This window comes from Pagrus pagrus (assembly GCF_965226575.1).
Source record: "Pagrus pagrus genome assembly, chromosome: 23".
NCBI classification, from domain to species: domain Eukaryota; kingdom Metazoa; phylum Chordata; class Actinopteri; order Spariformes; family Sparidae; genus Pagrus; species Pagrus pagrus.
This window is the reverse complement of record NC_140205.1, coordinates 24816639-24871173: the sequence shown is the minus strand read 5'-3', so window position 1 is coordinate 24871173 and position 54535 is coordinate 24816639. Positions and strand designations below refer to the sequence as shown.

The following is a 54535-nucleotide window of genomic DNA, read 5'->3' as shown; positions in this document are numbered from 1 at the left end:
TTACCTGGAATTTCATTCATTAAGGCTGAAAAGTGGCTTATGTGAAAAATGAGCGTTTCAGAGCGATAGGAGGCTGTTTTTGCACTAAGCTGCATTTAACTGAAAAAAGGTCTTTCAAACAGGTTTACTAGCCTGAACTGGTTGAATTTGTATCTTCTTCATGGCAAAGGAGTTTTTACCTGGGATTTAATTCATTAAGGGTGAAAAGTGGCTTATGTCAAAAATGAGCGTTTCAGAGCGATAGGAGGCTGTTTTAGCACTGTACAGTCGCCTAAGCTGCATTTGACTGAAAAAAGGTCTTTCAAACAGGTTTACTAGCCTGAACTGGTTGAATTTGGATCTTCTTCATGGCAAAGGAGTTTTTACCTGGAATTTCATTCATTAAGGGTGAAAAGTGGCTCATGTGAAAAATGAGCGTTTCAGAGCGAGAGCAGCCTGTTTTTGCACTAAGCTGCATTTCACTGAAAAAAGGTCTTTCAAACAGGTTTGCCTGAACTGGTTGAATTTGGATCTTCTTCATGGCAAAGGAGTTTTTACCTGGAATTTCATTCATTAAGGGTGAAAAGTGGCTTATGTCAAAAATGAGCGTTTCAGAGCGAGAGCAGCCTGTTTTTGCACTAAGCTGCATTTCACTGAAAAAAGGTCTTTCAAACAGGTTTGCTAGCCTGAACTGGTTGAATTTGGATCTTCTTCATGGCAAAGGAGTTTTTACCTGGAATTTCATTCATTAAGGGTGAAAAGTGGCTTATGTCAAAAATGAGCGTTTCAGAGCGATAGGAGGCTGTTTTAGCACTGTACAGTCGCCTAAGGCTGAAAAGTGGCTTATGTGAAAAATGAGCGTTTCAGAGCGAGAGCAGCCTGTTTTTGCACTAAGCTGCATTTCACTGAAAAAAGGTCTTTCAAACAGGTTTACTAGCATGAACTGGTTGAATTTGGATCTTCTTCATGGCAAAGGAGTTTTTACCTGGAATTTCATTCATTAAGTGTGAAAAGTGGCTTATGTGAAAAATGAGCGTTTCAGAGCGAGAGCAGCCTGTTTTTGCACTAAGCTGCATTTCACTGAAAAAAGGTCTTTCAAACAGGTTTACTAGCCTGAACTGGTTGAATTTGGATCTTCTTCATGGCAAAGGAGTTTTTACCTGGAATTTCATTCATTAAAGGTGAAAAGTGGCTTATGTGAAAAATGAGCGTTTCAGAGCGAGAGGAGGCTGTTTTTGCACTGTACTGTCGCCTAAGGCTGAAAAGTGGCTTATGTGAAAAATGAGCGTTTCAGAGCGAGAGCAGCCTGTTTTTGCACTAAGCTGCATTTCACTGAAAAAAGGTCTTTCAGACAGGTTTGCTAGCCTGAACTGGTTGAATTTGGATCTTCTTCATGGCAAAGGAGTTTTTACCTGGAATTTCATTCATTAAGGGTGAAAAGTGGCTTATGTCAAAAATGAGCGTTTCAGAGCGAGAGCAGCCTGTTTTTGCACTAAGCTGCATTTCACTGAAAAAAGGTCTTTCAGACAGGTTTGCTAGCCTGAACTGGTTGAATTTGGATCTTCTTCATGGCAAAGGAGTTTTTACCTGGAATTTCATTCATTAAGGCTGAAAAGTTGGTTATATGAAAAATGAGCGTTTCAGAGCGAGAGGAGGCTGTTTTTGCACTGTACAGTCGCCTAAGGCTGAAAAGTGGCTTATGTGAAAAATGAGCGTTTCAGAGCGAGAGCAGCCTGTTTTTGCACTAAGCTGCATTTCACTGAAAAAAGGTCTTTCAAACAGGTTTACTAGCCTGAACTGGTTGAATTTGGATCTTCTTCATGGCAAAGGAGTTTTTACCTGGAATTTCATTCATTAAGGGTGAAAAGTGGCTTATGTCAAAAATGAGCGTTTCAGAGCGATAGGAGGCTGTTTTAGCACTGTACAGTCGCCTAAGGCTGAAAAGTGGCTTATGTGAAAAATGAGCGTTTCAGAGCGAGAGCAGCCTGTTTTTGCACTAAGCTGCATTTCACTGAAAAAAGGTCTTTCAAACAGGTTTACTAGCATGAACTGGTTGAATTTGGATCTTCTTCATGGCAAAGGAGTTTTTACCTGGAATTTCATTCATTAAGGGTGAAAAGTGGCTTATGTGAAAAATGAGCGTTTCAGAGCGAGAGCAGCCTGTTTTTGCACTAAGCTGCATTTCACTGAAAAAAGGTCTTTCAAACAGGTTTACTACCCTGAACTGGTTGAATTTGGATCTTCTTCATGGCAAAGGAGTTTTTACCTGGAATTTCATTCATTAAGGGTGAAAAGTGGCTTATGTCAAAAATGAGCGTTTCAGAGCGATAGGAGGCTGTTTTAGCACTGTACAGTCGCCTAGGGCTGAAAAGTGGCTTATGTGAAAAATGAGCGTTTCAGAGCGAGAGCAGCCTGTTTTTGCACTAAGCTGCATTTCACTGAAAAAAGGTCTTTCAAACAGGTTTACTAGCCTGAACTGGTTGAATTTGGATCTTCTTCATGGCAAAGGAGTTTTTACCTGGAATTTAATCCATTAAGGGTGAAAAGTGGCTTATGTCAAAAATGAGCGTTTCAGAGCGATAGGAGGCTGTTTTAGCACTGTACAGTCGCCTAAGCTGCATTTCACTGAAAAAAGGTCTTTCAAACAGGTTTACTAGCCTGAACTGGTTGAATTTGGATCTTCTTCATGGCAAAGGAGTTTTTACCTGGAATTTAATCCATTAAGGGTGAAAAGTGGCTTATGTCAAAAATGAGCGTTTCAGAGCGATAGGAGGCTGTTTTAGCACTGTACAGTCGCCTAAGCTGCATTTCACTGAAAAAAGGTCTTTCAAACAAGTCCACACCTATCTACTTTTTCTAATTGGTCACTTTGGTAGATTTAGGGTTTCTCTATCCAATAGGCAAAAGAGGTGTTGACCAGTCTCCTATGGAATGTCACCTCCTCTATAGATAACCTACTCTGCTGATGTCCTTCCTTGGGACTTGTGCCCTAAAACTGACCTGACTGTCCCTCTGTCCTTTTGGGGAAATGTATAGTTGAACCGGCTCCTGACCATTTGGCATACCAGTTAAACTCTATTATTTTGTCCTCCAACTGCCCTCCAAAACACACATAGAACTGACTAATTACTCTAATGTCACCTAACAGATGTCATTCCCATCTGACACCTTCCTTAACCCCCACAACCAGGAACAACATGTCATAGCTCAGAATGTGTTGTTGCACAGATACCTCATAATTCCCCCCTTCGAGGCCCACAAGGTCTCGAAAAGAGAGGCATACAAACACATTCACCATGATTTACCATTGTCTAACTTCGTCGCAATGCTTGTCTTTTTTCAACAAATTCCTCCTCATCCAATCCTGTTACTACTCTGAAAGTTCTATTTTAAACTGCAATTTGGGGTCGATTAATTAACTAGTTTCCTATTAAGGTCCTATGGCACCTTATTTCAGATTACTTTTAGACTAGGTAAACTAATAACCTATCCTAATAAGGTCGAATTTAGCCTCACCTGCCGGACTCCCTCCAGGTACACTAGCAAACTCTGAAAAGTACCCCTTACACTAGAAATGCATGTATAGCTGTAGTCTAGCTGTAAGGGAATCCCACAAGTCAGCTGTTGCTTCCCATTCCAAAAACCAACTCCTCCTAAGGAGTTTCAAAAAGAAATAGGAAACCTTACTAATCAGCTATGAAGAATCCACACCTTCAGGCCAATCCAGGCAAGGAAACTCCTTTATAATTTACAATTACCAATTACCCTTTATCTTCTAATTTAATGACCATATGTCAATCAGCCATTGAACTCAAAAACGTTCACAGATCCTATTTTCACAAATTATCAAAATGTATGTATATATATATCGCTATGCAGAGGTATAAAGAATAAAACCTAATTATAGTATTATATCATTAAGATTATTGCTCATTCCTTGATTCCCTTGTATAGATCACAGTATTACAACAAAAAACAACAACTTCCACATTAAAATGTATACATATACATAATATGAAAACATAGAAATGTATCCAACTCTACATATCAACCGTCACAAATATATCATCCTGATGTGTCAGCTGAACCCTCGCTCTCCAGCAGCGTTGCCATCTACTTTTGAGTGTTGTCCATGGCACTCTGAATCAATGCATTCTCTCTCTCAGTCCTGTCCCATCCTATCCTGTCCAGGGCCCGCCACCCTTGTCCATTGTCCGTGCTTGAGTCCATTCACTGTCCATATTCGGGTCCCTGGACAGGTTAATCTCTCCGCTATTATTCTGAGAAGAGAGAGAAAACACCAGTATATTTGCGAACAAAAAACATCAGATACTATACATTGGAGATAAAACATCTGTTACTATTACTGTATGTTTTAGATCAGGCATGTCCAAAATCTGATTCCTGGATCGGAAACAGCGCACTTACCGCTCTCAATTGATCTCCCCTTTATTTCTATTTTGCTTTGTATGGCATGTCAGGTATATCTGCTCCTATACCCCTGTCCTATCATACTAATCTCCTAATGTCGCCTACAATAAACCCGTAATAACAGCCGTGCAACCTAATTTGCTTTAATATCATACATTTTCAAATTTCAAATTTCAATTTTATTTTACATTCAATCTATAATTTTGCATTTTGTTTTCCTATTTCCTTTTCCATTCCCCCCTTTGTCCATTCTGATTCCCAATCAAAGTTTGGACACCTCTGCTCCAGGCAACGCTACTGCTTTCTATTTGTCATTGTCAATAACTACACATCTATTATTTCATCTCTTCAGCAAGCTGAGTAACATTCACCCAACGAAACACAAAACAAACAAAAAAAGGTATAACTCCATCAAAATAACAGATAAATGAAGGTTAAAAGAAACCTAACAAAATATCCTCCTCTTCTCTTTCTGAGTCATTCCTATCTAATAGTGGCCTTTAATACAAGTAAACAGTCATCTTCCCCTGATGTTCCAGTGCCTTCAAATCTTGGTCCTGGGGTGGTAGGGTTCCTTCTCCTGGCACCTTGACACAGTGTGATAAGTGATACCACGTCGGTGACCCTTTAACCTGGACTGCTGTTCCGGTGCTACGAACAACTTCAAATGGTCCTTATCTGCGTTCATTGAACCATTTCCTTCTGTACACCTTCACAAACACCTTGTCTCCAGGTTTCACTCTGTCTGTTTTTTTCTTTTTTTTCTTTTTTTTAAATGTATTTATTTATCTATTTATTTGTTTTTTTTATTATTTATTTTCTATTATTATTTCTCAAGCCTCTCTAGCACCTCCTCCTACGTTTGCCTGTCGGAGACATACGTGACTATACTCTATGTAAATTTGTCAACTATTTGACGCACGCCTTCATTTCATCTTCTAAAAGGGATAAACTCAGACAAGATATAGGCATCCATCTGCCTGTGGCCAATTCGTGAGGCGTCATACGCAAATCTTGAAGTTCACTCGAGCGACGCCAATCGATGCAAGTGGAAACGCTGCTACTCAATTTAGACCTGCGTGTTGGCAGATTTTGACAATGCGGTTTTTCCGAAAACCATTAATTTTTCACAAATACCTTAGCTTTGAGGATGATAGACTGCTCCTGAACGTTTTTTTAAATTTCTCAATTTCTGTAGAATTAATTTTAGCGTTTTATCCACAAGCTCTTTCCTATTATCCGAGGATATGCGATCTAAAAGTCCCTGTCTGCTTATGACCTCACAACATAAAAACTTGGCAACAGACTGAGCATCCTTCCGCTTGGTAGGACAGGCCTCAGGCCATCGTGAGCATCTATCTACAACTACTAGTATGTATCTCTTACCTTCAATTGGTTTTATCCTATCAACAGGATAAAACCAAGGGTGAAAACTGGCAAGTCCCTCACTAGCTCACACATGGAGCCTTTTGGAGTCAGAATGTAACCAGCAGGGACCTTCACACCTCTCCTAACATTGTTTTTCAGACAGATTGTTCATCTGTCTATGACATGATCCATTTGTTCAAGCAGGTAGGGCGCCCAAAAAACATACTCCTTTATGATTTTTCTGCTGATTTTTCTCTTGACTTCCCCCCTTGCAACATGGGCTTGCCCATGTGCCTCTTGAATCAACAGACTCAGTAGGATTGGGAATGCCCCAGCATGACTGTGGCCTGTATTTTCTCCTTCTTCCTGTTATCAGTCAACTGTATTTGGTTGAGTTTCCTGAGGATTTCCAGGTCTTGTTCCCTCTGAGCATGTTCCTTCTTTCGATATAGCCCGACCTGGTGTGCTACATGATCTGTGTGGATGCTCTTTGTCATGCTACCAAGTCCAACCACCTCTGCTAATTTGCTTCGCACTGGTACTGGCAGCCCTTCCTGTAGTTTGGCTCGCAGGATTGACTGCTCCATCCTGTTCAAATCCGGATTGTTTCCTGTGACATTTCTGAACATTTGATGAGCCCTTGACACATAAGCTCTTGGATTCTCACTTTGCCCCAACGGCTCGATGAGAATGTTGTCTGGATGCACATTGGTGGTGTATGTTTCTCTCAGTGCTTTCCACATCCGCCCTCTACTTGCAGCAAACAGGTCTGCATCATTCACGGCCGTTGCCACAAATCGGTTCAATCCTGCTTTCACCAGGATCTCTTCCATGACTGGAACCCCAAGGAGATTAGCTAGAAGTCTCTTGATATCTCCCATAGCGGGCTGTGTTCCTATTAAAACTTCCTCCAACTTGGAAATCCATGGATGCGCTCCTCCATCCTGGAGAATGGGCAGCTTTTCAATAATGTGTGACATATGTATTCTGCCAGGGCTTATACTCCAACCTCTGTCCTCGCGCTATCACTGGAAACATCTTACCAGTTTTATCCTTCTTTTCAATGCACAGGTTGTATCTTGGAGTGCTTTCTCCATAAGCTCCTCCCCTCTGTCGCTCCTTTTGGCTGATCATAGGGAGCTGAGGATACACGTTTGGAGAGCTTGACTTCCTTCTCATAAGGTGGGGGTGTTTTACTGGGGCGGTATGTAAAAAAGGTGTGTTAGCCTCTGCTAGCAGCTTCCCATTAACCTCCAAATTGTTCCCCAATTCCTCTGCAAGCTTCTCCTTCTTTTCCTTAGATATCATTAGCCGCTTCTGTCCCTCATTCTCAAACAACTCCAAAATACCTAGCTCTGTCTGCCTCTTCTCCTTTATTTTCTTTCCCTTTTTACCTTTCTTTTGCTCCGCCTTGTATGCGGACACAAGCACCCGTATCGTTTTAATTACCTCCGGGTTTTGTCCTCCAACTGCCCTCCAAAACACACATAGAACTGACTAATTACTCTAATGTCACCTAACAGATGTCATTCCCATCTGACACCTTCCTTAACCCCCACAACCAGGAACAACATGTCACAGTTAAATCATAGCTCAGAATGTGTTGTTGCACAGATACCTCACTTCTCTCACTCTGAAACGCTCAAAATTGATATGTGAGTTTTTATGGAAAATGAATTAAAGACCAACGGAACCATGTTTGCAACAATATTAATCCAACTTCGGACATCAACAACAAGATAGAACACAACAGAACATATGAAATATGAACAAATTTGAAACAGAAATATCCATATTTTATTGTTCATTTCCAGCAGCAGACCTGCAGGTTCTGCAGCATGTGACCTGGTGCTCTCTACAAATGCACCTGTTACACTTGGTGCAGGTGGTAGAAGACCTTAATTTTAGTTTTGTGCACAAACGGCAATCACCTCTCCTTCTGGTCGAGCAGGTGGCAGCAGTGGCAATAGCGGTGTCGGTGGTTTCTGCTAGGGCAGCAACAGTGGACTGTAACTTCACCACCATGACAGCAGCATGTTGGTCTTCGAATCGGAGGCTGGCGCTTTTCATTTGAAATCGTTTGTGGGACATGGTGGCCCTGAAGACTGGTCTCCCACTCTGGTCATCCCACAGACTGCAGGTAGAGTCCCCTTTGGACCGGTACACACCTGCCAGGATGAGAAGTCCCAAGTACGCTCGAATATCTTGGGCACGTCCTGTTCTTCGCTGTCCACTCACTGTAAGGAACAGCAGGATCCCCAGTGTCCTCTCCACTTTCAGAGGACGGGTCAGAGGCACTCACAGAAGTGAAGGTCTCCAGTGAGCATTCCGTGTCAGACTCCCCCTTGAGATTGAGGCAGATGAGTCCTGCAGATCACTGGCAGATAAAGGCTGCAGGTCTTTCTCCTTCTCTGCTCACTAATGAAATGACCCCTCAGCCAAGCTGCATGTTCATCTTTGGCTGTGAAAGCAGCCAGGTGCATAAACACAGTGACAGTTGTTTTTGTTTTTGAGTACAGCAAAGGCCAGAAGCCATGTTTTTACTTAAGCACCTCTAGAAAAGCCACATGAAACACATCATTCAAAAAATGCCATTTTTTCACCCTTAAAGGGTAACTAAACCCCAAGGTTTTGGCTGAGGTGCATCTAGGCTGGAATTTCAAAAAATGCCTTGATACTGGGCAGGGCTCAGTCACTCTGTGCAGCTTTTTTAAAATAGCCTTGTTTTTGGACTTCACCATGGTGAATTTCATGCCACACCACTTAGATTACATTTCTATTTGTAACAGGTGCTCTTGTGGTCACTGCACATCTCTCTCTCCTAGAGAGAATGTCTGCTGCAAGGAGGTGGCTCAGGTAACATCACACCCTGAAAAAAGTTATATCAATACCTGACTGACCAGTCAATAAATTACATTGCAGTATTAGCTCACCTGTTGAATTAAAAAGGTGTTGTCAAAAACAATTGTGTACTGGGTCATTCCACATTATAGTATTAGTTTACCCACCTGGACTATTGAGGTTGTAATACATTCATCGTTACATGACACCACAATAAATAAAATATGCTGTTTTTAGTTACACATAGGTGATGCATAAGTCTGAGCAGATTGGGGGTGCAGCCTGTGTGACTGTGCACCCAGATTTTGAGCCTGTTGCCCTCAACCCCTACGTGCTGCAGGCTGTTTATGGAACATACCTGCAGCTGTTTGGACAGATGGAGGAACCTGTGCTCCATAGGTCGGTTCAGGAAACCAGAATCAGTTCATTCATATATAGAATAGTATTTACATTATTTTTTTTATACAATTTAAAATTTTGTAGACATAAAGATGCAAATAATCAGTGGAAGCACATGTCTTACAAAACAAAAAGTTTGACCAAACTAAAAACAAAAAGGTTGACCATTAATATAACATATTCATTCTTCACAGTTGCTACAGACACCTGGCATACAGAAACTTTGTGCGGTGGTGCTGGGGGTACTTGGGCCGGCATATGAGGGTAATCATCCCGTCTTGTGCCGTCACCCGCATCAGGCAGGAGTTCCCTGAAAATGGGGAAAACTACACAGGGTTTCAACTTCCCCCCCCTTGATTAATTTTTTTTTTAGCTCTACAAGGTCCTGTCAACTCTCCCCACTTGATAAAAATGTTTTTTGAACTCTACAATGTCCATGGCTGTCAATTTTCCACTTTCTTTTCAGTGCAGGATGGTTTCATCATCACATAACAGAATGCAATGCAATACAGATGAGACTCAGAAATATAGCAACCATGTTTTTATGATGTCAGGGAGTAAAAAGAAGGGATATACATTTGATGATGGGGAGCAGGCTGAGGAACAAAGTGTAAATGTAGATGTGTTGATTGGTAGCCTGTGCAGGTGGATGACAAACTGGATGACATGGCCCTCAGTAGAAATATAGCAACCTATAGGAGACACTTGATCACCTCTTAGTAGAATCTCTGGTGGGAAACAGAAAGCAGAAGCTTCAGGAAGGCAAAGACTAGTCAATGAGTTAATCCTTCAAAACATTGATAACAAATTTGAAGGTGTTTAAAGTTAAAGCACTACAACAGAGGTGTCAGGTTAGTTGAGTTCATTTATGTGTGTGGTCTCACATACGCATACGCTGCTCCATTCAATTCAGCCTTCATCACGAGTGAGGTGAGAGCCACAGGCCTGAGATCGTTCAAAGTCTTGACAGAGCTCTTCTTGGGGATGGGGACCACTGTGGAGTGCTTCCATAGCTGGGGGACTGTGCTGTTGTCCATGGATGTTTGAAACAGGAGCTGAAACACGCCCCCCAGCTGCTCTGCACAGCACCACAGGACACGGCTGCTGATGTTGTCTGGGCCAGGTGCTGTCTGTCCATGTGTGTAGCGCAAACCCCAAACCCAGTCAGGAAGTCACTGGTGCCTGTCATTGGTGCCTGTAAAAAAAAAAGAAAAAAAGAAAATACTCTTGATCAAATGATGGAATTAGAACTGGCAAAAATAATTACATAAACATCAATAACAGAAATGTATTCTTACAACATGCTCTGTAGTGAGCCAAAACTCACATGTTCTTGAAGAATCATGTGAGACAGCCACTGCCTCCCCTTGGTCAGGTCTGGTGAACTGGGAGCAAAGTTTCCCTGGCACAAGGACTGTGTCCAGAAAGTCCTGGTATGGACCCGGGTCTTTCACCACATAGTGGAAGAGAAGCTCCATCTGAGTGTCAATGTAGCCTAAAGTGTACAGATAGAACAGGGTAGTAACACATTTCCCCACAAATCAATCATGATGCCACTCTTTGTCTAATCACAAATTACCTGAAGTAGGATGACTCTGCAGTGGTCGCACAGTGAAGTCCCCATGTTTATATTTTGGGTACACTATAGAATATCGTAGTTCTCCAGCTGCGGTGGATGCATGAGCTCTCTGTGCGTTCTCATTATAGTACATCGCTGTCAGCTGGAGTCTAGTAAGAAGCACATTACATTTATATGGTCAGCAAACACCTTATAAGCTATGACTAATTAATAAAAAACAAGAAAATGTTACCTTCACAATACTGTACAATACCATGCAATACAATACAATGTTCAATACCTGCACAACATCCCTGTGAAGGAGAACACCACATTTTTGGGGGCATTTTTCTTCACATCCTTCAACAGTCTGGGAGCCAACAAAACTGCTGTCAGTTGCTCACATGCTGCTGTACCTACACACGGGAATAATGCTATATAATTAAACCAATTTGAGGACAATGAATAATTGTAAACATGATCAAACATAAACCGTCAAAACAAACTTACAGTCAGCAATCTCATAACACTGGGCTTTATATTAAATCTGATGCGAATCAGGGTGTAATGAAGGGTGTAGTGTAATCACTATGCCCTGCTAGTTTCCAAAATGTGCAGTTGACATTTTCACAACCAGCACCCATTTAGGGGTAACTAAATAGCATTATTATACTGTATATTGGTTAGTGTAGCCTACTACTACACTTACTTGGCTTGAGCCACTGCCGTGCCTGCTCATCAACAAGGGGTTGGTGGAGGCAACTGGGGAAGAGTGGATTCTCGTGCGTGTGCACATTTTGCATGTGGTTGGCAACTGAGGCCCATTTGGCCACAACCTCCTCCCCTGATGCAGAGGTGGACGCTGACCAGTAGAGGTGGTTGACAACACTCTTCCTCCATGAGCCCACCTCCTGTGTTCTTTTTGTCTCCGCCATGGCATCAATTTTTTTCCCAATCCCTGGGCAAAAGACATAAAGGGATGGGCTGAGAAGTAAGAGATTGTGTTACATGTATCTGAATGCACTTATGTTTGCACTTGTCTGTGCTATGAGCTTTATGTCTACATTTTATTTATGCATTTATTATTTTGATTCAATTCAAACACTTACCCTTTCCCATATGCCAAGGGTCAAAGTAGTGGCTGATCCCAGGTCTTTGTTCCCGCAAGAACTTTTGTACCCCTGTATGTCGGTCAGTGACAATGCCTTTGACCACTATGCCTTTGCCTTCCAAGAATGACAGACTTCGCTCAAAGCCCTCCTTCTCCATCCGAACAATGTTTCCCACTTCGTTGCTCTGTTGATACAACATAAAGTAAACACATTCTCTGAAGAGATGGACTAATATGAATATGAATGAACGGTTTTTCAGTGTATCAGTGTTTTACCTGGACTAGCTGAATATCAATGACCTTGTTTAATCTGAGGTCCATCATTGTGTAGCTCCCGTACTTTGCAAGAATGTCCTAACATATTTGAAAAAACAAGATATATTTTTGAGTATGCCTTGGTTGACAATAATTGTCATAGTTACGTACTCATCAAAGTAAATTTTCACCTGGCGAGTCAGCACGCATGTCACCACCCAGTGTCACATCCCCACCAGCTAGAGTCTCTGATGAGGTGTTCCTGGTTTTGGTTCCACTGCCAATAGATTGTAGGGAAAAGTTTTGATTGATGTTTGCGGAAAGTTGTTTCCAAGATGCCCTGGATCTTGAAAGCATCCATGAACTAAAATAAAAAAAAACAATATGATGTGATGACATACTTGTAATCAAATAATGTAAAAGTACCTGGCATTACAAATTCGGTCTTGTCTCACGTTTGAAATTTGAACAAAAGATGAACCAGTGAACAGGACTGCTGCACACAGCTGAAGGTTCCCAGCTGGTATATTGTTCACCATTGGCTGGCTGGACCACTGGTGAACATACTCGCAATGTGAGCAGCTCTGCTTTACTTGCAGAAGTGTCCGAATGACATTCTTTGTGATGCCACAGCTCCAGGTGCACACTGGACATTTTTTGAACAGGTCCATTAATTTGTCTTCATGGACAATGTACTTGGTCACTGCATTGGGTGCCATGTCATCAGAATTACTGATTAGAAGAGAAAACATATGAATGGTAAATGACATGATGTGAAAAAAGATTACAGTATTACAGTAAATATTCACAAAATTACAAAACATGTGATGTAAAAGTAGGAGTCATGTTGAGGAATAGCATGTACAGACTGTCTAAATGTTGCCTTGGGTTACTGTATTTCAGGCATTATTCAAAGGTAGGTATGAATGGAAAATGTGTTGTATTATATGTTACTAAAAGCAAGTTCAGTGTAGAAGTTTAATACTCATTGAGATAACTGTTGACATAGTTGGACACAGTGCAATTCAGCAACATGACAATGAAAATATATTTGATGCAAACACCAGGAAACTTTATCCTCAGTTGTCTTGGCAATATACAAAAGAGCATGTCAAGCTCGAATGTGAAATTATACTGCAATTTTCTATTTATATGGCAGAGTTCTATATAATAGAAACAGCAGTAGCCTTGTGTACTAAATAATTTACCTTGTACAGTTCATGGTGCTGTTGGTGACATCAAGCTGGTAGCTGGAGTCATCAGTTGACACCTCATACCTTGTCCTTTTGCATGGCGTGGAGCTTGCCACTGGAACCTCAGGGATGGCTGCAGCCTCAGGATCAGCCACCAACATGCCCGTGTCACAAGACACACTCCCCTGCAAACATTTCGACGTCTAAGAAAAGTTGAAACGACGTCTAAACGTACACGTCACCAGGAGTTCTAAAAGTAATGCTGAAATGCAAATTGAAACGACGTCGCGTTGCAACCTCGACATCTTTTTAACTGTCGTAAACAACGTCTCCACAATGTCACGTTGTAACACAGACGTCTTCTAAACGCGCATTATTCACCTTCTAAAAATGATCCAGTGTAAATATTCTGATATATATTTTTATATCAGCTGTATGTGTCGAGTTTTAGATGTTGTTTCTGCAGTGAAGTGGAGTTAAAAAGATGTTGACAAAATGCAGGTGGAGAAGATGCTGACGTTGCGATCTGACGTCTTTTCAACCTGCATTTCAGCATTACTTTTAACCCCCTGGCTGAGTCTAGGTCTAGACGTCGTTTTAACGTTTGTTCAACGTCTAAATGTTATCTGTTCAAATTGACTGAAAAACAATTACAGTGTTTACATATAGATAAAACATACATTTAATCATACATTTAATGAATAATAAATGATATTAAAAATATTTTTTGCTATAAATGAACACATTTATATAAATACAAATCAAAATCAAATCAAATCAAATTTTATTTGTATAGCCCAAATTCACAAATCAAAGTTTGCCTCAGAGGGCTTTACAATCTGTACAGAGACGACACCCTCTGTCCTTCGACCCTCGATTCGAGTGAGGAAAAACTTGCCCCAAAAAAAGGCCCTTTTAACAGGGAAGAAAAATGCGGAAGAAACCTCAAGGAGAGCCACAGAGGAGGGATCCCTCTCCCAGGACGGACAGACGTGCAATAGATGTCGCATGTACAGAGCAGATCAACGAGATCACAATGTATTCAATTATAAGCGATGGTTGACAGGAGTGAAAGTACATAAAGATTACAGCAACAGCAATAATAATGAAATGCACATGGAAATGTGATTACTAGTGATAACAGTAGTAGTGATTAATGGTAAGGATGGTATGTAGTAATGCATTACAATAATAGTAGTGGAACGTATGTAACAGAGATGTGACTAATATTAGCGACAGTAGTGGTGGGTGTCAGGCAGGGTCATGGCAGTAGGCGCATCCACGATCAGGCAGGGCCATAGCAGTAGGCGCATCCACGATCAGGCAGGGCCATAGCAGTAGGCGCATCCACGATCAGGCAGGGCCATAGCAGTGGGCGCATCCATGATCAGGCAGGGCCATAGCAGTGGGCGCATCCACGATCCACGACCCGGGCGCGGCCAGGATCCATGGGAGCCTGTAGGACTAGAAAGCACAAGGACTCCAGGGAAGAAGTAAGTCAGTGACATGCAGAGATGGGGCATGTATACAGGCATAATGTATACAGATGGAGAGGAGAGGAGAGGGGAGGAGAGAGAAGCTCAGTGTGTCATTGTCCCCCGGACTAGGCCTATAGCAGCATAACTAAGAGCTGGTCCAGGACAGACCTGGGCCTGCCCTGGCCCAGCCCTAACTATAAGCTCTTATCGAAGAGGAAGGTCTTAAGTCTATTCTTAAAGGTAGAGAGGGTGTCCGCCTCCCGGACCAAAACAGGAAGATGGTTCCACAGAAGAGGAGCTTGATAGCTGAAGGCTCTGGCTCCCATTCTACTTTTGGAGACTTTAGGAACTACAAGTAATCCTGCGTTCTGGGAGCGTAATGCTCTAGTTGGGTGATAGGGTAGTATAAGCTCCTGGAGATATGATGGTGCCTGACCATTAACAGCTTTGTAAGTGAGGAGAAGGATTTTAAACTCTATTCTTGATTTTACAGGGAGCCAGTGCAGAGAGGCCAATACAGGAGTAATATGATCTCTTTTCTTAGTTCCTGTCAGTACACGTGCTGCAGCATTCTGGACCAGCTGGAGACTCTTTAGAGACTTGTTAGGGCAGCCTAATAATAGAGAATTACAATAGTCCAGCCTGGAAGTAACAAATGCATGGACTAGCTTTTCTGCGTCTTTTTGAGACAGGATGGGCCTGATTTTCGCAATGTTACGTAGATGAAAAAATGCAGACCTTGAAATTTGTTTTATGTGGGAGTTGAAGGACATATCTTGATCAAAGATAACTCCCAGATTCCTGACGGTGGTGATGGAGGCCAAGTTAATGCCATCCAAACTCGCTATATCATTAGATAATGCATCTCTAAGGTGTTTAGGACCAAGTACTATAACTTCGGTTTTATCTGAGTTTAACAGCAGAAAATTGCAGGTCATCCAGGTCTTAATGTCCTTGAGACATGCATGGAGTTTAGTAAGCTGATTAGTTTCATTTGGCTTTATTGATAGGTATAACTGTGTATCATCTGCATAACAATGAAAGTTTATGGAGTGTTTCCGAATTATATTTCCTAGAGGGAGCATATATAAGGTGAATAGTATGGGTCCAAGCACGGAGCCTTGAGGAACACCATGACTAACCTTGGTATACAGGGATGACTCATCATTAACATGTACAAACTGAAATCGATCCGATAAATAGGACTTAAACCAGTTTAATGAGGGTCCTTTAATGCCAATTAAGTGTTCCAGTCTCTGTAGTAGAATGTGATGATCAATGGTATCAAATGCAGCACTAAGATCTAGTAAGACCAGGACAGAGACAAGTCCTTTGTCAGAAGCGATTAGGAGGTCATTTGTAACTTTCACCAGTGCCATCTCTGTGCTATGATGTGCTCTAAAACCTGATTGAAAATCCTCATATAAACTATTGTTATGAAGAAAGTCACATAGCTGGTTGGCGACTGCTTTCTCAAGGATCTTGGAGAGGAAAGGGAGGTTGGATATAGGTCTATAGTTGGCTAAAGCTTCTGGATCAAGATTAGGCTTTTAAAGGAGCGGTCTAGGAGCGGTCTAGCGGCTAGTTTAAAGGACTGTGGTACGTATCCTGTTAATAGAGACAGGTTGATAATTTCTAGTAGAGATGTGCTAATTAAAGGTAAAGTTTCTTTCAGCAACCTAGTTGGGATGGGGTCTAGGAGACAAGTTGTTGGTCTAGATGAAGAAACCATCGAAGTTAGTTGGTGGAGGTCGATGGGAGAGAAGCAGTCTAAATATAAGTCAGAATTTACAACTGTTTCTGAGGTTCCTGTGTTTAAAGATACAATAGTGCCAGTTGAGGGCAAGCGATGATGGATTTTGTCTCTAATAGTTAAAATTTTATCATTAAAGAAGCTCATGAAGTCATTACTACTGAGCGTTGTAGGAATACATGGTTCAGTAGAGCTGTGACTTTCTGTCAGCCTGGCTACAGTGCTGAAAAGAAACCTGGTGTTGTTTTTGTTTTCCTCTATTAATGACGAGTAATAGCTTGCTCTGGCATTGCGGAGGGCCTTCCTATATATTTTAAGGCTATCTTTCCAGGCTAAGCGGGATTCTTCCAAGTTGGTGGAACGCCATTTCCTTTCAAATTTCCGTGATGTTTGCTTCAATTTGCGGGTATCCGAGTTATACCAGGGTGCTAACCTCCTGTGTTTTATAGGTTTCCTTTTCAGGGGGGCAATAGAGTCCAGTGTTGTTCGCAATGAGCCTGCAGTGCTATCATCAAGATGATCGATTTGTGAGGAACTGAGGTTAGTGGAGGAGTCCTCTATTATATTAAGACATGGCATTGAATTTAGTGCCAGCGGTATAATTTCCTTAAAGTTAGCTACAGCACTATCAGATAGACATCTAGTGAAGGAGTTTTTGCCTAATGGTGAGTAGTCCAGTAATAGAACTTCAAAAGTTATTAAGTGATGGTCTGATAAAAGAGGATTCTGTGGAGAAACTGTTAGATTTTCAATCTCGATACCATAAGCTAGAACAAGGTCAAGGGTGTGGTCAAAACAGTGAGTTGGTTTATGTACACACTGAGAGAAGCCAATAGATTCTAATAATGAGATAAATGCAGTACTAAGGCTATCATTAACGACATCCACATGAATATTAAAATCACCTACAATAATTACTTTATCTGATTTGAGGACTAGACTTGATAAAAACTCAGAGAATTCAGATAAAAATTCTGAGTAAGGACCAGGTGCTCGATACACTACAACAAATAGAACTGGCTGTAAAGTTTTCCACGTTGGATGTGAAAGACTCAGAACAAGGCTTTCAAATGAGTTATAATTTAATTTAGGTTTAGGAATGATTGACAGACTTAAGTCATAAATAGCTGCAACACCACCTCCTCGGCCGGAGCCTCGAGGAATGTGAGTATTAATGTGAATGGGTGGAGTGGATTCATTCAGGCTGACATATTCTTCAGGATGCAGCCAAGTTTCAGTAAGACAGAATAAATCAATATTACAGTCTGAAATTAAGTCATTTACTAGTACAGCTTTCGATGACAGGGATCTGATATTTAGGAGTCCGCATTTAATTCTCTTGTCTTGTTTTGAGATTGCAGAGTTGCTGTTAATTTTTATTAGATTTTCATACACAACTCCTCTTCTGTGGACTTTTGTTTTGATTAATTTAATTAATTTGAAAAAATACAATGTATTAACAGAACCTAGCTTTGGGGAGAAATTATAAGTTTGACAACACAAAAGTGCAATTTCTTTAGTTTTATTACACAAACAAAATCAGAACACTTTTGAAAAACTGTAAAAAATGATCAGTTCCTCTGGTTTTACTATTCATAGCTATGTGTTTGAGTAAAATGAACACTTTTGTTTCATTCTATAACCTACTGACAAAATTTCTCCCAAATTGGAAATAAATCTAAATCTAAATTGTCATTTAGAACATTTATTTGCAGAAAATGGCAACAGGTCAAAATGACAAAACAATTCTGGTGTTTTCAGACATTGTATAATGCAAAGAAAACAGGTTCATATTCATTTTAGAACACAACACTAATTTTCAAACTTAGGAGGAGTTTAGAAATCAACATTGGTGGAATAATCCCAATTTTTAATCGCAGCAGTGGTCTCTTTATTTTTAGCTGTATGTGCAATAAACATAAAAAAAAAATGAGACCAAAACTGTTAACACCTTGTCAACACCAACACAGTTGAAAAACACTTTGTAGGCGATCACGATCTCCTTTGGCCCCCTCTCCCTCCTCCGCCTGCTCGACCTGGGGCATGTTTTAAATGGTCAGCCATGGCATGGTCTATGTCGAACGTTGTGGAGTCTGCCCTCCATCTTTTCACTGCGTCTGCGGAGAATCAAAGCAAACAGTATTTGGAATGGTAAGTTATTCTACACTCAACCTTTTAATGGCAGCCAATTTGACTGTGATGGTCTATAAACATTAGAAATGGAACTTTCATTGCATAACTGATCCTTCTATTAACATTGATAAAAAGAATAATACAGGATTTTTAATTAGTCAATGGTTACTCGGTTACGTGCGTCATCTATACCAAAATGTTATGCTTAATATTTTACAGGAATGCACAATGTTCTACACAAATTATTTTCTCACTATTTTCATTTAGCTTTTGTGTGGTTTATGATCATTTGAAAATACTGCAAAATGTCATAAAAATCAATACGGGACTGTGACGGTTCAACTGCACTAATTGTGCTGGCACACAAACATAGCACTATCATTGTTGTGATACTATATATTATAAAACAGTAGTGCGTGATTGTGGTACTGTTGAAATTACCACAAACAAGTGTGTAGACTTGGCTGTCCCTAAATCTCCTCTTATTGCGATGCCCACCACCGGCCATATTTAGTTGGGACATTATGGCGTTAGACATCACACTGACAAAAGGGAGGGGGAAAAGGGCATGATGACAAAACATTATTTTTTCATAAGGTACTATAAAAAGTTAAGTGTTGTTTGAAGATGACCACAGAGCTGTTCAATAAAATAAATTGCCTTGTAATTGAATATGGAAGAGGGAAGAGAGATTGAATATGTCAACTTGTTGTTTAATTAATGTATGTAAAGCATTAGGAAAGGTTTTTGAAAAGCAGTTTATAAAGAAAGGTATGATTGTTGTTGTGTCAGCTAAAATGGTTGTAGGAGTTTCAGATGACATTGGTAAATGCACTTCAAGTATAGGCGTGTTTGACTACAAGGACCTATTCTCTAGCCTGACTAATACAAGAATATAGGAGTTATCAGAAAGAAAAAACACATACACATGCGCCCACGCACACGCGCACAAACACACACAAAAAATTAAAAAATAACTTCTCATGTCTATCACTCACCTTTGATTGGGGAGATTTCTTGCGAGAATTGTTATTTAAAGCAGAGGAAAAAAAAAATCATCCATGTGTACATATGAATGGAAAAATTTACAAACATTGGATATTGTAAGTGAGACAACGCAGACTATAATTGTAATGTGCCAATACAGTAAAGGTTAATATACCTCTATCAATGGCTCCTTCACCTGGAGTGGAGATCCTCACTCTGTCATGTGAAGCTGGAAAAACATTTGAAGTATATTACTTAACAATTCTTAAACACATCTTGGGAAATTGTACACTGTTTTACCATCTAATTCACCTACGTACATACATACATACATCACATGAATGTTAAGTCATGAAACAGATATTGCTTTTTGGTTATATTTACATAGGCCAAAAAGTCCCAGATAATGATAAAATAAAAACATTACATGATTTTAAATAGAAAAAGCATTGTTGATTAACAAAGCAGACAATTAGGCATTGGGAGTCAAATTTTTATATTCACAATCCACTGAATGTTAACATTTTAACAGCTAATCAATAGATTAGGCTACCATTGTTTTATTTATGAAGATAAATTAACATTTTCAAATTATCTTGGGGAAAAAATGCATTTTCTGGACACCTCCATGTCAGCTCGTCTGTATAAGTGCTTCACTGATTTATGTCTGGATTTCTAAACTCCAATAGTCCAAAAATATCAGAATATTAGACAGAAAGCACACTGCAGAGGCCTGTTTCATGTTAGCCGAGTGAGCAGCTAGCTTGAAATCCACTCGACAGTTAAACACATAACGCACGGTCGGTCAATGCCACTTTTTAAAACGCAGAAAGTTGCATATGAACCTACAGTCTATGATATGAACACATATAAAACGTCTCTAATGTTTTATGTCAATGAACTTACCGGAAAAACTGTTGCTCTGCACGTACTTTGCTTCTCTGCAGTCGTGTTCCGCTGCCAGCCTGGATGGTAGTAGAAGGTCCCGCCCTTTTCGCCTCTGATTGGCTAGAAGGGCTCCTTTTTCGCCTCTGATTGGCTAGAAGGGCTCTCACCCGATTGGTTGCATACATTTAACTTTTCATCTAGTTGGTTTGTGGTCGAGGTGCAATCTAGACCTATTTTAAACTCGTTTCACGCTAGAGGTCGCCCCTTAGACCTACCGTCAACCCCCAGGTTGATGAAATGTTTGAAGGGTCCTGTTAGGAGGTCGGGCCTGAGTAGCTGTGCACAAAGAAATTATTCCACAATAAGGTTTATATCCACTGAGCAAAATGTAGAAGCACAAACTGACATTATACTAAAGTAGAGTTATTTGACAATGGAAATAATTGTTAGTTGCAGCCCAGACAAATCAAGTGTAACACACAGCTTATACTGTATTGAGAGAGAGTCCTTATTTGCTTACAGCTACTGCAACTGTTGTTTGTTCAAATAAATCAAGTTGATAAGAATTGAATTTACTCTGAGGCACTCATATTCACATGTCTATCGTACACCTCCGTTCAAACAAACAGAAGCACATGGCTAATTATTATGCAGAATGATGTGGTCAGAGCTAATCTGTCAGATCTTGTCATTGGACATTTTAACAACAATCCAGAGTCCCACACAGCTGTGATATTATGAAGGTGTCAGTGAGAGCACAATCTCCTCGATGTGGTCATAAAACCTCCAACGAGTATTATGACTGTAGGGCTGCATACCAGTACTATAATTGGCTAACTAACACAAGACTGGGAAACAAAATATCACAAGGTAGCGGCAATTAACGCGATAGACTTCCCATGAATCCTGTCCCACAGCCACCTAAGAGCATATACCACCAAAAGTGCAGTCCTTATTATGACTCACCTTTGCTTCGCCTCAGAGGCTTTATGTTAGCCTGTCCAGCAGCATGTTTTGTGCTGACTGGTTCCGTTTGGCACCCGATCTCCCTGGTCTGTTTTGGCTGAAATATAACATAATTGTGTTACAGCCCAGCCCAGCTACTGTAATATACACCACTCTACAAGCCTATCGATCGACTGAATATATAGATTTAGACATTGCAATTAGGAGACAGGTTAGCTCGTCATGTTTTGTTAGCAGGTGCGGCAGGTGCTGTGATGTCGTTCCTGCTGTCGGCACCGGGACAGCAGCATTCGGCACCGCATTGCTTTTCAGCATGAGCACTTTACTGTTACCCATGTTCACCTCCGTGAAATTTGAAAAGCACTCCGCGGAGAAATGGCTATTGCAAACTCCGGCTCTAGGCGGGAGATCACGGTCCGGTAGGCGCAATGTGCGCAACCACTGGCGCCTAATTTCTGGGTCAGCTGGAAACCGATGCAGCCCCGAGACGATTTTGCAACCGGGAAAACTACACTGCCGACCCATTGTGGCCACTAGCTCACAAATACTTAAACAATTACACTACAAGCTAAAGCTAACCTACACCCTAACGAACTAACTGACTAACTAACGAGTAACTACTAGAACACAAAAAAACTAAACAAGCTATCTAAAATTGCTAAATAACTACTAAATACTATAAATTCACACCTAATAACTATAAAATCTCCAAAAAACAATCTATGCTATGCTAACTACCCAGCAAACATTTTGACGTCTATTTGACGTCTAATCAACGTCGGTCAGGCAGGTCGATTCCACGTCTACCAGAGGTGCTGAAATGAAAGTTTTTCTGACCGACGTCATTTTGACGGCATCAATTCACGTCGTTTCAACGATATAAAAACGGCTCACAGAGCAGGCTACTTCAATTATTACGTCGTATGGACGACTTTTCAACGTCTCTACGTGGCGTCTATTTGACGTCTAATCAACGTCGGTCAGGCAGGTCGATTCGACGTCTACCAGAGGTGCTGAAATGAAAGATTTTCTGACGTCGTTCTCATGACCGACGTCATTTCGACGGCATATCAACCTTTGTCAAAATACACATGTAATGTATTGCATTTAAAAATATGTTTACCTAAATCGAGTTTCAACTAGTGCCTACATAACTGGCATTACCACATCCATACATTCTATTACAAGCACAGCTCTTGTGCTGTAGCCTATAGTCTACATGTGCAATTCTCAATGCTCTAATCTGCAACTATTTAAATTAACTTATCAATTTCAGCAAAAAAATCCTTAATGCAAAGAGGTCAAAAAGTCCAATAGACAACACCAGCAAATTTCACATTTGCCAACTTAAAATATCACAGGAATGGTGAACCTGGTTAAAACTTTCATAGTAAATAAACTCAGCTGTGATAAAGTTAAAAATACTCGAATAATGTTCACCCATACTGTAAAATACAAGTAGTACATGGACAAATCTCAGCATTCAGGACCAGATATATGTAACGAGTTATCTATATATTGAATAAAAAACGAACATGTTTATTGGAACAAATGTTTTATTGACTTCCTTTTTATTGCAGTCCTGTGGGGGTCTGCCCCTTGCCCCCGCTTCTTGGTGGGGCATGTTTAAGTTGGTTCTGAATCACACACTATTTCTGCATCTGTGGCCTTTGGACTCCATCTCTTCACAGCAGCTGGAGAGAGGGCATAAGAAAAAAAAAATGTTTACAGAGCACCTATTCAGATGTTAAATGCACTTTATAGATGGCAAGAATAAATTGTTTTGGGAGTTGAAAGAGTAATGAAAGAACCACTTCTTAGAGCCACTCAGTAGCCTGAATCTGATGGTTCCTAATAAAGCCAGTAGGCATTAACAGTCTATGCTATGGTAGCCCAGCTTAGCCCAGGATAGCCACATGCACATGAAGCCCATTCAGTAATTTCAATTATATCAATCTTAGTTTCTTACACTTGATGACATGGAACATCTTTGTGGCTTTAAAAGGCACAACACAGAGAGGCAACACTAAGCATAATTTCTCTTTCATGCAGGTGCCTGGCTGTTCACACAGGGAGCACAATAGCACATTAGAGGTTTTCTTTTAAAGGACAATTCCATTTCATTTCAAACATGTGCTACAGTTTCGGAATACATTTACTCTAAAAGAATGAATTTGAAGATATTCCTCACTGTTGCTGCTGTTATGCATTAGCACCTCTGTCCAAGCATCATCGCAACAGCGTAAAACAGTGGCGGACGGCTCTGAGGCTGTATCCAAATATTCATATTCATTCAAGCGTGTGTGTGTGTATATATCTCACCTGGTGTGCGTCTCACAATAAACCTGTGAAGTGAGGTAAATTGGACAAATAGTTATCAAAACAGGCCTATGCGAGGAACAGAGACACACAAATAGATTACTTTTATATGTAGAGAGATAGTGACATTGATTAACCTCTGAAGTCAATAAAAATGTAAAAATTTTAGTACGCCTAAAATAAAAAAAAACTGTAAGGATGAATAACTGCTTGTGGCTTCATCTGAGCATGTCAATGGCATTATGGGGCTGTAGCCACACTATCAGTGAACACTTGTTTGAAATTTGAAGAAGATGGCACAAAGTATGACCATTCTACACCTACGCTGTGATTGACAGATAACCAGCCACACTGTCAGTCACGTCTCTACAATAAGATGGCGCCCTCTGCCGTTGCGGTCGTGTAGCGACACCAGACAACTATCAGCATGTGTCAACGGTTAGACCCCGGTTATAAGACGATTTCTGGCCACATATCAATGTCCGTGGACCAGATAGTTTTCGGGAGCTGGTATGGTCCGTCCCGTTTTCGGTGTATGTCAAGCGACACCTTAGGCCTGGCATATGAACTACAGCGTTTTCGGTGGATCCGTCTAGATGCAAATATTCTTGAAACAATGCCGAGGAAGACGGAGAAAAAATAACGTTTTCGCCCGTCTGGACGGCCCCTTAAAGTGTTTTGGTTCTGTAACGATGCTAAACCAAGAGTTGCACAGATGTTCGGCTCGGTTTAGCATCGAGCACCTCACGTAGCCTGTGAGCTAACTCAGGGCTAGTTTCACATGGCAGCTAACTCGGCTGCTAGCCGCCGCTCGGTTACGAATAAAAGCAAAAAAAACAGCTATCTGTAACAATACACGATGCAGCAACAAAATCAAAACTCTAACATGCAACTGATAAACGTATGACGTCTTACCAAACACGGTTTCATTTTAAATTACAGTACTTTTAGTAACTCACCTTTCACAGGTGTCTGTCTCCTCCTCGTCAACTGACACTGCAGAGTTCTTCTTGCGCATGCGTAGGAAACCACTAGGTGCGCTAACTACGCGAGGAAAAATAGTTCCTAGATGGATGCTAGAATCACAAACATTTCAGCCCACATTGCCAATATGATACTACATTATTTTCTTAAATTCACGAACATATTTCCATTATTTCGAATAGTTTTTAACATTCGTGCGTTGATAGGTCGTTGAAACAACGTCTAAATGACGTTGGTCATTTCAGCCCCTCAGATAGACGTCAAATCAACCTGCCTGCCCGACGTTAATCAGACGTCCCGACATGATTGGATATCTGCATCTCGACACAGCAGTAGATAGAGGAAATCATTCTTGACAGTGTTTTTTCAGTTAAATATGTTTTCTTTGAGATCGTATTCCCCCTAATGTTATCATGTCGAAAAAAAGTCGAATTAAAGTCACGTCGTGACGCGACGTCGATTGGACGTCTTCATCTAGACGCAGGTCGAGAAAGCGTTTTCTGGCAGTGTTTATTCAGTTAAACCGCTCTAAAATGCATATTTAATTAGGTCATATTTGCCATGATATTATTTTTATGATGTTGAAAAACAGTCGAATTAAAGTCACGACGTGACGCGACGTTGACTGGACGTCTTCATCTAGACGCAGGTCGAGAAAATGTTTGCTGGGTACCTACTCAATTCTCACTATACCCAGGGCCGTAGCCAGGATTTTTGAAATACCGAGGTCAACATTCGGCAGGAACCCCCCCCCCCCCCCCCCCGGAAAAAAACAAAACAAACACACAGTACCATGTTGCTGATGAAACATTTATTTTAGTGTGTCTTTGTATGAATGCGTTGCTGTAATCGTAAAATAAATATATATAACACTATAACTGAAGTATTTGAGTGTGTGTGTGTGTGTGTGTGTGTGTGTGTGTGTGTGTGTGTGTGGTGTTGCTGCCTTACAAAAAACTACAACTAAGATGATCTGTAACTGTATACATGAAGTGTTTGGTATAGGCTATGGTGAGTGATTGAGTGAGTGAGTGAGTGAGTGAGAGAGAGAAAGAGAGAGACAGACACAACCATTATTGCTATGATATAATATTGTTGTTGTTGTTTTTCATTTCTTTATTTTATGTATTATTATTATTATCATCATCATTTCATATGAACTGTATATATATATTTTTCATTATATATAACAACTTGTAACTGCCTAATGACACCCAATCTGTGTATAAGAGAGAGACAGCATTTCATCAGCACACACACACACAGGGTATACAGTATAAATGCATATATACTTTTTTATTTTATTTTATTATTATTATTTTTTTTTTATTTGTATATATTTGATTCTGTGAGTTGTATTTGTTTTGTTTCTTTGATTCTTGATGCTTTGGCAACATAGTTCTTGTAACATTCATGCCAATAAAGCGAATTTGAATTTGAGACAGAGAGAGAAAGAGAGAGAGAGTGAGAGAAAGAGAGAGAGAGAGTGGAGATCCTGCGCAGGCTTCTTAGCATCTCTATTGGCTATCTGTTGCATCTGTAGGCTCGTTCGCTATTTTTCTCTTTCTCTCAGCTTATTACAATTCTCACCTTTCCTCCTCTGCCTTTCTGCAACAAATGATAACTTGGATTGATGCAGCCTCTTACCACCACGTTGCATCTTTGCTCCGATTCATTTAATTGCCGTTCTAAAAATAGACCTGCAGTCACGTCGCGACCGTGTTTACTTTCGGTTTTAATGAAACGAAACTTAAGGAAAAAAGTACCGAGGACATGAACTCGGTGTCCTCAATGGTGGCTACGGCCCTGACTATACCTCTCTATTCGCAGTCCTCTCAATCCAACCTACTCGCCACAGATTTCAGAGTGACAGCTGCTAGTTTTATAGGAGGGGCGGGGTGAACAGTGGTGGCTCCTGACGAAAGCTGCCTCCAAATAGTCAGCGGCCTCCATCTCAGCCAACAGCTAAATTTGATTGTGATAGCCGGGTTTCAACCTATAGAAGGCAGTCACTCTTACATTTTTACAACAAAATCTGCCAAATTGAAATACATTGACTAAAACGTCAAGAGTTGGACCAGAATCAATCACCAACACTACTTCATACCCAATTGGGGTTTAGTTACACTTTAAAAGATCAGCAGCTTCAACAGCTTCACACACACACACTCTCTCACACACACAAACACACACACACACACACACACACACACAAATGAAAACGCTTGGGGTCGGCTAATAGTCACAGGGCTGCATAATGTAACTGGCAAAAAGTACAAGTGAAACCATATTTGACATGAGCCAATTTTCACCCTTAATGAATTAAAGGACAGGTGAGACCATGTTTGCCATCCAAATTCAGGAAGTCCAGGCTAGGAAATTGCTTGAAAAACCTTTTTTCAGTCAAATACAACTTATGCTACTGCACAGTGCAAAAAAAGACGCTTCTCTCGCTCTGAAAGGCTCAAAATTGACATAAGCCAGTTTTCAGCCTTAGTGAAATAAAGGACAGGTAAAACCTTGTTTGCCATGAAATAGATCCAAATTCAACCAGTTCAGGCTAGGAAACTTCAGTGAAAGACCTTTTTTCAGTCAAATACAGCTTATGCTACTGCGAGGGTGCAAAAAGGTCCGTGTATCATCTGATCATTCAATTATTCCATTTAATGTGGCAAACGAAAAAACATGTCAACATTTCGCTTTTCTGTATGCACCAAACATTGAAAACTGGCGTATGTTTTCCTATTTTCAGCCCAAAACGGAAAATATAATAAACAAGGAAAACAGTACGGAAAGAATGAATCTAATTTACATTTTCCGTTATTGTTATCCCAGCTGAAAAATAAATGTGCTAAATGTACTAAAATTTAGCATACTTCTGTGTACTTGAAGCCACACTAATCATCATTATACTTCAAGTGTGTTCATGATTAGTTAACTTGAAGCATGCTATTTTGGAACAACTAATTTTGTACTAAATATATTTTAATTGTAAGTAATTGTAGAAAAGCTCAACTTGAAGTGTATTTAGTGTACTTTTATGTGCTAAAGTGGAACAACTTAAAGTATATTTTGTTTACTTTAAGCATATGGCTTTATATATGCTTAATTAGTCAAATTAAAGTTACACCTGTACTATACTAGTACTTTGTTTGTATTATAAGTACATTAAAAATGATTTGTTAGTGTCTCAAAAATATATAAGCTTTATACTTTTAATATATTCTTACTGTGCTAATATGCTTAATTATATGTTTGGCTTATTCCAATTACTAAAAAAGCATACTTTGCATAATAGTCAATATACTTTCTCTTTACTTTGCTATGTTACTTTCTACCTTGCACATGTTTGCAAATGTATTACCAGCATACTAAAGGCTGTGAAAGTGAAACTTGTGGGACTACTTCCAGGTGAAAAAATAGACTTTAATCTATTTCTACCATATTAGAATAATACATTGTAAATACAAAAAACTTTTACTATCTCTTAACATTTATACAACAAATGTATGAACATTTACATTATGGCTTTTAAACATTTTTAATTATTGGTACTTTAGTACACCTTGTAGAAATAGGTCCATTTCAGTCAGCAAGACCTAAACATTACACATAAACTTTATAGAACACTGAGAAATAGTGAACAATGAAAAACAATATTCCTTATTATTGCACGCCTAACCCCTCCCACCATACAGAAACACACACCACACATTATGTTCCTTTTTTTTCGGCTGAACTGCTCATTGTTACACTTCCGTCTGATGGCCGCGCACACATCAGAGACACTTGTCTGTGGAAACTCCAGAAGAACAGCGTCTGTTGACCAAATAGACAAGAGATAATGTAAGTCACGCAGCATAATCATATTATTTTGAACAGTACATCAAAGGGGTATTCCAGAAAGGAGGTTCAACAAACTCGAAGCCTAACCCTGAACTCTGAGTTGACTTAATCTGTGAAGTGAAACTCTGAGTTTAGGCTATAAAAACAGTCTTGTGAGTTAATTCAGTGGATATTTCAGCTTGTAGCAGCTTTTACCACCAACAGATACCTACTGATTAACACACATCCCGCTGAGTAAATGAACATGTGGAAGAAGGCACGTCTGACAGAGGCAGAGGAGCTGGTCCTGAGTCAGGTCGCTGGGTAGCCAGAGGCTGAGGGCGTCACTCACCCCCAGGACACCAAGAGGCAGACACACACTTTTATCTACAGATAGTACTTGAAGTTATTTAATATTATCCTAAATGCGGCAGCAAATTAGAAACATGTACTTTGAAATTGCGTTGTTGGAGGCAATGCAGGCTGATGGGTTTTGTAGCTATCTGTGGGAAAAAAAGAAAGCCAAATGAAATGTGAATGATTCCTCTTTTTCTGACTGCTGGAAGGTGATTGATTAACCTGCAAAGTGATAAAAATGAAGAGGTCAAGATCTGAGAGCACGTCAGCGGTGACGTGTAGTCTGATATTCCATGTGCAGCCAGACTGAGAATATTGTTCAGATAAATGACGGACTGATGAGAAGTGGTACCGTTCGGCTCAGGGAATGGGAGCTAATCTAAACGAATCTAAATAATCCCCCTGTTGTAAAACTATGTGAATTATTTCTGCTTCAACATGATGCTGTTGAGAAGGAAAGGACAGGCCCTGTCAGACAGCTCCGTCAGACTCAGGGTTTCTTCAAGTAAACCTGCTAAGCGAGCACGTTAGGTTCCCAGAGTCAGTTACCATGGTGACTGACACAGAGTTTAAGATACCTCTCTTTACGAAAAAAACAAAAAAAAACAGAGTTTCCCTCATTTCAGGGTTCACTTAAGTTTTCACATAACCTGCTTTCTGGAATACCCCTCTGGAAACTGAGAAATGTTATCAGTATGGTATACCAATACTGCTACCAGTAAATAGTCCAACATGTATTTAGTAATTACTGGTGGTCAGTTTCCGTGTGATCTAGCTGCTATAGAAATCACAGAAGCTTTTAAATAGACTACATGTAACTCAAAACAATGGTCATGAGTAATAGGTGGATATTTTGATGTACTTTACCGTCTGGTAGAGATCATGCCATTAGCGCTGCCTCGGGGCTGGTCTGTTGCGTCCTCCAGCAGGCCAAACCCCAGAGCTGGTGAATGTCCTCAGTCTCACCATCCACTCACCCTCTCACATTGCCTTGTGGCTCTTTGGTTTAGTGCTCATCTGAGGACAACATAGAAATAATAACAGTGGTTAGAACTAGGGCCCGACCGATATGGATTTTTTGGGGCCGATGCCAATACCGATTATTAGGGGGGAAAAAATCTGATAACCGATTAATCGGACGATTATTTTTTTTTTTTATAAAGTTTTAAAATTTTATTAATTTAAGTAATATATCTACATATTTAGTTTTTTTTTTTTAAACAAATGGCTGCTTTTGAGCCTTTCAGACACTTCTACAAAGAATTAAAGGCAGAAGAATAATTTCAAATCCTTTTTATTGCTGAGTCAAAAAAAAAAAAAAATCAGGAACACTCGATATACTGTAGGCTACTGCTCTTCACGCCGACAGGAAGACTGACTGATCATCTCAGTAATATACCACGGATTTATCATGAATCAAACTCGGACCAGAACAGTGTTTTCAACTACTCGCCTACTCGCCGTCTGCTGTCAACTTAATCAACTGTTGTGCCAAAGCAAATTGATTCAGGTAGAAAAATTTATGTCATACATGTTGATGAACTACCAACATATAAAACCATGTGATGATGCTAGCTGAAGATTAGTCTTAATTGCTAAGAGAGGTTGTTTTTTCTAAAATGGTGGTGGTGGGGTAATGTGAGACAAATGCTGTGGGGTAAAGTGAGACACTGTCGCACAATTTAAGTTTAGTCTTAAACATATTTTAATGTACTATTACATTACAAATGTTTTATTTTTAATGTCATAAACATTGTATATACTGGTTATACTTTTACAAAGTATACTTTATTTCAAAGCACTTTAGTAGTAGATAAGTATTCTTATTAAAAGTGTACTTATTTTTGAGTCATTTGTAATGTACGGTTAATATACTTTATTAAAGTGCACTTAAATTGCACTTCTTTGGAAGTGAACTTAGGTATACTTATTAAAAGTGTACTTTATTGTAAGTCTATTGTAAATTGTTCTAAAGTATACTTTTACAAAGTATATTTTATTTCAAAGCACTTATAGTTGTAGATTAGTTTTCTCATTAAAAGTGTACTTATTTTGAGTCATTTGTAATATATGGTTAATATACTTTATTAAAGTGCACTTAATTTGCACTTCTTTGGAAGTGAACTTAGGTATACTTATTAAAAGTGTACTTTATTGTAAGTCTATTGTAAATTGTTCTAAAGTATACTTTTACAAAGTATATTTTATTTCAAAGCACTTATAGTTGTAGATTAGTTTTCTCATTAAAAGTGTACTTATTTTTGAGTCATTTGTAATATATGGTTAATATACTTTATTAAAGTGCACTTAATTTGCACTTCTTTGGAAGTGAACTTAAGTACACTTATTAAAAGTGTACTTCACTGTAAGTCTATTTTAAATTGTTCTAAAATATACTTTTACAAAGTGTACTTTATTTCAAAGCACTTATAGTAGTAGATTAGTATTTTTATTAAAAGCATACTTGTTTGTAATATATAGTTAGTATACTTTATTAAAGTGCCCTTAAATTTAACATCATTGGAAGTGAACTTAGGCACACTTATTAAAAATGTACTTTAATAGATAACTGGGAATGAAATGAAAACAAACAAACTAGCACATACATGCAATATGTAGAAAGTGTATTGCTAAGTAATTACGCCTTTTATAAGTACTACACTAAATTACCACTGTTAGAACTATTTAATATACATTTTATGAAGAAGTACGGCTTAAAACAAACTCAACTTCATTTGCACTTTTTTAAGTGTACCTAAATTCATTTCCAATTAAGTGAAACTAAAGTGCACTTTAATAAAGCATACTAACTGTGTATTACAAAAGACTTGAAATCAGTATGCTTTTATTATGAATACTAATATACTACTATAAGTACTTTGAAATAAAATATACTTAGTAAAACCATATTTTAAAACAGACTTACATTAATGCACAAATACTTGATTGTCAGAAAGATATAAGTTTATTTAGCCTATGGAAAAAACACATTGTTACAGTACATTATAGTCAATCTGAGCAGGGATTTTTTTCAAATATTGTTTGGAAAGCAAGGCGCCTAATTCAAATAGCAACGTTTGCATCTTTGCCGTCCAATCAGCGCATTGCGCTCAGCTCCGCCTCCTTGAGCGCCACCATTCACGGCGCTTCATTCTGGTCACGTTGCTGTTGAATGACATTGACCCGCTAAAGTCTGCGTCGCGAAGCGAAGCAAGCCCAAGCCTACTTCTGATTCACAGTAAGTACATTCAGTGTTTTTATTTTCTGATCGAATGGTCATACATTTTATACTTCCATTCGTCACACCGGCTAATTTTATGATTTCGTTGGCGAGTCATGACGTGATTCAGCAACTTCAGTCATCATAGCTAGCCAGATAACAAACGTTAACGTTAGCTAACGTCAGTCTTACAGCTACTGTAAGTTAACCTATTATTACTGCTAACCAATTTTCTAACGCTTCAGGTCTAAGACTTAATGTGTCCAAATGTGAAATTTTGTCTTTGCATGATTTCAGTGATTCTACTATTGAAAATATCCCAGTAAAGACTTCTATCAAATATTTAGGAATATTCATAACTAAAGATCTTACAGCTAGGCAACATTTAAATTTCTCAAACAGACTAAAAAAGACCAAATCTATTTTTAACTTTTGGCTTCAAAGGGACTTGTCTGTCCTAGGTAGAGTTCTTCTCTCCAAAGCAGAAGGCTTGTCTCGCTTCGTATATCCAGCATTGTCCCTATTTGTAAGTGAACCAACAACCACACAAATCAATAAAATTTTCTTAGATTTCATCTGGAAAAATAAATCGCATAAACTTAAGAAATGTGTACTCTCCAACAGTAAGGCAGAAGGAGGTCTTGAAGTCCTAGATTTTAGTGACACTGTCAATACCTTTAAGGTTAACTGGTTGAGAAAGTGTCTCAGAAACCCTGACTCTATCTGGTTTTTCATCCCAAACCACATCTTTAATAAAATTGGAGGTCTTTCCTTTCTTTTAAAATGTAATTATTTACCTAATAGATTACCATTCAAACTATCAAAATTTCATCAACAAACCCTTCTAGCGTGGAAGCTGGCTTTTGTCCACAATTTCTCACCCCACAAAGCTTTTCTCTGGAACAATAGCAATATTCTCATAAACAACAAACAAATCATTATTCTTGCCAAAATGGTTTGAAAGAGGTATCATCCATATCCTCGATCTTTTTGATAATGCTGGTAATATTTTGTCTTATGAACGTTTTATGTCTGTACACAGTTTTCCTGTTCCCTCCAGAGAATTTATATCTGTAACTCGTGCTATACCAATAGAGTTAATTCAACTTATAAAAAGCCATTTGACTTACAGTGACTATAAAAAAAGGCAACCTGTACTGATGTTGAGTGGAATAGAACTAACAGATAGAAAGTGTAATAATAAACATATTCGCCAGTGTTTTCAAAGAATGAACAGAGTTGTGCCTAGAGGCAAGTTTTACTGGAGGTCCCAAATAGAGAACATAAATTGGAGAAAAGCTTGGCTTCTACCCCACAAATATTGCATATCTAACAAAGCTAAAGAAGTGCATTTTAAAATACTGCATAAGATATACCCAGTTAGTAGTATTATTGCTAAATTTATAGATGTTGATGATTCCTGTACTTTTTGTAATCATAATACGGAAACAATTTCACATCTGTTTTTTTATTGTGATATGTCTAAAAGGTTTTGGAGTGATCTTGAATCTCACTTTTTTGATGCTGCCAATTCTGTCTACACTCTTACCCTTAAAGATGTTATTTGCTACTATGTTAACCCAAAAGACAATGCTCTTGAACACTTGATGAACTTTGTTATTCTATATGCAAAATTTTTCATTCACAAACAAAAGTTTGCAAAATCGTTACCTAAATTTGCTCCTTTTCTCCTGGAACTGAGCTCTTTGCTCAAATCCCTGATTTTGTTAAATAACAAAAAAAGTAATACCTTACTGAGTCATTATGAAAAGTTTTTTCCTGAAACCCCTGCTTGAACTATTTATTTATTATTTATTAATTAATTTATTTATTTATTTATTTTATTATTATTTATGTATTATTCTTTTTTATTTTATGTATTTATTTATTATTAGTATTTTATATAGATATATATATTTGTACTGTCTTTGTTTTATTTACTGTTTGTCACCTATGTGCTGTGTGTTATTGTATACCTTGTATTTTTGTACACTGAAATTGTTCAATAAAATAAATAAATAAATAAATAAAAAACAAAAATAAAAAAAAACCTATTATTACTGCTCTTGGTAGCGGCAGCGTTACGCCTGTGTGTATGTGCTTCAGTAGCACAGTGTAATATTACATGATGAAGAGGAGCATTGCGTGTGTGTGTGTGTGTAGAGTCTGTGTGTGTGTGTGTGTGTGTGTGTGTGTATAGAGTCTGTGTGTAGTGGAGGGAGCAGCAGGTGAGGTTGGAGCAGACATTAGCGGAGCAGTGAAAGAGGTTAGCCGTGCATGTGCAGTTCAGTATGTGGCCAAATAAACGCACAAGCTTCTCCAGACCACGTAACGTCTCTCCTATTGTTTTACCAACTGCTGTCTGGCAGCAAAGTGAAGTGAAGGGTGTTAGCCCTGAAGCTAGCCCAGGAGGAAAACGGACTCCCCTGCGCTCTCCCGTCCGGTCCCGGACCATAGGTCAGCACATGTTTACCTGTTCACATTCAGTGTTAAGTTGTTTTGCTTAGTACACTTGTACAGTCTACTGGTTTAGCCTACATCTTAACCGGTCGTCTAGCTGCTTAGTTTATGATTTTGATTTAAACTACTTCCAAGAAATAACGGACCTTATCAGCCAACCTGAAGCTTATGTATGAAAGCTGTTCATGTCTGCAGATACAGTATAGTCATGTCAGTACAGTATCTGAATGCAAAAACGACAAAATAAGGTGACCTCTATTGATCCTACACCAGTAACTTGTAATAGCAGCTCAAGAGTCAAAAGTAGAGGAAAAGATTGATTAATTGATAAATAAAATCAAAATAAATAAATGTATCATGATATACGCATCTCACTGACCACAGTTGGATAATTGCACAGAAGTGAGCACATCTTTGTAATATAAAGATAAAATGCTGTGTAGCATTAATAAAAAAATATAGCCTGTAAATATGGTAATTGCACAGAGATTGGAATTTCACAGGACCTACACACTTGTTCAGCACACTATGTCTGTGCTGTGATTTATAGTTGTAACCACTGTTATTATTTCCATGTTGTCTTCAGATGAGCACTAAACCAAAGAGCCACAAAGCAATGGGAGTAGGGGAGGTGGATGGTGAGACTGAGGACATTCGCCAGCTCTGGGGTTTGGCCTGCCGGAGGAGGCAACAGACCAGCCCCGAGGCAGCGCAAATGGCATGATCTCTCCCAGAAGGTAAAGTACAGCAAAATATCCACCTATTACTCATGACCATGCATATCACTAGATGAGAAATAGTCATTCTGATGGTGCAGATTGTATTAATCTGAACACGGACTGTACACTGAGTGTCTCACTCCAGGCTGAATACAATTCTGATTGTTTCAGATTGAGAAATGCCCCATGCAGGCCCGTGGACAGACCACCCTCTTTAGAGGGTTCATCGCCTCTAGTTGTGGATTTCACACTGTTAAGGTGAGCTTTAGAAAAATTGCATCTTGCATGTCTGTTTACATTGCTGTTATGCTGTTGCTGTTACAGCACATGTCATAATGCTGTTGTTTTAGCAGCCTGCCACTCAGTCTCCTGCTGATGTCCAGCCTGTGGTCTCAGTCTCAGCCCTTGATGCAACTGATAATGCAGCCCAGCAGTCTTTCCTGCGCCCCCTCCAAGTTTAGCTATGGTGAATACTGTTGCGGTAGTTAATGTCTTGTATGAATTGTTTGTATGCGTTGCATCATAAAAGTAACTCATCATTATTGTTTCTCTTTCCAGTTCACTAAATCACGATTTGGTGGAGCACAGTTGGCCTCAGTAAAGCCGAATTTAGTGGCTAGAAGGACTCCCAGACCTTCTCCTTCTCCTCTGTCCCCTGTGAAGACCCCAAGCCCAACTTCATCCTCTGTGAGGCCCCGCTGCCCTGCTCCATCCTTTGTGAGGACCCCCTCTACGGCCTCTGTGAGGATTCCCAGCCCTGCTCCATCCTTTATGAGCCATCCTGCCTGCTGTTTGGGAGTAACTACTGTTGCAACATACACTACCCAGTGGGACAACGCTCAACAGTTCCTCCAAAGGTACAGTTTCTTTCTTGTTACATTATTTAATAACACAAGACATTTGATTTCACTCTTCAGTTGTATATTAATATATGTATATTTTCTTTTCATAAAGGAGTTTCTTCTCTATAAATCCTGAGATTTATAACAATTTTATACATTATGCTTTGTTGGCATGCAAATTATATACGCACAGGGAGTTCATTCAAGACCCAGATTTTATTTGACTACCTGTTTATTTGACTACTTGTTAGGTTCTGTTGTGGGGATGACCATCGGTGGTTTGATAAATAATCATCAGTAATGTACCATTATGGTCGCAGACTCAAGCCCTGTATATGGTTTGCATGTTCCATGTTTTATCTGTGTCATGCAATGTGGAGCTTGCACTGGTCTTTGTCCTGGTGTTCACAGTCTTGACTCAATCCCTCAAACACTTTGTCTTGTCACGATACACTCTGGTCTTGACTCTCGGTAGCCGTCAAAACAATACTTGGACTGAAAAATGGACTGAATGGTTGTTGCTGCAATTATGGGTGATTCTTGTTCTTTAATATTGCAGCTTTTAATGTCCGATTGGCCACTGACAAGAATCCCATAATTGCAAAACACAAGCTAATGATGTCACCAAAAAACCTGACCTAAAGGCAGGTCAGATGAGCTCCACACTGTCTGCATAAATAATGTTCATTTTCTAATTTCCTATGAATTATTACCAATCAATAACAAAAAATTGATAAATAAAAGAAATAAACAAATGATCAATTAAAATTACAATCCTACACAACTATCAATTCAATTTTAAAGCCTTTTAAGTATATTTTTAACATACTGGTGGTCTTATATAATTGTACTGCAAGTGTATTTCAAATCAGGTGGTGGGTGTACTTTAGTACACTTAAAGTTTGTAAAAAGTTGTTCCAATTTAACATACTATTTACACTTTAAGTGTACTTAAGTAGTACTTAATTACTACTTGAGCACACTTAATTACACATAAAGGCGACAAAAAAAGCATACCGCATACTAAATGTGTACTTAGTACAGTCTGTAAAAGTATAATTAAAGTATAGGTTTTTTTTACCTGGGTGTGTTCTGACCCCCAGACCGGTTCTATCTGTCATTTGAATGTTAATTGAAACATTTTGAATTATATTATGTTGTATTTGATTTTGTTCAGAGTAGAGCCCGACCGATAAAGGATTTTTAAGGCCGATACCGATACAAATATTTGGTGATTTAAAAATCCGATATTCCGATATATCGGCCGATATATATATAAAAAAGATAAATCCAGAAACACGTAACAGAAACATAATCAGATTTCCGTTACAGTAGTTATTTGTAGTTATTTATGAGTCCTCACTGAAATAATATGATAATGCAGTTTAAAAATAAACTTGTTTGTTTTATTGTCACAACAGTACAGAGTAACTAGCTAAGTCAGTTTCACTCTCGGCTTACGCGTAACAGCAGCAAAACTGGACATGGTAGTCACAAATTTTGTCATAGTTAAGAGAACTGAGGGGGTTGTTCTTTTAATTGTTAATCAAGCAATGTATTTCTCGTGACAATTGCCATCTTACAATGAACACACTTCAACGATGATCTCAGTCGTGGATACCTGGTTCACTCTGCCCGACTCTGGCTGGATCAGCTGGTTGTAGGGTTTGTGGCGTTCTAAACACGAGTGTTGCCAACAGGGATGTTGTAGAGTGTCCTCTGGTGGAAAAACTATGCAATGCCAACACTAACATGGTTGAAGGGTGTTTCATCCGTTTTTATTTTATTTTTTAAATATTAATTTATCGGCCATTATAAATGCCGATATCGATAGTTTGGAAAATGCCTAATATCGGCCGATAATATCGGCCAGCCGATATATCGGTCGGGCTCTAGTTCAGAGTTACTTTCAAGTGTTCAGAAAAAATATGCTTAAATGACCAATCACCATGATTCTATTACTGGTCTGACATTAGTTCTGGAATGTGTGGTTGTCAAGCTAGCTGTCAGGATTCTAACTGCTACAACAAGTGTTGTTATGGTAGTTTCACAGTGGAAAAAGTAAGTGGTTCACTTTACCCCCTTGATTTCTCTGGTCTGTCTCAGTTTACCCCTAAGCTGGGGTAAAGTGAGACACAAGACAACTTTTTTAAAAACAATCATATTTTCTCTGCCCTTCGTTCTGAATACATTATGATAATTTCTATCACTAGGAAACACCCTGAATTAATTGGAAATGTGTCAATTTTACTCATATCGTTTTAGCTCACTTAGAGGGGGGCAAATGTAAAAAATGTCTCACTTTACCCCACTCTCCCCTAGTGCTTAAACGTTAACTCGGCGTGATCGAGACCAACACAGCGGGGAACATCGTGAAGTGGGTTGAATTGAAACTTGTTGACTTATTGTTTATTTCACAAACTTGTTTATTTACCGTTGAGGCGGACCAATCTCCTCCGTGCGTCCCTGCCGCTGCCTGCTCCAGATCAGTCACTCTGCTGTGCTCTGAGGTGGTTAGTGGATAGTGGACAGTGGATGGAGTTTGTCATGAGGTCGGTGCGCCCTCTACAGGATAAATAGCCTAATGTCGGGGGAGCTTTTCAAATGGGGGAACATTTTCAAAGTAAAACCAAGTCTTAATCCCTGCATTTTAATTCTGAAAATATCGGCGACAATCGGCGAGTTTTGGCCGATTACCGATTAGTCTCAAACAGGCTATAATCGGCCGATTTAATTGGCTCGCCGATAAATCGGTCGGGCCCTAGTTATAACTATGAATCACAGCATAAACATAGTGTGCTGAACAAGTGTGTAAGTCCTTGAAATTCCAGTCTCTGTGCCATTACCGCATTTACAGGCAATTTTTTTTTATTAATGCTACACAGCATTTTATCTTTATATTACAAAGATGTGCTCACACGTACTGTGCAATTATCCAACCATGGTCATATCTAGCAGTGAGAGGCGTATATCATGTATACATTTATTTATTTAGATTTTATCTATCAATCAATCAATCAATCAATCAATTAATCAATCTTTTCCTCTACTTTTGACTCTTTGCAGACATGAATAGCTTTCATACATAAGCTTCAGGTTGGTTGCTTCAGGTCCGTTATTTCTTGGAAGTAGTTTAAATTAAAGTCATAAACTAAGCAGCTAGACGACCGGTTAACATGTACAGTAGGCCAAGGACGAAATTTTGATTTCAGAGGTGGGGGGGACACAAGTATTTTTAATAAAACTCTTTCAGTTCACTGTGTTTTCTAGTAGTTCTTCTAGTTTTCTATTGCTACTTTTAAGTTAACTGTTCCCTTTTTTGGTTTGACTGGTTGTAAAGCATGTAGCAAAACATTATCACCCAATTCTGTGTTTCACCTTGTTAGTCAACTTCACTCCAACTCAGTACCACCAATTTTACACTTATTTTTGGAATATGGTAAACAGACCTCATTTACATAGCACCACCCAGTGGTGGGCAGGTCAAACTGGCAGGAATATCACAGGTGGGGAGAAATTGAATAAAATGTCCATAATTCAGTGTAAGTAGTCAGTGAAGGTTTTGCAGGATGGGTGTAACACATTTCTTTGAGTAACTTAAACTTTGACTTCTAAAGAAGTCTCTAATGTCCACTTTTCTTTTTTTAGACATCCTGGCTGCGCCTAATTACCAAACACATACACACACACGCACGCACGCACATACGCACATGGACACCGATTCAAACGTTAATGTTAATGAAACCTCTGATATTACAATGCTTCTAGCTGACGTGACCCAGGCAGAACAAACACCCAACTTACAGTGGCAGATCAATAAGGACTCCTGGGCAACTAGCAGACCGGTGTGCAAGCAAGATGGAGTGACAGCGGGGACGGCCAATCATACAAGACACGGCAGAGCCAATCGAGGAGCTTGTGGGCGGTCTAAACTAAGGGAAACAGGCTTCAGCTTGAGCGGCCATTTTCCGCTTGGTCCTAGTGCTTGACGTGTCTCTGTTTACCATAGCGTGACATTGTTTTTGGACAGTAAAAACTGCAGGGGACCAAAACGGCCTTTTGAAAAAGTGCAGGGGACATGTCCCCTGTGTCCCCCCCCCCAAATTACGTCCGTGCAGTAGGCTAAGACCGTAGTGGCAGAGCGCAGGGGAGTACGTTTTCCTCCTGGGCTGGAGCCGGTTAGCTTCAGGGCTAACACCCTTCACTTCACTTTGCTGCCAGACAGTAGTTGGTAAAACAATAGGAGAGACATTACGTGGTCTGGAGAAGCTTGTGCGTTTATTACATGCACATGCACGGCTAACCTCTTCCTCTGCTCTGCTAATGAAATGAAAACAAATGTACTAGTACATACATGTAATATGTAGAAAGTGTATTGCTAAGTAATTACTCCTTTCATAAGTACAATAAATTACCACTGCTAGAACTATTTAATATACATTTTATGAAAAAGTACGGCTTAAAACAAACAACTTCATTTGCACTTTTTTAAGTGTACCTAAATTCACTTCCAATTAGGTGAAACTAAGTGCACTTTAATGAAGTATACTAACAAATGACTCAAATAAGCATACTTATCTTATGAATACTATTCGACTAATGTAAGTACTTTGAAATAAAGTATACTTTGTAAAAGTATATTTTAGAACAATTTAAAACAGACTTACAGTGAAGTACACTTTTAATGAGTGTATCTAAGTTCACTTCCAAAGAAGTGCAAATTAAGTGCACTTTAATAAAGTATATTAACTACGACGGAGTATTAGGGCCACATTGAGGGGGAAAAAAATCACAAACTTCGAGAATAAAGTCGTAATATACGAGAATAAAGTCATAATATTACGAGAATAAAGTCGTAATTTATGAGAATAAAGTCATAATTTTATGAGAAAAAAGTCATAATATTCTAACCTGTCGTTTTAGAGGAAGACAGTTGGTAAAATGAGGGCCGTGGAGGATTTTGTGGAGGTGTAGGCTTTAGGATAGGTTTCACAAACAAGGAGATACTTAATCTTTTGGCACATCAGTATCATATCATCATAAGTATTATGACTTTAAAAAGAATATGCAAGAAAATGCATCTTTTCCGGAGAAAGAACTAGATGGACTTGGAGGAAGTCGCTGCTTTTGTGGAGGGGGAAATGGCTGGAACTGGTCAACTGCAGGGTTATCGGTGGATTCATCAGCGGGCCATTCAGAGGGGTTTCGTGGTGTCTCAAGAAACAATCCGACTGATAATTAAGATTCTGGATCCAGAGGGAGTCGAGCTCCGGCGAGCACGGCGTCTCCGACGCCGGCAATACACCTGCAGAGGCCCCAACGCCTTATGGCACATGGATTCTTATGATAAACTAAAGCCCTATGGCATTGCTATTAACAGCTGCATTGACGGATTTTGTCGGCACATAATGTGGATGGAGGCATATAGCCTACAACTAACAGCAACCCCAAGGTAATAGCTGAATACTTCATAAATACTGTGATGCGCATTGGAGGCTGTCCACAGCGGCTGAGGGCCGACCCAGGTACGGAAAATGGACACGTCAGGGACATGCAGATGTTCCTGCGTCGGAGACGCCATGCTCATCTGAGCTCGACTCCCTCTGGATCCAGAATCTTAATTATCAGTCGGATTTTCTTGAGCACCTGCCCCTCCAAAGGTCTCTGCACGGGCCTGACACGGACCATACACGGACCGTTTTCAAGGATTTTTCTTTGCCAGGAATAGTTGAATTTGGATAAATATCATGGCAAACATGGTTTAACTTGTTCTTAATCCATTTATGGTGAAAACTCACTTCTGTCAACTTTGAGCATTTCAGAGCGAGAGACGTGTGTTTTTGAACTGATGTTTATTTCTACTGTGTTTTTCTGCTGTGTGCTATGTACAGCTACTGTGTATTTCTACTGTGTAATGTGTATTTCTACAATGTATTTCTACTGTGTGCTATGTTTCTACTGTGTGCTGTGTATTTCTACTGTGTATTTCTATTGTAATGTGTATTTCTACTGTGATGTGTATTTCTACTGTGTAATTCTATTGCCTGCTCTGTATTTCTAGTGTATTTCGACTTTATGCTGTGTATTTCTACTGTGTATTTCTATTGTGATGTGTATTTCTACTGTGATCTATATTTCTACTGTGTATTTCTACTGTGATGTGTATTTCTACTGTGTATTTGGACTTTGTGATGTGTATTTCTACAATGTATTTCTACTGTGTGCTATGTATTTCTAGTGCATTTCTACTGTGTGCTGTGTATTTCTACTGTGTATTTCTATTGTAATGTGTATTTCTACTGTGATGTGTATTTCTACTGTGTAATTCTATTGCCTGCTCTGTATTTCTAGTGTATTTCGACTTTATGCTGTGTATTTCTACTGTGTATTTCTATTGTGATGTGTATTTCTACTGTGATCTATATTTCTACTGTGTATTTCTACTGTGATGTGTATTTCTACTGTGTATTTGGACTTTGTGATGTGTATTTCTACAATGTATTTCTACTGTGTGCTATGTATTTCTAGTGCATTTCAACTGTGTGCTGTGTATTTCTACTGTGTATGTCTACTGTGTGCTGTGTATTTCTACTGTGTATTTCTATTGTCTGCTCTGTATTTCTAAAGTGTATTTCGACTGTGTGCTGTGTATTTCTACTGTGTACTTCTATAGTCTGCTCTGTATTTCTAAAGTGTATTTCGACTCTGCGCTGTGTGTTTCTACTGTGTATTTGCACTGTGTGCTGTGAACTTCTACAGTGTATTTCTATTGTGATGTGTGTTTCTACTGTGATGTGTATTTCTACTGTGTATTTCTATTGTCTGTTCTGTATTTCTAAAGTGTATTTCGACTGTGTGCTGTGTATTTCTACTGTGTATTTCTACTGTGATGTGTATTTGTACTGTGTATTTCTATTGTCTGTTCTGTATTTCTAAAGTGTATTTCAACTCTGTGCTGTGTTGTGATATGTATTTCTACTGTGTATTTCTATTGTTGGCTCTGCATTTCTACTGTGTATTTCTCTTGCTGGCTCTGTATTTCTACTTTGTATTTTGACTGTGTGCTATGTATTTCTAGTGTATTTGTACTATGTGCTGTGTATTTCTACTGTGTATTTCTATTGTGATGTGTATTTCTACTGTGTATTTCGACTGTGTGCTATGTATTTTTAGTGTATTTGTACTGTGTGCTGTGTATTTCTACTGTGTATTTCTATTGTGATGTGTATTTCTACTGTGTATTCCAACTGTGTGCTATGTATTTCTTCTGTGTATTTCAACTGTGTGCTATGTATTTCTAGTGTATTTGCACTGTGTGCTGTGAATTTCTAATGTGTATTTCTATTATCTGATCTGTATTTGTACTGTGTGCTGTGAATTTCTACTGTGTATTTCTACTGTGTATTTCTATTATCTGATCTGTATTTGTACTGTGATGTGTATTTCTACTGTGTATTTCTATTGTGATGTGTATTTCTACCGTGATGTGTATTTCTACTGTGTATTCCTATTGTCTGCTCTGTATTGCTACTGTGATGTGTATTTCTACTGTGTATTCCTATTGTCTGCTCTGTATTGCTACTGTGATGTGTATTTCTACTGTGTATTTCTATTGTCTGCTCTGTGTTTATACTGTGATGTGTATTTCTACTGTGTATTTCTATTGTCTGCTCTGGATTTATACTGTGATGTGTATTTCTACTGTGTATTTCTATTGTCTGCTCTGTATTTCTATAGTGTATTTCGACTCTGTGCTGTGTATTTCTACTGTGTATTTCTACTGTGTGCTGTGTATTTCTACTGTGTATTTCTATTGTCTGCTCTGTACTTCTAAAGTGTATTTCAACTCTGTGCTGTGTATTTCTACTGTGTATTTCTACTGTGATGTGTATTTCTACTGTGTATTTCTATTGTCTGCTCTGTATTTCTACTGTGTATTTCGACTGTGTGCTGTGTATTTCTACTGTGTATTTCTCCTGTGATGTGTATTTCTACTGTGTATTTCTCCTGTGATGTGTATTTCTACTGTGATGTGTATTTCTACTGTGTATTTCTATTGTGATGTGTATTTCTTCTGTGATGTGTATTTCTACTGTGTATTTCTATTGTGATGTGTATTTCTACCGTGATGTGTATTTCTACTGTGTATTTCTATTGTCTGCTCTGTATTGCTACTGTGATGTGTATTTCTACTGTGTATTTCTATTGTCTGCTCTGTGTTTATACTGTGATGTGTATTTCTACTGTGTATTTCTATTGTCTGCTCTGGATTTATACTGTGCTGTGTATTTCTACTGTGTATTTCTACTGTGTGCTGTGTATTTCTACTGTGTATTTCTATTGTCTGCTCTGTACTTCTAAAGTGTATTTCAACTCTGTGATGTGTATTTCTACTGTGTATTTCTACTGTGATGTGTATTTCTACTGTGTATTTCTATTGTCTGCTCTGTATTTCTACTGTGTATTTCGACTGTGTGCTGTGTATTTCTACTGTGTATTTCTCCTGTGATGTGTATTTCTACTGTGATGTGTATTTCTACTGTGTATTTCTATTGTGATGTGTATTTCTTCTGTGATGTGTATTTCTACTGTGTATTTCTATTGTGATGTGTATTTCTACCGTGATGTGTATTTCTACTGTGTATTTCTATTGTCTGCTCTGTATTGCTACTGTGATGTGTATTTCTACTGTGTATTTCTATTGTCTGCTCTGTGTTTATACTGTGATGTGTATTTCTACTGTGTATTTCTATTGTCTGCTCTGGATTTATACTGTGATGTGTATTTCTACTGTGTATTTCTATTGTCTGCTCTGTATTTCTATAGTGTATTTCGACTCTGTGCTGTGTATTTCTACTGTGTATTTCTACTGTGTGCTGTGTATTTCTACTGTGTATTTCTATTGTCTGCTCTGTACTTCTAAAGTGTATTTCAACTCTGTGCTGTGTATTTCTACTGTGTATTTCTACTGTGATGTGTATTTCTACTGTGTATTTCTATTGTCTGCTCTGTATTTCTAAAGTGTATTTCGACTGTGTGCTGTGTATTTCTACTGTGTATTTCTCCTGTGATGTGTATTTCTACTGTGATGTGTATTTCTACTGTGTATTTCTATTGTAATGTGTATTTCTTCTGTGATGTGTATTTCTACTGTGTATTTCTACCATGATGTGTATTTCTACTGCGTATTTCTATTGTCTGCTCTGTATTGCTACTGTGATGTGTATTTCTACTGTGTATTTCTATTGTCTGCTCTGTGTTTATACTGTGATGTGTATTTCTACTGTGTATTTCTATTGTCTGCTCTGGATTTATACTGTGATGTGTATTTCTACTGTGTATTTCTATTGTCTGCTCTGTATTTCTATAGTGTATTTCGACTCTGTGCTGTGTATTTCTACTGTGTATTTCTACTGTGTGCTGTGTATTTCTACTGTGTATTTCTATCGTTGGCTCTGTATTTCTACTGTGTAATTCAACTGTGTGCTAAGTATTTCTAGTGTATTTGTACTCTGTGCTGTGTATTTCTACTGTGTATTTCTATTGTAATGTGTATTTCTTCTGTGATGTGTATTTCTACTGTGTATTTCTACCATGATGTGTATTTCTACTGCGTATTTCTATTGTCTGCTCTGTATTGCTACTGTGATGTGTATTTCTACTGTGTATTTCTATTGTCTGCTCTGTGTTTATACTGTGATGTGTATTTCTACTGTGTATTTCTATTGTCTGCTCTGGATTTATACTGTGATGTGTATTTCTACTGTGTATTTCTATTGTCTGCTCTGTATTTCTATAGTGTATTTCGACTCTGTGCTGTGTATTTCTACTGTGTATTTCTACTGTGTGCTGTGTATTTCTACTGTGTATTTCTATCGTTGGCTCTGTATTTCTACTGTGTAATTCAACTGTGTGCTAAGTATTTCTAGTGTATTTGTAATCTGTGCTGTGTATTTCTACTGTGTATTTCTACTGTGATGTGTATTTCTACTGTGTATTTCTATTGTCTGCTCTGTATTTCTAAAGTGTATTTCGACTCTGTGCTGTGTATTTCTACTGTGTATTTCTAATGTGTGCTGTGTATTTCTACTGTGTATTTCTCTTGTTTGCTCCGTATTTATACTGTGATGAGTATTTCTACTGTGTATTTCTATTGTCTGCTCTGTATTTCTAAAGTGTATTTCGACTCTGTGCTGTGTATTTCTACTGTGTATTTCGACTCTGTGCTGTGTATTTCTACTGTGTATTTCTAATGTGATGTGTATTTCTACTGTATATTTCTATTGTGACGTGTATTTCGACTCTGCTGTGTATTTCTACTGTGTATTTCTATTGTGATGTGTATTTCTACTGTGTATTTCAACTGTGTGCTGTGTATTTCTAATGTATTTGTACTGTGTGCTGTGTATTTCTACTGTGTATTTCTATTGTGATGTGCATTTCTACTGTGATGTTTATTTCTACTGTGTATTTCTACTGTGTATTTCTATTGTCTGCTCTGTATTTTTACTGTGATGTGTCTTTCTACTGTGTATTTCTAATGTGTGCTGTGTATTTCTACTGTGTATTTCTCTTGTCTGCTTTGTATTTTTACTGTGTATTTCAACTGTGTGCTATTTATTTCTAGTGTATTTGTATTGTGTGCTGTGTATTTCTACTGTGTATTTCTATTGTGATGTGTATTTCTACTTTGATGTGTATTTCTACTGTGTATTTCTATTGTGATGTGTATTTCTACCGTGATGTGTATTTCTACTGTCTGCTCTGTATTTCTACTGTGATGTGTATTTCTACTGTGTAATTCTATTGTCTGCTCTGTATTTCGACTGAGTATTTCTATTGTGATGTGTTCTACTGTGATGTGTATTTCTACTGTGTGCTGTGTATTTCTACTGTGTATTTCTACTGTGTATTTCTATTGATGGCTCTGTATTTCTACTGTGTATTTCAACTGTGTGCTATGTATTTCTAGTGTATTTGTACTCTGTGCTGTGTATTTCTACTGTGTATTTCTACTGTGATGTGTATTTCTACTGTGTATTTCAACTGTGTGCTATGTATTTCTAGTGTATTTGTACTCTGTGCTGTGTATTTCTACTGTGATGTGTATTTCTACTGTGTGTTTCTATTGTCTGCTCTGTATCTCTAAAGTGTATTTCGACTCTGTGCTGTGTATTTCTACTGTGTATTTCTCTTGTTTGCTCTGTATTTATACTGTGATGAGTATTTCTACTGTCTGCTCTGTATTTCTACTGTGATGTGTATTTCTGCTGTGTATTTCTATTGTCTGCTCTGTATTTCGACTGAGTATTTCTATTGTGATGTGTTGTTCTACTGTGATGTGTAAATCTACTGTATATTTCTACTGTGTGCTGTGTATTTCCACTGTGTATTTCCACTGCAGGATACCTCATTTGACAGCCTCTGCTACTCTTGTTCCTAAGGCTCTCCTTGATCTTGTGGAACCTGGTGCTTCTTGCTGCTGCTGTTGAGAGGAGCTTTGGTCCCTGAAGGGAGACAGATCAAAAGTGTGAGAATATGATTACAGTATGTCAATGCCATTATCAATAATTACTGTCTTTAAAAAAAAACAGTAACACTAGGGCTGCCACAAACGATTATTTTGATAGTCGACTAATCACCGACTATTTTTTCGATTAGTCGACTAATCGGATCATACGTAAATTGAATGTATAACATACAGTTTATCGTACCAGCATGCAGCTGCTCTTATATAACAATCATTAGCTTTCAGCTTAAAGTGTTTAAGGTATATGCTAACTACTAGTGACATAGGCCTTAATAAACTCTCCCATGACATTCTCATGCACCTGTACATCAGAAACAATAGGAGTGATAGGTACAGTAGGATATGCAATAATTAACTACTGCATACATCTTGACAGCTCTACTTTACACTGTTGATTTGTATAATCCCAATAGACATGTCCGGTGATTTTCAGCTTTCTGTGTTTACATGTGTCTGTTTTGATGATACAAGTCAGAGGTCCTGAAATGTGTGTTTCTCTTCTATAAAACACATTCTACATCGCGGAGGCAACGTCTCTCCACTGAGGGCTTCCTTCACCTTTGAAAGGGGGCAGAGCTCCGTGGGAAACACCTGCCTGAGACAGCAACGTAGGGAACCGTGCACGTCCGCGGCACACAGCTCCACGGACATGCACGGTGGAAAAACGGCGTCGCCGTCGCACCGAATGCACGCGGCTACGCGCCACTTTGGGTTGTGAGCGCGCATGTTGGAAACTAATAGGTAGACTATTATCAGTATAATCAGAGGCAACCATGAATGAGTTCGCCTCAGTTTCACGTGATTGTCACTGTCAGCCTGTTAATTTTACTGACCCGAGCTGAGACGAACCCCCCCAAACAAAAACTCTTCGGATCTGAACGGCCACGAAAAAAGCGAGTTGCGCTTTTCGGCGCGCTGTTTGCATCCCTGAATATAACAAAAGTGCATTTTGTGCTCAGTGCTCACAACTTTACTACACTCTGACTCTATATAATCCCAAACTGCACAAGGCTCTTGTTCTTAAGGCTAATGAATCAAATCGTCATCGCTAATGTTAACGTTTACAGCTATCAACATGAGTAAGTAGTAAGTTAGCTCTCTGTTTACACTAATGTTAGCAGCTAACTAGCCAGTTAGCTTAACGAGACGCCGGTCCCTCTTCATCGTCGTTGTCAGCCACAACGTGCTTCCTTTTCAGGAGCTCGTGCATCGCGCTTGTGCTGCCGTGAAAGGCAAGTTCTGTCTTGCAGATATTGCATCGCACACTTTTCTCTTTAGTTTTCTTAAAATGCTCCCACACTTTTGAGCTCCGTTGCCGCCGGGTAGCCATGATACCAGAGAGCCCGTCTGGTATAACTTCAGGTGACACCACGGCTGACCCAGATTACCACTACTGCGCATGTGTGTCAAGGACAGAAAGGCAGACGCGGCAGTGGAAGGTGCCGCAGCAGAGAGAGAAAACAAAGTTAAAAAAAAAAAAAACGACGCGTCGACTATGAAATTACCCAGCAAACATTTTGACGTCTATTTGACGTCTAATCAACGTCGGTCAGGCAGGTCGATTCGACGTCTACCAGAGGTGCTGAAAGAACGTGTGACGGCGGCGACGTGACGACGGCGTATGTTAGAATTACCAACAAAATGTACGCCTGCTCTGGACGTCTGAACTAGGTACGTCGCCACCAAAGACGTGTGAAACTCACGTCGTTTCAAAGTACGTCGCCCCATGTACGCCGTCGTCAGTACAAGTCCTTGAGTTTGTTCATTTAGTCAGCAATGAATACAACATTTTCCAAGATGTGAAATGTTTCAATTAGGGCCTAAAATTTAAACAGTAAAGTTAATCAATAAAGCTAAGCATAATTGACCATAAGGTAATATTTTTCATCCTTGTGTATGACTATTAGCCTACACGGAGTGTAATCCTTGCACAGTTATCATCAATTTGTAGGCTATTTGTGAATATCCAACAACTGGTAACAATGCACTTAAATTTTTAATGTGGGTATAATGTTTTTAGTGTATGAGGTGCTTGCAAACGTAGCCTACTGTTGTTGAGTTAGTAATCAATGTAGGCTAACAATCTTTTGTTTTTTTTATGTAGCATACTATTCAGCCATCCATCTGTTCCTTTCTGCAAAATAGTAAATTAAACATCCCAAGGACCTTGAGCTTTTTTTTGTTGTTGTTTTTGTTCGTACACTACACATATAGAATATAGCATACTGCACACAAATCTACACTTCTGTAGAAAAGTTTGGACACACTATCCTAGGCTATTTACTTGAATTTAAAAGTCCATTTCCAATTTTAACAATGTTTCCCTGCGAATTTCTATGTTTAGAGGCTTCGAATCAAACCCTGGTCCTGACAGTGGAGGACACTTCACAGTGCAGACGTCTGCAGCCAGACTGTGTTGGATCTTACCAAAGATACTAGGCTACACCTTACCAACTAGATGTTGCCATTGTTCACAGTGCAAGTCTGATAGCTCTGAGTTTTTATTTATCCGTTTCTCTATTTTTTGTGTTTCTGTATGTTTTTGTCGTATTTTGTCTACTGATGACTACTTTACTTACGCTTCTGTCAGTCTGCCCCAGGGCAGCTGTGGCTACAGACGTAGATTACCACCACCATTGTAATGTGTATGAATGAATAATGGTTACTGTAAAGCATCTTTGGGTGTCTTAAAAAGCGCTATGTAAATGTAATCCATTATTGTTATTATTATTTTGCATGGAGAGAACATTCTTCAGGACAGGAGCTTCTTTCAGTGACAATGGAGCAAGTCTGGAGGATAACACCCTGTTCCAGATGAGATAAAGAGGTGATGTCCTGGTTGCCATGCTGGTGGTGAAAGGGTTGAAGGCCTGGAAGTGGAGATGAATCATGGGAAATGTAAACTCTCTGCCCAACAAGAGTGATGACCCAGAAACTTGACTTATTTTTTCATATCATAACAACACTTGTGTACATCCCACCAACGGCTACTGCTGAAGTTCTATGTAAAGTTCTGCATGTCTTTGCTAGGATACAGGCCAAACATTCTGAGGCACCTGACTTCAGTCCTGTTTCCCTGATGGACTAACTGGGGGATATGATGAGGAGATGCACACTGAAGATGTAGGAAGTCATTCTGAACAACTGGGATCATCCACTTAATGGTAATGTGATGGACCAGGAAAGAATGGAATGTGTCAGATTATATTGTTATTCCAATTTCTTTTCACAGATCCTTCAGTCAATCTCGGTTCTTTTCAAAAATACAAATTTTTCGTTTTTTCTTTTATTCTTTTAAATATGACTAAAAATGTCAGCTTAAAGGAGATTGGAAGCGAGTGATTTTTTATTTTTCAGAGCCTTGGCTCGAATATGTCAAAGATTAGTATCAAACTGATTTGATGCATTATTCATTTATTTTTGTAGTTTCATTAGGAAAAATAATAAATAAATTCACAGTTAAAGCCTACAACTACATAAAACATGTAACATCTGCAATAAAAGTGTCTTTTCTTTAACAGAGGGGGTGATTTTGGCAGCTTTTACTGTTCATGTTCATGTCGTGAGTGTCACAAGATGGCGCCATAGTAGTGCCGGTGGAAACAAACTGACTAAATTTGTCAATGGTACTTTAGGGTTTGTAGGTGGTGTTGAGTTGTAGAGCAACAGGCAAACTGACAGATAGACAGTAGTAGAGCTTCCCGGGTCACTTGAGAGAAAACCAGTGTTTCTTGCCCATCATGAATAATGACTGTAATTCAAATATTTCAGCGTCCTTATGATACTGATGGTACCCTAATGGTTTTATGCAGCATAAGTCATCTTTACATTGACATTTATAGCTTTAACAACCTTTAACTGATTCGCAGATTCATCAATAGAAAGATAGGTGTGTCCCAAGGGTACCCAATAAGTCAATCGTGATCAACTGATAGTCCACAAAGGTATTGTGGGTAGACTGTGTAACATTCAAAAATGAAAAGTAACAGATTTTAGCCTAAACTGTAACAAAAGTCTGTAATTTTCTCAGCATTATTACTGTATAATGGAGTAATCCTTACTGTAAAACCTGTTTACAGCATGTTGCTGTAGTTCTGCAAAGCATTGTGGTCAAAATTATTAATCATACAGCAAATAATATCTTCCTGTGGATCAGACTACAGAAATAGAGTCTGCCAGTAAACCCAGAACTCCGTTAGCGCTGTTCACACTCCAGTCCAGAGGGTGGCGGTAATGCTCCTTTTCATTGGTTGCCAACCGACGTTAATCCGAACATAAGAAGAAGAAGAAGTTTTTGGAATGGGATTTTGGTCAACTAGCCTACCTCAAATTAGGTCTGTGTGAAAGAAAATGAAAATCATTTTGATTTTTTTACAACATAATTTGATTTATATTTATATAAAGCAGTTTGCACCTTGTGGCTGAACATATAGACTAAATTCAATCAAAGACGGTAAATACAGTATCTTTGGTTCAATAAATGACTCAATTTTTTTCTCATTAACTTTATTGCTGACATTGAAATACAAACAATTAAACAGCGCCATCAAGCGTTTAAAGATAGCAGTACATTAGAGTCACGACGGCGTACATGTGGCGACGTACTTGTCAACACGACCCTGACGACGGCGTAGGTGAGGTGACGTACTTATCAACGACGACCTACACTGGCGGCGTATGTGTGGCAGACGTCAATTCCACACGACAGTCTCCTTTGGCTGGGTAACCGTGGCACTATCCACTCGCCATAGGCTACTTCAATTATTACGTCGTATAGACGACTTTTCAACGTCTCTACGTGGCGTCTATTTGACGTCTAATCAACGTCGGTCAGGCAGGTCGATTCGACGTCTACCAGAGGTGCTGAAGTGAAAGTTTTTCTGACGTCGTTCTCATGACCGACGTCATTTCGACGGCTCTTAGACGGCATCAATTCACGTCGTTTCAACGTCGTTTCGACGGCATATCAACCTTTGTCAAAATACACATGTAATGTATTGCATTTAAAAATATGTTTACCTAAATCGAGTTTCAACTAGTGCCTACATAACTGGCATTACCACATCCATACATTCTATTACAAGCACAGCTCTTGTGCTGTAGCCTATAGTCTACATGTGCAATTCTCAATGCTCTAATCTGCAACTATTTAAATTAACTTATCAATTTCAGCAAAAAAATCCTTAAAATGCAAAGAGGTCAAAAAGTCCAATAGACAACACCAGCAAATTTCACATTTGCCAACTTAAAATATCACAGGAATGGTGAACCTGGTTAAAACTTTCATAGTAAATAAACTCAGCTGTGATAAAGTTAAAAATACTCGAATAATGTTCACCCATACTGTAAAATACAAGTAGTACATGGACAAATCTCAGGTGAAAAAAAAAAAGACAGCATTCAGGACCAGATATATGTAACGAGTTATCTATATATTGAATAATTGAATAAAAAACGAACATGTTTATTGGAACAAATGTTTTGACTTTCTTTTTATTGCAGTCCTGTGGGGGTCTGCCCCTTGCCCCCGCTCCTTGGTGGGGCATGTTTAAGTTGGTTCTGAATCACACTCTATTTCTGCATCTGTGGCCTTTGGACTCCATCTCTTCACAGCAGCTGGAGAGAGGGCATAAGAAAAAAATAAACATTTTTACAGAGCGCCTATTCAGAAGTTAAATGCACTTTATAGATGGCAAGAACAAATTGTTTTGGGAGTTGAAAGAGTAATGAAAGAACCACTTCTTAGAGCCACTCAGTAGCCTGAATCTGATGGTTCCTAATAAAGCCAGTAGGCATTAACAGTCTGTGCTATGGTAGCCCAGCTTAGCCCAGGATAGCCACATGCGTATGAAGCCCATTCAGTAATTTCAATTATATCAATCTTAGTTTCTTACACTTGATGACATGGAACATCTTTGTGGCTTTAAAAAGGCACAACACAGAGAGGCAACACTAAGCATAATTTCTCTTTCATGCAGGTGCCTAGCTGTACACACAGGGAGCACAATAGCACATTAGAGGTTTTCTTTTAAAGGACAATTCCATTTCATTTCAAACATGTGCTACAGTTTCGGAATACATTTACTCTAAAAGAATGAATTTGAAGATATTCCTCACTGTTGCTGCTGTTATGCATTAGCACCTCTGTCCAAGCATCATCACAACAGCGTAAAACAGTGGCGGACGGCTCTGAGGCTGTATCCAAATATTCATATTCATTCAAGCCCCCCCATTCAAGTGTGTGTGCGTGTATCTCACCTGGTGTGCGTCTCACAATAAACCTGTGAAGTGAGGTAAATTGGACAAATACCCAGCGGGCACCTTGACGTCAATTTGATGTTGAGGATTAGTCAAGATTTTGACTACCATCATAAATAGCCTACAGGAGCTTTGACATCCTTATGGTTGTAAAGAGGTTCAACAAAGGGATCAATCCCACATCGGGTTACTGCGCTATATATCATAAGTCAAAATATTTGACATCAAATCAACGTTGCTGCTCAATACCTGACATCAAATTGGCGTTGATTTGATATCTGGAAGCATGGCATTGAATTGATGTCAAATTGATGTCCCAATAAAACTGCTGTGAGGGTGTGTTTTTTTTTTTGCTTAGGGATGATAACAGACTGTCAATCAGCAGCTATTAAACTTTCAATCTATATATTCAATGGACAAAATACGTCTAAATTGACATCAGCTGAAGTCACACACATTCCGGTGAGCCCCATACGAAAAAAAAAAAAATGAATGGGTTTCAATTTTCTGGTCCCAGTCGTTGGATTCCAGATGTTGTTTGTGGATTTATTAATTTTTTTCTTTGCACGAAAAAATTGCATTTAAATTCACAAACAAATCGATATATTGAGATTTATTGAATTTCTTGAGTATGATGATAACTTCATCAGATGAAACAAAACAAACTGGAACACTGGCTTA

General features: G+C 38.9%; 1 protein-coding gene and 3 long non-coding RNA genes across 6 annotated transcripts; 1 reads left to right on the top strand and 3 right to left on the bottom strand.

The window, feature by feature from the left end:
- Window positions 1-9544: 9544 nt before the first annotated feature.
- Window positions 9545-25181, bottom strand: LOC311252511 (uncharacterized protein). Of its 2 annotated transcripts, XM_084345709.1 has the most exons (13): window positions 24619-25181; window positions 23663-23685; window positions 21341-23034; window positions 13151-13320; window positions 12398-12674; window positions 12134-12306; window positions 11964-12041; window positions 11686-11872; window positions 11286-11534; window positions 10878-10992; window positions 10598-10746; window positions 10346-10513; window positions 10109-10213 (listed from the first exon to the last, which is right to left on the bottom strand). In XM_084345709.1, the coding sequence occupies exons 7-13, from the start codon at window positions 12009-12011 to the stop codon at window positions 10191-10193; spliced, it is 939 nt and encodes a 312-aa protein (XP_084201835.1). In that variant the 5' UTR covers window positions 12012-12041; window positions 12134-12306; window positions 12398-12674; window positions 13151-13320; window positions 21341-23034; window positions 23663-23685; window positions 24619-25181; the 3' UTR covers window positions 10109-10190. The 2 variants fall into 2 exon arrangements, with proteins under 2 accessions (XP_084201834.1, XP_084201835.1); XM_084345708.1 differs by lacking the exon at window positions 24619-25181 and having other exon boundaries at window positions 9545-10213; window positions 10317-10513; window positions 23663-23722.
- On the bottom strand, window positions 17873-20833 carry LOC311252529. Its single transcript, XR_014621541.1, has 4 exons — window positions 20393-20833; window positions 19662-19715; window positions 19498-19515; window positions 17873-18483 (listed from the first exon to the last, which is right to left on the bottom strand). It is a non-coding gene; the product is annotated as an uncharacterized lncRNA (long non-coding RNA).
- A 3142-nt stretch (window positions 25182-28323) lies between the features above and the next one.
- On the bottom strand, window positions 28324-47565 carry LOC311252429. The gene is made up of 3 exons (XR_014621529.1): window positions 47476-47565; window positions 29693-29842; window positions 28324-28462 (listed from the first exon to the last, which is right to left on the bottom strand). It is a non-coding gene; the product is annotated as an uncharacterized lncRNA (long non-coding RNA).
- On the top strand, window positions 35453-36484 carry LOC311252345. Of its 2 annotated transcripts, XR_014621516.1 has the most exons (4): window positions 35453-35482; window positions 35578-35690; window positions 35783-36081; window positions 36318-36484. It is a non-coding gene; the product is annotated as an uncharacterized lncRNA (long non-coding RNA). The 2 variants fall into 2 exon arrangements; XR_014621517.1 differs by lacking the exon at window positions 35453-35482 and having other exon boundaries at window positions 35506-35690.
- Window positions 47566-54535: the final 6970 nt, after the last annotated feature.

Bases quoted from the DNA above. Each gene is read 5' to 3' on its own strand.
- LOC311252511 (XM_084345708.1), bottom strand. From the start codon at position 12,011: ATGATGGACCTCAGATTAAACAAGGTCATTGATATTCAGCTAGTCCAG. The intron at 10,993-11,285 runs GTAAGTGTAGTA...TCCCGTGTGTAG, and splicing joins ACGGCAGTGGCTCAAGCCAA to GTACAGCAGCATGTGAGCAA. The intron at 10,514-10,597 runs GTAATTTGTGAT...TGTACACTTTAG, and splicing joins GCAGAGTCATCCTACTTCAG to GCTACATTGACACTCAGATG.